The sequence below is a fragment of the Ursus americanus genome, chromosome 7 (assembly GCF_024610735.1).
Source record: "Ursus americanus isolate L20-20 chromosome 7, mUrsAme1.1.p, whole genome shotgun sequence".
NCBI classification, from domain to species: Eukaryota; Metazoa; Chordata; class Mammalia; order Carnivora; family Ursidae; genus Ursus; species Ursus americanus.
This window is the reverse complement of record NC_142133.1, coordinates 60,492,438-60,553,385: the sequence shown is the minus strand read 5'-3', so window position 1 is coordinate 60,553,385 and position 60,948 is coordinate 60,492,438. Positions and strand designations below refer to the sequence as shown.

At 45.2% G+C, this 60,948-nt stretch overlaps 1 protein-coding gene and 1 long non-coding RNA gene across 6 annotated transcripts in view; both read left to right on the top strand.

Moving 5' to 3' along the window:
- Positions 1-1,348: 1,348 nt before the first annotated feature.
- Positions 1,349-31,423, top strand: LOC123799848 (uncharacterized). Its single transcript, XR_006781724.2, has 6 exons — positions 1,349-1,422; positions 5,815-5,958; positions 16,641-16,718; positions 22,009-22,177; positions 24,354-24,692; positions 29,455-31,423. It is a non-coding gene; the product is annotated as an uncharacterized LOC123799848 (long non-coding RNA).
- A 2,470-nt stretch (positions 31,424-33,893) lies between these two features.
- The window catches only part of LTBP1 (latent transforming growth factor beta binding protein 1), a 403,697-nt gene continuing 376,642 nt past the window's right edge, over positions 33,894-60,948 (top strand). For 2 of the 5 annotated variants that reach the window (XM_045809101.2, XM_045809099.2), the window contains exons 1-2: positions 33,895-34,580; positions 35,590-35,660. In XM_045809101.2, the coding sequence (XP_045665057.2) occupies positions 34,090-34,580; positions 35,590-35,660 (562 nt within the window). In that variant the 5' untranslated portion in view covers positions 33,895-34,089. Of the gene's footprint in view, positions 34,581-35,589; positions 35,661-60,948 lie in introns of all 5 variants that reach the window. The other 3 variants (XM_045809103.2, XM_045809102.2, XM_045809100.2) reach the window with 2 other exon arrangements.

Here is a 60,948-nt window from a genome sequence, read left to right as displayed (position 1 = left end):
GAAGGGACAGCATCAGATACTTTGGGTTCTTCCCAAAGGAACCAAATTCCCGCAGATCAAATCATGTTTATCTTGCAAATATGAACTTCTTTTCTGCACAGGCTCCGTGAGTTATTACATGAATAGAATTTCTATCTCTGCTTCTTCTTACAGAGGATATTTTCCCAGCAGAGGATGGGAGTGGGGGTAGAGGTAAGAGGAGGGTGAGGAGGGAAGAAAATCCCACCCTGTCACAGAACGTTTAAAGTGATCGCGTACCCCACTCTCCCCCACTCAATCCTTCAACACGTGTTTACTGAGGACTTGCCTGGTGGCAGCGACTATGACGTGGGATATAAATATCTATAGGATAGAGTCCTTGACCTAAGGGAGTTTATGGTTTAGAAAAAGAAGCAGGTTTATTTTAAAGTGAGGTGGAATTACAATGATAGAGAAATGTCCAGAACAGTACAAATGAGGAGCACTTGCAGTCCCTAGTGACTCAAAAACCTGGAGAAAGGGATGCTCGGGCTGCCCCATTTCACAGGTGGGGACCCTGAAGCCCCACAGAGACGCTGGTGCGCAATCGCAGGCTGCCATGTTGGTGAGGGGAGGCGCTCCAGCCCGACCGCCGCGTGAAGGAGACTCTGGCTCCACCACAGGGAGAGCCTCAGGGTCATCACGGTGGACCTGATAACAGCTCAGCGGGGGGGGGGGGGGGGGGGGGGGGGAGACTGAGGAGAACTTCCCAGAAACAGGAAGATAATTTCCAAGAGGTATCCAGGAGGAACTGAGGTGATCACAAAATGAGGTGTGAGGTGTGAGGGTTTCGGAGTTCCAGAGAGTTTCCTTAAGGTGGGGTGAGGTGGGGCGGGGTAGGGAGGGTGAGAAAGACTGCGGTTTTGTCGCCATTTTCTGAAACATCTTCCTTTGCTTTTACCTGGGTTCACCGGCAGGCTAGCAGCACCTGATAATCCTTAATGAGCCCAGCCTCTGCACCTGTCACTTCAACCGCTTGACGCCCCCGAGAGGGAGGCATTCTCTCTCTCCTCTCTACTTTTTTAAAATTATTTTTTCTTTATTATTTTTTATTTTGAGAGAGAGAGAGAAAGAGAGCGTGCATGTGCGGTGGTGGGGGAGGGGCAGAGGGAGAGAGAATCCTCAGCTGGCTCCATGCCCAGCACGGAGCTGGACGCGGGGCGCCATCCCGCGACGCTGAGACCATGACCTGAGCTGACATCAAGAGTGGGATGCTTACCCGACCCAGCCACCCAGGCGCCACCCCCCTCTCTTTTTTAAACGGATGAGAAAACTGTGGCTTCAGAGGTTTAGCCCCTCCCCTTCCGGATCGTGCCTGGAGTGTGAACCCTGTACTCTGGTTTAAGGGGCTGGGTCCTTAGCTGCTTCACGAACGCCGAGACCAGAAGCAGCCTCGATGTTGGGGTGAGTCTATGGATATCTGGGATTCGACCAGTGCGAAAGGGGGCTTCGAAGTGTTCTAGCTGCTCTTCATTGACCACCTGTTAGGAGCTTTATCTTACTTTTTTTCAAGATTTATTTGAGAGTGGGGGGGGAAGGGCAGAGGGAGAGAGAATCGCAGGGAGACTCCCCACTGAGCACAGAGCCCCACGCAGGGCTCAATCTCACCACCCTGCTTTCAGGACCTGAACCGAAATCATGTGTGGGGCGCTTAACCAACTGAGCCTCCCAGGCGCCCCAGGAGCTTTGTTTTGTTAATCCTTACAACCTCTCTGTGAGGACAGCAGAGTTACTGCCCCATTACAGGTGAGGACATTGAAGTACAGAGATGTTAAGCAACTTCTTCTGGGTCACACAGCTAGTAACATGTGGGTCAAGAATTTGAATTCAGTTATGTCCGATTGCAACGTCCACGTGCTTGCAGTGGTAGTATGTAAAGTATAAAAAGAAGCCGATGTCACAAATGGTGTTTTGCTACTCTAAATCTGTGGTTTTTCACGGGGGCAAGTTTACCCTCGAGGGGACGTGTGGTAATGACTGGAAGCATTTTCGATGGTCACAGCTGAGAGGGGAGTGCTACTGGCATCTCATGGGTCAAGGCCAGGGATTCTGCTCAACATCCAATAATGCAACTAAGAATTACCAAAATGTCAGTAATGCCAAGGTTAAGAAACCCTGGTCTAAATTTAAATAAATTCGAATGCATTTGGAAGAAATAGCATGTTTTTTATTCCACTATGAATTCCAAGGTCAAAGGATCCTGATTCCAGTTTCCTTCCAACTTTGCTCCTTGCAGAACCTTTTGGTCCATGGAACTACGGTCCCCATGGGGATGGATGCCATAGTGCCACTGTGGGCCCACCCTGGCCCTGAGACCCGGCCAGGTCCAGAAGCTTACCTCACCAGTCTCCAGAGGGAAGGCATGAGCCCTGGCCCAGGACAAGGGCAAGGGCAGGGCTCCTTGGAGATGGAGCATCCATTTCTTATTTGCTGGTTGTTGGGTATTCTTCAGGATACAGTTAAGCCTTCTCAAATGTAAAGAATTTTTTGAATATAAAAATATATCAGGGCTGCAGCATATCGTTCTGCAGGTCATACCCTGGGGATGAGTCAGGGCTGAAATCCGTGGCATGTCTGGCTCTAATTTACACACGGGCACCAGATAAGCTAGCAAAGACTCAACCCTCCACAGGCCCCAGGTGTGAGCAGCTGACTTTTAGATTCTTTCGACTGAGAAAATATATCATGATAATGACCCCTTAACAACTCTGAACTCAGTAACACCTTAAAATGAACTTAACATTTTATTAATCATGGTGACATCCACACGTTTGAAAAATTGTAGCGCCAGCCTCAGCCAGGGGTGACTTATTCAGTCTGCAGACAGCGCTGGCCCATATGGCTTTGTGCACTGTGCTGTGACTCCCAAGTTCTCCCAAGACTCTGGGGCTGTGGGACCAGCAATGCTGCCTGAGACCTCTGTGCACAAAAGTTATTCTATTCCCTAGTTGAAGAATTTATTTTAGGGGCAGAGGGCCAGTTGGCAAAATAGGAACATTTTACACATTATTGTTGCACAATAAAAAATTCAAACGTTAAGCATTTTCAGTTTTCACAGTTGTTGGAAAGAAATTAAACCCTTGGACAAGAACCAAAGAAATAATGGGATCTATAACCCCTGTCCCAAACTCTTCTTCTCCAGCAAGGACCACAGCCTTGCTGGTCCTGCATTTGAAGATCTTCACTTGTCTACTAGACGAGCACCATCCAGTAAAAATATAACGCTAGCCACTTCTGCAATGTAAGACTTTGTAGCAGCCACATTAAGAAAGTAAGAAGAAAGAGGTGAAATTAATTTTAATAGTGGATTTTATTTAATATGTCAAAAATATTATTTCAATATGTAATCAATATTTTAAAAATTATTAATACATACTGGAAATAATATATATGCTGACGTGTATACCGTAACAGTAATATTATGACATGATACAACAGTTGAGTGTAGTCCTACTGAAACAACTAAGTTATGTTTAGCAGAAAGATGTTTTACACTAGTTCCATTTTAAAATTTAAAGTTCATTGAAATGATATAAAATGTAAAACTCAGTGCTTCAGTCACACTGGCCCCATCTCAAGGGTTCAGCAGCCACGTGTGGAAAGGCAGCTACATTGGACAGCACAGCTCTAGACCTTCCCTGTCATTTAACCCCCCATCATCATATGTCAGTGGTTCAGAGAGAAGTCCTAGAACTTTCTCTGTGTGACATCAGAGCAGATCTGTGGTGGTGGTTGGGAAGCTTCTGATTTATGTTTCACGTAAAAACTTCCTGTGGTGTTATGGGCATTTCAGGCCGATGTTCCTCTGTGGAGATGAAGCATTGTCTGCTATTTTGGGCCCCGTCCTGCTTGCCATCCACAGTTGGAGGTTGTTCCCAAGCGGGCTGGTTGGCTGGTCTCCTTTGACTTTGTTACAAGGAGGGTGATTTTCAAAAGGATTCAGAAAGGCAAACCCCTGAGGAAAAATTTCACAGGTGGAATGTCAGGCTGAAGCCAATGGGGGATAAGGGTGAAGCCTGGAGGAGCTCCCTTCTCTGAGAACCCCACCCCTACAGTGGAAGGAAGCACTGTGATGTGGTTAAAGCTGGGAGGAAGAAAGAGCATCTTTAAAAAAAAAAATTCAGGCAGAAAAGTTGAAATGGCCACAAAGCAGCAAACCAAGGTCTACACAGTTACCGTGAGCCAGTATGTGGTCAGTACCTCTATTGACCTTTCCTTGCTATTCCAGAATATCTTAATAATTAGACACACCCAAAACATGTTTAGCATCACACCACCTGCTGCTTTCTCATGGCCAGTATTATTGTCATCAGATCTGATCCCAAAGTTTGCCATATTATTGGATATCCTGTGAAACAGAATCTAAAAATATACTCTTTTTTTTTCCCTCTAAATCTGTCCTAACCTTACAACTGGGGTAGCAACTACAACACTGTTGACTATTTTTTTACTCTCACGGATTAGGTAATAATATTAAATTCCCCCAGCACATGCTAGTCTATTTGCCCTTGGCTTGGTATTTGAAGAATATATTTATAAACTAAGGCCGTGATACATTTTCTCCCATGCAATTGTCCCATGCGGCTATGGGTTTATAGATTTGTGGTCTCTCAGTGTTTTCTGTCTTACACTGAACAGTCTCTCCCAACTGACGTTCCTCCGCTGATGTTATTTCCATCTCTGAGAATTTCTCAAGAGCTGTTTCTGTGGTGGGGAGGATCAAGGAATAAAGGAGTCCAAATTCAGAGCCTCCTTAAATGCGGGCCTTGCGTGCAGAACTTGATTTCTTCCTTGAATGGAGAAGGTCTGCACTCAAGGATGGAAAGATTTAGGGAGGAGTTGAAGCAGCAGGTTTGCCTGGGCTTGTATGTCACTCCTGTGTGGCTGCTATTATGAGGGTCTTCCGGCATGTTCTGAGAAAGCCAATTAAAGCAGAAGAGGCCCTTAGAAGGGATTCTACTGCCCCCAATATAGCTGTTAAACTTCTAACTTTCAGAAAGCAACCCAGTGCTTCGTGTGCCGTGATAGCAGATCAGAAGTACTGCCGACTGCTCTTCTGTGACATTCTTGAACACCCTTGTTATATTATACATTTATAAGTATATGACTATACTAGAAACAAAAAGGGCAGGAGTATTGACTGCAGGATCAGTTCATAGAGAAAAGCACATGTTTCTATTTTGTCGTGTTCCACAGAGCACCGAAGTCAAGCACACCCATTGTTTCCAGGGTCTGTGGCCATACCACGTTTTACCTGTGAAGGCTAGCTTGTGAACTTTATTTCTAATTGGCTTCAAATAAAAAACAGCTAATTAATTTTCAGAAACGTACATTGCCTCGGACTCTTAAAAAAGAAAGCACCTGATTTTCTTATTGCTTTCACTTTGCAACTGTTGTTTGCTATTCATTTTAGTCCTCCAGAAGGAGTTAAACTTCTTACAGACATTAACCCAAGTGGAAATAATTGACCAAAGGACTAAACTTGTTCTTTATGAGAAAATATGAGACTCTAAGGTATTAGAATCCCTTGGAATCATCACAGAATTTGCCCAGGAAGCAGGACATTGGCAGAAAGGGACTATAGGTGTCTTTTATCATGTTTATATGGACATGGATTCTGGGTTTTACAAATAGAGAAATATTGTACAAGTCCATGGGGATACTGAAGTGAAATGAAGAGAAAGAGAAAGATCCTTTTGTATTTTAAGACCAAGTAGTATAGCTAAGTCAGAGAAGTGAGAGCATAAAGGTAAAGGTTTTAAAACATTATTGTTTTCTGTCTTTGCTTCTCTTTAGGGGGTATCTCTAAGAGTGCAGTTTCACAATGTGGATGGAAGATAGATTAAAAAATTTTTAACCCAGAATAGCCAAAATGGTCTTGAAAAAGAACAAAGTTGGAGACGCATAATCCCTGATTTCAAAATTTACCACAAAACTACGGTAAGCAAGCTCGTGTAGTACTGGCATGGGGTAGGCATATGGGCCGATGGAATAGAACCGAGATTCCGGAAATAAACTCAGACATCTATGGCTAGTTGATTTTCAAACAGAGTGTCAAGATCATTCAATGGGGAAAGAATAGTTTTCTCAACAAAAGGGGCTGGGACAACTGCTTGTCTACACACAAACAAAAGAACCTGGAACCCTAATTCGCACCATACATGAAAATTCAAAGTGGATCAAAGATCTCAATGTAGGGGCGCCTGGGTGGCACAGCGGTTAAGCGTCTGCCTTCGGCTCAGGGCGTGATCCCGGCGTTCTGGGATCGAGCCCCACATCAGGCTCCTCCGCTATGAGCCTGCTTCTTCCTCTCTCACTCCCCCTGCTTGTGTTCCCTCTCTCGCTGGCTGTCTCTATCTCTGTCGAATAAATAAATAAAATCTTTAAAAAAAAAAAGATCTCAATGTAAGGGATGAAACTGTGAAACTCTTAGAAGAAGCGCCCCTTTGCTAACTGGGGAGAAGCTTCGAGGAAGCGGTAGCTAAAGTCCCATGTGGGGGCAAAGAGCCATCATAACCTGGGCTATAACACAGCACTCAAGGGCCAATAAGTCTGAGAAATGTAGGATTTATTTCTAAAACAATATTCTCTCTTCTACAGCACATACAATAGTTTATAATTCAAATGGGTTGATCGCCTCTTGGCTTGCATTAGTGAGATGCTGTTGTCTCCATAAGTGTAAATCTCAGCTCTGTTCGCTTTGGACAAGTTTTGAGGCCTCAGATTGCTGCTCCGTGGTCTTGCTATGAGCCTTGCTAGGAGCATATGAATGTTTAGACGACAAGAACAGATGTCAGAGCCCCCAGAAGATCAAAGTGCCCGCACTGCCTTAGAAAATCTGCCGAGGCCATGTAGTCCTGTGAATGTGCAGGAAGGCTGTCATAAATATTCAATACAGATTTGTGCAATTAAATCAATTCTAAAGCAGACATCTTCTTCACATTTCTTTTTAATTTTTAGAAATTTAGTTGAGGCATAGTTGACATCTAATAAATGAGTTTCAGGCATACAGCATAGTGAGGCAACAATTAGATACATGAAAAATGCTCACCATGGTACGTGTATTACAATATTATCAACAAAAGCGGACACATTTTTAACCATTGCTATGGAAAGCTGCCATGCAGGCATCCAGGACTGAAAGTCTCGGGAACAATTGTTACCGCTGCTTTCCTCCCCTTGTGGACAGCCGTTTCCCTGATATCCTAATTAATCTGGTGTAAGGAAAATGTTCTTTTCTCTGGGCGAAAACTACCCTAAAGTTGTTTTTGTGGTTGTCTTCTCGAAACTGAAAAGAAGAACACATTGTTTCTAGCACTGTGGACAGTGATTCCAGACAAGGGAAACCAGAAGGGTTTTATGACTCAGGAAAAGAGAGCTCCCAGAGGGGCCCGGGCTGTTTTTCTTCCATCTTTCCCTTTTACATTCTCTGAATCTCTTCTTGATTATTTAAAAAAACGTTTCTCAACTTGCCCCTCCACATTTCTAGACTTTTCTTTCTGGTCCCAGCACCATCTCCTCCCGGTTATTTTTCTGCTTTCTCTTGCTTCTCCACATCAGTAGGCCCATATTTTTGCCTGGGCTTCTCGCTCACATATACTTAGGAGCTCATGAGCAGAAGGCCAATAGGATGATGTTTAAAAAGAGAAGCTCTCCACAGGCCTGCCTGCTTCCGATTGAACTGAATCCTTCCTAGGAGAGCATGCTTAACTGACACCGTGCTGTTTTGCACCATTTTGTTCAACGGGTGGATTCCATTATCTTTTACATTGTGCACTTTTCTAAGAAGACAGTTCCCCAGTACAGCTGGATAAAGCCAATGTGGAATGGGGAAAAAATCAGAAGTAGATATTTTTAAGACCTATCCTAACATCATTAAGGAGATCTATGCCAAAACCTGCATCTGGTAGTAAAATCTTTCTTTTTCAAGCATTGTTTTCTCCCAAGAACCATCCAGAAGTTGCTACTGCGTGAAAGCTCTCTAACCATTTCTACTTTGTGGTTTTTAACAGGCATGTCTTTGTGCCTGGTAGAGGTTATCACCCAGCACTCAATAGACACGCAGTTCTGATGAGTTCATGACGTCTCGTCTAAGAAATTACCTGCCACCACGGATAATAATTGACAAGGGCAGCTCATTTTGCCATATGGTATCAGCTATCTCTGTCCCCAAATATGCAGCTCTTGTGGTGTGACAAATTGTTTGTAGGACAATACACGTTACAGCTCAGACAGCTAGACAAAACACCCCATTGGAGTTGAAACCGCAGTCTGGGCCCCTGAACCAGAAACATGCAAACTCACACCTGCTGACCCACATTGCAGCTTGCTTTCTTCCTTTTTTTTTCCTTTCTAACAAAGAAAATTAAATGTCAAATGAATTTAATGTTGAGGAAAGCATGCAGGGTGAGGTTCCCACAGGCACTTAATTCAGTTAGTGATTCGTTAGGTGGCCTAACTATAGATAGCTTGAGTGGCGTGGCTGAGGCCAAGCTGTTTGTGATTTGGAGTTGAAACCCTGATGCTGTCGCTGTTGCCGGGCATTGGATGCAGCGTAAATGGCTGACCACACAGTGGATCTCGTCTCAACAATTATCTGTGGTTTGGTCCTGGTTATCGTTTAAAGATTGATATATTCTAGAAAAGCATCTTTGCCCCAATCGAATTCTCATGGACACTGCTGTTCGTCTCCAATATTTATGACACTTGAAGTCAGAGATGTTTCCGTGGGTGGAAGGTGGGATTATGTGGAGTAAGAGAGGGATGAGAGGATTCATTTTTGGAGATCCATTCTGACATGAAAAACTCTTCAGGTTATTAAATGTCAAAAACCTCTCTTTTCAAGAGAGAGTTTCTCCTGATGCTGTAACGAGGATGTTTGTGCTGCCTTTAGTAACATTTATGGTATTTGCGTCGGGTGGGTATCAATGTATATTATGTGCTTTGAAAGCATAGGCGCCTTCTATATTTTAATTTGTGAGCAGAAGTCTATAATTTTATAAGCTAGAAGCATATATTATACCTAGATATACATATATGTATGGCAAAGTTTACATTCAGTTTCGCTGGTATTGGTGGTGTTTTTCCAGGGAGCACTGTCTGTTCCCATGGAAATGATTTATTGCTGCTTGTGATGGGAGATTCTAACTGGTGGCACACTGAAACCTGTTTTCTGGAGCTTTGATAGACTTGCAGCAGGAAGCAGGTACCTTCATAGGAGTTCTGTTCTGTTGTCATCATTGAATCAAATACAGTTGTAGTCTTTCTAGTCCTTCCTGTCAGCCCACTTCCAGGTCCCCACTCTGCGCCATCCTCTCCTGTGGCCATTCAATACCTGCCATTCGAGTCTGTTCTTAGATCATTCTAGCCATTGGTCTTCAAACTCCATTTTGGATCCATCAGTAAATTCTGTCTCCTTTACCTCAAAACATTTTTTAATGGACTTCTTTCCAGCTCGACGCCGCACCCTCAGTTCATACTCGTGCCTCATCTAAATGCTGCAGCCACTCTTCGAGGCTCTCTCTGCTCCCCCCCGCCCCGGGTCTAGGCTGACCCCCTCACCACAGCACTACTGGAATTATGACCAAAACATCAACACCGGGCAGATCTTGTGACTTTTCCTATTTGAAACTTTCAGTGGCTGTCCTTATCTCTCAGAATGCATCTTCAGTTCCTTACGATGGCAGCATCTTGTTCCCTGAGTGTTGCCGCGGTCTCCAGCCTTACCTCACAATCTCAGCTTTTCCTCTCTCCTGAGCACCACATTTCCCAGCCAGGCTCCCTTCAGTTCTGGGAAGGAGTCAAGCTTTTTCTAGTCTCAGGAACCCACTGTTCTCTCTGCCCCAAAGTTTTCACAGGACCCCACCCTTGTCATATGGATGTCAGCACAGATGTTACCTCTTCAGAGAAGTTTTTTTCCCTAACACCATCTTGCAAGTAGGGACTCACTGTTACTCCCTGTCCATCCCCTATTATTTCCTTCTTGGCTTTTGTTATGACCTATAATTATGTTCCTTGTTTTGCCTATCATTGGTTTTCCTCCAAAAGACCCTAAGTCCAAGGAGGGTAGGAACTATATAATTTTTCTTGAGCCGGATGATACAGTGTTTTGAAAATACTTTAATAGTTTCCATTTTTCACATATCCTCAGTGCTTAGCACTGGCACAAAGTTGGTGCTCAATAAACACTTGTGGAATGAATGAATGAACAGAAATATTTTTGAAAGTTAAGGAAAAATCCACCTATTTAAAATTTTTACTGTTGGTTCTAGTTCTGTTTTCTAAGGCAGCGCAAAATGAATCTACAGATCCTTGGACAGGATCACATTTCAAATCTTTGCTACCTTTCTTAGTCTTCTCTGATTTCTGTGCTGCATACCCCTCTCAACCTCCCTCGTATGGTGCGGCTGCCACTTCTCATCACGATGATCACTCTTTCGGAAGACCCTAGTTTGACAACAGCCCTCATAAAAAAAAAAAAAAAAAAGTTATGTTCTGACCCACAGAGTCCTTTTGGGCTCACCTTCCTTGGATGGAAGCACATCCAGCTTATGGATCTTTCATTTTCAGGGTCTGTTTTTTACCCCCCAACATATTACGAAATAGAACATTTCCCAAGATTTCTGGCATCTTTCCCATTCTCCATGATTTCTCAAACTTACCTTCAGTGGCTCTGAGGTTTTATTTTCTAATTCTTTTTACACTCTGGAATAGAATTTGTCTGGACTTAGAGACTTGAAATTGCTTATTAGATTTTTCTTTTTCCCTAATTTACTTTGTGTGGGAGACCGCATGGTCTCCTTTGCCCCACATTGAGAGTTCAGAATCTGTTCTCGTTGTGCTGAGTATTTGGTAATTTGGATTTTTTGTCACCTGTTAACATTACATCATCACCTTGAACGTGTCACTTCCTTGTTTTTCTCATTTCCTTCTTTTATCTTCTCCTTTTGTTCTCACCTCCACCTCTTTCTCTTTCCTTTCCTCCTTCCTGCCCTCCTTACTTCTTCTTCTCTCACCCCATTCTCTCTCTCTCTGAACTGAGCTTTTCATGGAACAAACACCTTTTCTCATGTTTCTCTGGTGAAATCTCTCTTGTTTCTTGCATTTCCCCTTAGCTGAGGATTTAGCCTTCCTGAAAAACCTTTATTTTTTATGTTGTTCTTGGGTATGTGTCTTTATTATCTTCTGTGAACATATCCTTTAAAAAACATGAGTTCATGAGAAACTTTCTGCGGGACCACACTGGCTCAGGAATTTACTTATCCTTTTCCTTTTCCCTGGAATTGTTCATTATTACATCGCCTTAGAATTTATGTAATGTTCCCCTTCCTTGCTATTATGGACTCCCAAATGGGACATGGTCATGTTCTCCCAGGGTCCCTATAATTTCTGTACAGAAAACAGGTTGTTCTCATTGGTTAAAATCATATCCAGAATGGCAGTTTCTCCTTCAATCTGAGAGCTGGAATTGTTAGTGAGGAATGTAAAAAATTTTATAAGCAACCCTATTTTGGCAAAATGTGACTTCCAACGGACATAAAGATAGCTCAAGTCCCTGTTGGCATGATTGCTGGCTTGCAGTTGTATAGCTGGCTTTCAGAAAGCCTCATCCTTGCCTGGGCCATCCTCTGTAAACACCCTAGAAGGACTCTTGTTTATATTTTGGCTGTAATTCTGCCCTGCTTCTCCTCTTTTTTTTTTTTTTTTTTTTTTAAGATTTTATTTGTTTATTCGACAGAGAAGAGACAGCCAGTGAGAGAGGGAACACAAGCAGGGGGAGTGGGAGAGGAAGAAGCAGGCTCATAGCGGAGGAGCCTGATGTGGGGCTCGATCCCACAACGCCGGGATCACGCCCTGAGCCAAAGGCAGACGCTTAATCGCTGTGCCACCCAGGCGCCCCCCTGCTTCTCCTCTTATCCAGTGTTTTTCTGTACAGGATCAGGCCGTCTTTTTTCATCCCTTGTTCCTATATATGGTTGCTTCTCCCTGTTTCTCTTGCACGGTCTACTTCCTGCCTCTGCTACATTTTGGGCAGGTGTCGCAGCTCACCTCTGTGAGGATGGCCATGCTTATGGGAACATTCCAAGTTCTCTTTCTTTGCATTTCATCTGTTGTGAATCAAAGTCAGAGTTATTTTAGCACGCAAGGGCTTTTCCTGAGGAGTTTCTATCTTTAGCTAGGAATTGGGGATAAGGTACCGATTGACCTGGTCCGGTGATTTCTCCCAGTCGCCCTGTTCTTCTCACCCTTGATCCCATCTCCTTGATGAGACTTTCCCTCTGAGTTCTTCGTATTCCATTCTTCTTCATCCGTTTTTGCTAAGAATCTTGTGTATGGGAAGTTCCTCTGGGATTTTGCCTGTTCCTCTGATGGCAGCCAAAGTTGTTGGGGACCCCCCTCACCCCAGGAACAAAAACAGAACACAGCCTGTGCAAATGGGCAGGGAGAAGAAGATGTAAGGTCTTCATCAGACGGTGTGATTATGACCAAGAACCATACTAGAAGTATAGACAGGGAGCACAGTTTGGACAGGTGGCCCCACGCAGATCGCCGTGCAGCTCTTGGTGGCCCAAAAAGCAGCTTTCCCTTTGTTCCTGGAGTAGGGGAAGGGGCTGTGCTTGGGTGAAGGGGAGATTCGAGGAAGGAGGTGGGACTGGAGGAGGGATAGCTGGTTTTGGCAGGGGAGTGACCTGCACGGTTTGGCCTCCTCTGCCCTCCTTTCCAGCGCATAAAGCAAACTGTGCTTCTGGCTCCCTGGGGCTGGGAGGAAAGTCCTTCTCCATCCTACTCTAACATGGCCTCCCCTCTTCCTGCTAGGATTGTGTCCCACCTATACACATACCACTTCCTGCCCTGCCTGCCCTGATGCCTTCCCCCCAGGAATGCATGGAAGCGAGCTGCTTAGTCTCCAAGTTGCCAGGCCTGTGGCCTATACCCCCACTGCCTCCACCCACATGTCCATCACCCCCCCCCCCCAGGCTGCTGTCTCTGCATCCATGCTTTTCCCACCTGGCCTCCTGCACAGTACCTGATGCCGGACACCTGGCACATGGCATAGACTTACGGACCGCATGTGGAGGCTTGTGAAACGGCCCATTTGTAGGCTGTGGGGGGTGTGCAGTTGACACAGACTTGGGTTCTTTTTTTTTTAATTGTTTTTCTTATTCATTTGAGAGAGGGAGGGAGAGAGAGAGAGCAAGCAAGAGAATGAAGGGGGGCAGAGGGAGAGGGAGAAGCAGACTCCCCACTGAACATGGAGCCCAATGATGTGGGGCTCCATCCCAGGACCCTGGCATCATGACCCGAGCCAAAGGCAGACGCTTAACCAACTGAGCCACCCAGAAGCCCCCAGACTTGGGTTCTAAATGCAAATTTTGCCACTTTCCAACTAGGAGATCATTCTGAATCTCAGAGTCCCTATGTGTAAGAAATGGGTAAGAATCCTATGAAGCACACACCTGTTTACACACACATAGAGTATATGCTCACCGCATGTGTCAATGTTTCCTTCTATAAAATGGATAAAATAACATCAAATTTTTGCATTTATTTTGGGGGAAGGTAAATAAGTACATTAAATAGTACCTCTAATTAATAGCTCTTGTGGGGAGATGTGTAGGCTACTGGTTAGGGTGATTAACTTTGGAGTCAGATTGAGTTTGAGGGTTGCTTCTGCCACTAACTAGCTGTGAGATGCTGGGCAAGATATTGAACCTTTCTAGGGCTGGTTTTCCTCAGCTATAAAATGGGAACAATTCTAGAACTCAGGGAAACAATCTGAGGGTTTCAGAGGGGAGAGGGGTGGGGCATGGGGTAGCTGGATGATGGGTATTAAGGAGGGCACGAGTTGTGATGAGCACTGGGTGTTATATGCAAGTAATGAATCATTGAACACTACATCAAAGACTAGTGATGTACTATACAGTGGCTAACTGAACATAATACAAAAATAAAATAAAAAAAAACTCACCATCTAGGGCTGTTGTGATGACGTGAGACCATCCGTGCAAGACATGCAAGGCAGTGCTTGGTGCTTAACAAGGGCTCCAGAAGTTGTTGTTACTATTCATATTGATCATTTTGTTCTCCCTGCTGCCCTCTCCAGCCCTCGGCCAGGAGAGACTCTGGTTGTCTGGTGGGTTGGGGAAGGAAGGAGGACCCCCAGAAGGTGCAAGAGAGATTCAAGCCCTTGGGAGAGAGGGAGAGTGGGCCATAGAAGCAGCTGGAAAGGACGCGCTCGGAGAGGATGTGGGTTTAGTCAGGATGAGCACCTGGCACTTGGTTGCTTTTATTCTTATGCCTTTTCCATCATTTTTATGGGCTGGTGTGTAGACGTTTGCTGAAAGGGCCACTCCACCTGGATCTCATTGAAACCGTGCAGCCTTTCTCTTTGCTGAACATTTTTCTATCCCAGTAACTATATAAATGTTCCATTTGTGATGTAATTGTTCTGTTTCAGATTTGCTTCCCTAAACTGAGAGTATCCAAAACATTTGAGAGAATGGCTTGAATGTAACACTTTGTGTGATGAACTCTTTATTTCCTGTGGTTTACATTTCTTTTTTCTATTTAATTCTCTACACTCTGGCTCTTGGTGGTGGCTCCAAAGTTCAGAGGCTGCATTGTGAGGAGGATGGAAAGATGAGGCAAGTTACTTTTATTGTAAATTTTCCACTTCCTAGAGACTAGGGCTAAGCATCAGCTAAACAGAGGCAGCTTTCACTTGTTTGGAAATGCAGTGCAATCATGATCCTTTTTCTCGTTGCTTAAAATGTCTGCAGAAAACAACAAGGTTCTGCCAAAATTATAAAGAAAATCTTGTGTGGCTTTAGCTGCCTATGGCAGTGACTTTATCTTGGAGCCAAGGACCCTCCCTCCCTCCCTCCTCTTGGTGCTGCGAAATAACCACACGTGGGGAGAAGAAGGAGGAATCAGGAATGGGCTAGACTTTAACACTGACATTTCTAAGGGTAGACAATGGACCCGAACTTATTCAATGAGCAGATGAGATAGAGCGATAATTGTTCAGTTGCCAAAAGTGAAAGGAGGAATGGTTCAAAGTCAAACAGGTGGGTTTAAGCCCCATTTCTCCTATTCACTTATTGAAATGAGATGTAAACTTTAATTATATTGACCATCAAGGGGGAAGACAACACCCAGACAGTAAGGCTGGCTGAGGCTTAGCAGAAGTGACATGTAAGTGCAAGTGACTCTTTCCGGGAGCCATTTGAAAGAATGTGACAAGATATATGAGGATTTTCTGCTTTTTGGCCAGAGAGGCCAGAGTGGTTTCTGGGTGTCCTTGAATGTGGGAGGCCAAGGAAACAGGAGGACCATAGAAGGTCAATATGGGATCTGTGTCCCTTGCCCTCATCCCCCTCTGGGGTATAAGTTTCCTTGTTTCTGACCCCTACCCCCAGCCTAGTGCATGGGATTTGGAGTGGAGCAGAGCCTTGGGCCCAGATGACAAAGCCTCACCTGAAGGTGGAGCAGAAATGACCATCCCCATCCCACCCAGAATGTGTGGCAGCCCAAGGCTCAGGGCAGACATCAGCATCCAAGTGCAGCTCTCAAGTGGCTTGTGGGCGGTGGGCATGTGACCATGAGGAAGGACGAGCAGAAGGGTGTTGCACACTTATTCATGAGCTAATCTGTGATATCTTCGAGGACACCCAGAAGCTGCTGGGGTAGGTTGTAGATAATGAAGACATTAGGTGGGGCAGTCAGGTAGCCCTTGAGGGCTTAGAGTCCTACTGATGGAGCGTTCACTTTAAGGGGACCTCACAAGTTGGTGAGGCCTGGGGACATTTGAGGTACCTGTACCTTATAGGGTTTCAGTTTTGATGAAAAGAGAAAAAGGCCATATGAAAGCACTTTGCAGATTTTGAAGTGCTGTAGAATTGGTGTTACGGACAAGACTTTCTGGAATCTGGTGCGCCTCCTGTTAGGATATCACTGAAGGCTCTGCCAAGGTCAGAGGTAGGTCAGATACAGTTGCAGGTAACCAGGATACAGAAATGCCTCCTGAGGCAACCCATGGGGTTTAATTGAGCACCTGCCGTGTCCCAAGTATTGTTTAATCTGCTTAGGATTCAAAGATGATGGGGGCGCCTGGGTGGCTCAGTCATTAAGCGTCTGCCTTTGGCTCAGGGTGTGATCCCAGGGTTCTGGGATCGAGCCCCACATCGGGCTCCATGCTCTTCTGGGAGCCTGCTTCTTCCTCTCCCACTCCCCCTGCTTGTGTTCCCTCTCTCATTGGCTGTCCCTCTCTCTGTCAAATAAATAAATAAAATCTTTAAAAAAAAAAAAAAAGATGATGTTCTTCAGGAGCTCACAATCCAAACAGGTTCTCTCTTTCCAGGCTCTACATCCTAAGGCCTGCTCCAGAGTACCTAAAAGAACTCACCCAGCCTCCTTTGAGCCTCCATCTTTGTCAGGGTCCAGGCTGCAGTGAGATGCCCCAGATCTGACTGCCCAAGGTGAGAGGAGTGTGTTTGCCCACTTCAGGTGCCGGCTGTAGCCTCCATCTCGGTCAGCAGAAGGCAGGTGACCTCACAGCTGAGTTTACAGCCAAGAAGACGACCATGTGCTTTCAGTAAACAGTTTGTCTCTTCTGTCTCCAGAGTATCAATTATACGGCAACCATTGACTGATTAGCTCTTGGAAGCAACCACAAGAGTGAAGGCCCCAGCAGCGATCAGGTGGGTAAACAGGTGATTGTACTAAAACAGAGGCACCCCAGGAGTGTAAGTGAGTAGGTGTCATGAGTCAGGGAAACTATCCAAGGAGTTCTTCACTGATGAGGAGGCCCCTCTAGGATTCCTTCAGACAGCATGGTTCTGTGTTCACCGCACTCACCACTACACAAAGGCCTGGGGGCGATCTAAGAGGAAGGCATTCAGCCCCACTCCACAGACCCAGTGAGCATGTCCTATATATGTACGCCCGGGCGGCCCCCCAGGGGAACCACACAGTTGCTGCCATCGAGAACTCACAGTCTGGGTGGGCGACATGGATGAAGGGGGTCAAGAAGTACAAACTTCCAGTCATAAAATAAATAAGTCATGGGGATGTAATGTACGGCATGGTGACTGTAGTTAATAATCCTGCATCGTGTATTTGAAAGTTGCTGAGAGAAGAGATCTTAAGAGCTCTCATCACAAGATAAGAGGTTTGCAACTGTGTGGTGATGGATGTTAACTAGACTAGCTGTGGTGATCAATTCACAGTATATACAAATATCCGATCATTATGTTGTACATCTGAACCTAATATAAACGTCATGTGAGTTACATCTCAATTTAAAAAAAAGAAAAGAAAACCTCACAGGGGCACCTGGGTGGCTCAGTCAGTTAAGCGTCTGCCTTTGGCTCAGGTCATGATCCCAGGGCCCTGGGATTGAGCCCCACATCGGGCTCCCTGCTCAGTGGGGAGTCTGCTTCTCTCTATCCCTCTGCCCTTCAACCCTCCCCCCCCCACTCTCTCTCCAATAAATAAATAAAATCTTTAAAAACAAACCAAAAAACACCTGACAGTCTGCAGCAGGGCTTGGCAAACTATGGCCCGTGGGTTGAATCTGGTTTAGTGGCTATTTTTATAAATAATGTTTAATTGGAATCAAACACACGCATTTGCTTATATATTTTTTACGTCTGTCTTAGCACCCACTCTAACAGCAAAGTTGAGTAGTTGCCACAGAGGACTTATGGTCCACATAGTCTAAAATATTGACTGTAGGAGCCTCTAACTCTACAGAAAAAGTTCATCAACCCCTGTTCTTGTGGGAGAGATACAGCCATGCCCAGTTAACTCTAATTCTTGGCTGTGGGTGACAGTGGTGGTGAGGGGTAGAGATGGCTGGTTGGCTGGCTGCTGCTCAAGGGCTTTGCCACAATTGGTGGACCTGCCCTCAGCCTTGCAGGTCCAGAAACTGGACTTTGTCAGTTTACCTGGTCATGACAACAGAGTTCATGGTGGGCCAACAGGCACCGAAAGCAAAGACCGACAGACAGGCTAAAAACAAGCATACTGTGAGGGACAGTCCTTTCAGGGAGTGGACTGGCTTCTAGGGGGCCGCCATTTCTGCATACTGTGGCACTTACCCAAGTGTGGCTGGTTTTCTTGAGCTTTCCTAATGAGCATGACTAGATTGCAGAAATTCCCCCCTCAGGACAGCTGGGGGTCAAGGTGACACCAGAAGAAGAAACCAGCCCTGTCTCTGGCCCGACAACATCATTCCAGTGTCTGGAATCTACTGCCCCTCCCCCTACCTCCCACCCATTAGCATCATCCTTCCTGGAGAAGGTTGGGAAAATGCCAGAATATGCTGCTTTGGTGCCCACCCTACTCTGACAGCCCGTTTCTGTTAACATAGCCTTTCTACAGCTACATTAACATCACCAGCTAAAAGCTACAGTTGTTGCTAGTGAAAGAGTGGCTCCTGTAAGCCTAGCAGTCTCTTTTGTCACTGGGGGAGGGCAGCCCCCCATCTCTGCGCTCAGGTTCTGGAGGGCACCTCACTGTCTCCCCTGTCTGGCCACTTGCAGCTGACAACCTTGAGCTGTGCTCTCATGGAGGGATAATCAAGATGCTATCTGACCGCAGAGGAGGGCGCCCTTAATCCTGACTCAGGGTTTGGGAAAAAGCTTCTCAGCAGAGGTGACACTTGATCTGGGTTTGGAGGAGGCAGGCAATTTGAGAGGCAGAGTGGTGGGAGAATGGCATCCAGTCAGGCAGAGAAATGTGAGCAGTCCCGGAGGTGGCATGAAGGCGGTGCTGACCGCCAGAAGCATGGGGAGGCAGAAGGAGAGAGAAAGACCTTGAAGATGGCAGGGTGGTGACTCTGGGGATGAGTGGCTGGAGATGGAGCAGGAAAGAGACCAAATCAGACTGGGAGGGGCCAGTGGGCTTGGGTTTTCTTCTGAAGGTGGTGGGAAACTTCAGGAGCTTTTGGGCAAGGTGGGAACTTGCTGAATTCTGCAGTTTAGAAAACATTTCCAGCAGCCATGGGACATGTAGATTCAAAGTCAGGAAACTCTTCAGGGTTTGGCAAGGATCTTGGTGAGAAGTACAGCAGGGGTGGCGGGAATGGGATAGAAGCAAGGGATGCTACTCCAGAGAGACAGCAGCACTTATCAGCGAGGGTTGCAAGAGAGTAATAGGGTCCTCCAGTTTAATCCAGAATGTTGAGAGGATGGTGATGTTAACTGAGTTGCAGCTCTTAGGAGGAAGAATGGGGAGAACAGGATGAGTTGGTAAGGAGAATAAGGAATGTCTTAGGTCCAAGTGAAAGCAGATGGAAGGACAGGTAAGGAAAGGGATGAGGTAGACTTGTCAAGTTGGGCTCATTTTCCTATGAGTGTTAGCGAAAGCAAAGGGAAGACAGATCAGCCAGGGGAAAAGTGCAGAAGAAAAGAAAAAGCAATTGAGCCTGGTTGGAGAATGGCAGATGATGAGGAGCCCACAAAAGAGACAAAGGCTGTGCATGCATTCATTGCACTCATTCATTCACTTGGTCAGCAGAATATTTATTGGGCACCTACCATGGGCAGGTCCTGGGCACCAAGGGTGAAGAGGGGAACCGATCCTGCCTTCTGGGGTACATGGTAAGGGAGGTGTGGCCCCCTGTGGAGGAGGGGAGTCGGGAAGGGCAGGGTCGGGTAGCTAAGAGGTGGGGAGGAAGGGAGAGCAAAGGGGAGAGCTAGGGGTGGAGAGACAGAGGCACAAAGGGGAGCCCTGCAATCCTTTCTCCTGCCTCACCTCTGCAGCACAGTGAATGCTGGCCTAATCAGGTTCACCTCTGTAGCCATAGCAACCTCTGGGTGTGGTGTTGCTGCACATTCTTGAAACTCAGTGAGGAAGTGACTTTATATCAAGTTACATACAAATTAGAAATACAGCAATTCCCTGTCTCTTAAAACATTCTCTTAAAGGCTTGCCATGTTTTCTCTTTGCAGAGTGCATTTTTCCCATGCTCTTTCATTCATACATACTAATAGAGTATTAAAGATGTAAAATACAATTATTCTGTTTTCCGATGATAAAAGTGCTCATTGTAAAAACTTGAGAAATAAAGTATAAAGTAGAAAATACAAATTATTCATTTCCTATCACTTTTCAAGTTGTTGTTTTTCCTCCCAATCCTGTTTCTAGATGCATTTTACAAATTTAAATACATATGTTTGTGATCGTTTTGTATTTAGAGTTTTGTGTATTACTTTGTTCACTAATTATAGCACAGGTATTTCCCAATGCCACTAAAATAGCTATAAAACATTTTATTCTACATATGCTTCACCCTTTAACCATTCCTATGTTATTCATTTAGGTTCCTCCTAATCTTTCTCAATTTGATTCAACAACTCTACCTTCATACATTTATTTTTGTGCCTGACTTTCAAAGCCCTTCTCACTTCAAAATGGTTTATTATATAATTTTTACTAGAATCCTTACATTTAAATGAATAATCTGTCATAAATTTCAGAGTTATTAATACAATGAAAAGTGGCTATATCATCCTTGATCTCAAATGCAAGTTACTTTGAAATTTTATCTGAGTATTTTGTAAACTTCATTTATAAGTCAGGAAATCTGGCCCAAACTGGAGTCGTGATAACTTGCATGCATGCATTCATTTATTTAGATTCAGTGGTGGTGTGGGGTGGGGGGATCCTAAGCAGGCTCCACGCCCAGCATGATCCCAGGACTCTGAGATCATGATCTGAGACAAAATGGAGGGTTGGATGTTTAACCGACTGAGCCACCCAGGCGCCCCAAATTGCATTTATTTCAAAAATTAATTTATTGTTTAGTTGAAGTATAGTGGACAGATTGCATTTATTTCTGACTTACTACGAAACCCCAGTTTTCCACTAATGCTTGCTTGAATTCCACAGGGATAGCACTAGTGGAACTATTTTTTCATATTTTTAGGTTTGTCAGAGAATATTAACTCTGAACCTGTTTTTTTTTTTTTTTCTCATTTCTCTCTTCACGTTTAATTTCTTTTCTTTGCTTTATTTTAACGTCATTTTCTATGAGGATTCAAAGGTTACTCCGGAAAGCAAATAGAAAGTCATTTTTGTTTGCTGGAAAATTTGTTTGCCTTATAGAGCTTTCTCAATAATTTTACTTTCAAATGTTTATGGTACTTCTGTTTTAAGTGTTTCTTTAAGAAGAATATAGCTGGGTTTTTAAAAAATAATCTTAAGCTAGGATGTTTGATTCATTATTATCTTTTGTGATCATTGACGTATTTGGGTTTATTTTTACTATCTTTTTCATGCTTTCTATTTGTCTTAGGAAGTTCTAATTCCACCTTTTTCCTCCTCTAGTGCTTGGAACTTAGAGTCTATTGTATTTTTTAATGGGCAGGGTTGTTATATTTACTCTCTTCCTAAAACTTAGTGCTTTAACTCTTTCCAATTTATAGGCTATCATTGTCCAGTATTTTATTTCTATTAAAAATGTTTTGCAAAATGTATCATATGTAGAGTGTATGCATGCACACAGGGACACTCACGAACACTATGTATCTACTAATTAAAAAAAAATTGGGGAACCCCTCCCCCAACTTTTTTAACTTCACAAATTCGGTGTTGCAACAGTGTTGATGTTTATTTCTGTTTATCCACATAATCACCATTTTCTTTGCTCCTTTTGTCACCATCCTTCTTACACCTCACATTTCCCTTCCGTGGTCCTTTTCCTTTTGCCTAAAGTATATCCTTCTAAGTATTTCCTTTGCTAAGAGTCTGTTGATAATAAATTATCTTAGCTTTTGTTCATCTAAACCCATCTCTATTTGGTCCTCATTCTTCAAACATAAATTTTGCTGGATATGCAATTGTAGATTGACCATTCTTTCTATCAGCACCTGTAAGACATTATCTTACAGTATTTTGGTGTCTGTTAATTGTTCATGAGAAATCAAACATCAAGCAGGTAAGCTGTCTTTTTTTTTTTTTTTAAAGATTTTATTTATTTGACAGAGATAGAGACAGCCAGCGAGAGAGGGAACACAAGCAAGGGGAGTGGGAGAGGAAGAAGCAGGCTCATAGTGGAGGAGCCTGATGTGGGGCTCGATCCCATAACGCCGGAATCACGTCCTGAGCCGAAGGCAGACGCTTAAAGACTCGGCCACCCAGGTGCCCCAAGCAGGTAAGCTGTCTTGTTTGGGCTCTTTTTAAACTATTCAATTTCCCTTTAACATTTGGCAATTTCACCAGGATGACTCTGGCTATAAATATTTTTTTCAGTATTTTGTGTGTCCTTAATTTAGGGATCCATGAAAATTCTTGAATATTCTCTCTCCCATTTTTTTCCTACTTAGAATTCCACATCTATTAACCTCTCTTGCATAATTTCCTCCTCTTTGTCTCTCTGTATTATATCCTAAGTAATTTTGCCATATCCCTCTTTCAACTTACTAATTATGTTTTTAGTTTTTCTAATCTGTTAGTTAACTCATATATTGAATCTTAAAATTTCAACTACATCTTCTATTTCTAGAAATTAAGAATCTGCCTTGATATTTATGATAGTATTTTATTTTTGCTTATATATTAAATTAAAAAAATTGAAAACATACTTATTTTTTATTTTTTAATTTAAATTGAATTAATTAATATGTAATGTATGATTGGTTTCTGAGGTAGAGGGCAGTGATTCATAGTCTTATATAATACCCAGTACTCATCACATCGTGTGAAACATATTTTATAAGCTATGACCTGCTGGCCGAATCTGGCATACTATCTTTGTAAATTAAGTTTTATTAGAACACAGCTAAACCCATTAATTTACATACTGCCTGTGTCTGCTTTCAAGCAAGGATAGCAAAGTTGAGTCTTTTTAAATTTTTTTATTTTGTTTTTGCTTTTAAATTGAGTCTTTTTGATAGAGACTGTATAGCTTGGAAAGCCTAAAATATATACTACCTGGCCTGTTGGAAAAAAAGTTTGCCAAGCCCTGCTACACATGATAATTCTAACATCTGAAGACCTTGTGTCTCTGATTCTGGTGCTTAACGTTCCTGCTAACTCCCTCTCATGAGGTCTTGCTCTGTGAGTAGTCTTGTGATTTTTTACTGGGAGCTCATTTTTGTTGGAGCGTTATCTGTGAGAATTTTGTGAGACTTAACTTGAGAGAATATTCCTTCTATTTGTGTTTACTTTGCCAAGTACCTGGGAACTAGTAATCCAGGACTATTTTAAATTAGTTTCTTTGGCTTAAAATAGTTTTGCAATAGGCAAGTAGAGTGAATTTGAATCACAGTTTGAGGCCTAGGTTTATGGTTATTACCTTTGGGTGGGGGGGGGGACTGGGGTGGGGGATAAGGAACTTCTTTTCTTCCAACCAAAATCAAAGCTGAGACATAAAGCTTCTCTTTGCTGACCTCCTTTGCAGGGAAAATACTTTCTAGACCACTCTTTTCCTGGAAGTGTGGGTTTTGGGGGACTATTCTAAAGTCTTTATGCTGATACTTTACTGCCTTGCTGTCCTTGCCACCGCCCCCCCAAAGAAAGCAAAGGCCCTCAGGGATCTTGGGGCCTTAAGGCCTGATTGAGTGAGCATTTACCAGCTCTTTGTGGATTCTGGCTTCTACTTCATTTCTCACCTCTGAGGATATACCGTAATTTCTTGCCAAGTTGGCTATTCATTTTATCCAGCATTTTATAGGTGTTTTTCAGGGGAGGATTTTTAGGATACGGAGTCTGTCATGTTGCTGGAAATAAATGTCATGAAAATTTTAAATTAAAACATGTACAGTGAGAATAATGGAAATGGGAAAATTTTATAACACCCCTATAGGTTCCAGGCCTACCTAGTATTTACTTATATCTGAAGTATGCACCGTGTCTCTGGAGTCAGACAGCCTGGGTCTGAAACCAGGCCTTGTATAGAGTAGGGAGAGGAGGGGAGGGGCCAAACTTTTTCTGTAAAGGAATTTGCAGGCCGTACTCAACTACTCAATTCTGCCACAGTATCAGGAAAGCAGCCATAATTACATACTGTGTAATTAATGGGCATGGCTGTGTTCCAATAAAACTTTATTTATAAAAATGGGCAGTGAGCTGGAGGTTAATGAACCTATTTAAGCATCAATTTCTTCATCTCTAAAAATAAATGTAATACTACTACCTGTGTTGTACATAGGTTGTGAGCATTAAATTAGTGAAATTGCATAAATGTTAGTGTTAGCTATGATGATGGTGCCAGCAAGATGAGGATGATTTCAAAACAGTTCCCTGATTTTTCAAGATTTTAAGGGCATCTTCACTTTAAACTATTCAACTCAGATTTAAGTCTTGCTTACACTGCATTTCCATTTTAGGTTGATAGGGGATTCTGTTCACTGTTGTTCCCAAGGACCCAGACTGATGGAATAGCCACCATCTTGAAATTGCTGGTTACTACAGAGGGAAGAAGCTCTGAAGGGTCTTGCAGCAACAATTAAATCTTTGGTCTGCAAGTGACTGTGTCATTTCTATGCATACTTCATGGTCAGAATTGGTCATACCTTCCCCTCCCACCTGTGTCCTTCCAGTTGTTGGGAGTGCTGTCAGCAGACAGGTATCACCTGTTGGACCCTCCAGGACTACCTGAGCTGCAGGGCTGCCTTACCCAAGGCTACCCACTTCCTGGGGCAGACCACATGCAGTGACTGTTGCAGGTAAGGTTACCAAGGCCCAGCTACTTTAACCCAATGTGGGACAACTCTAATGGTCATTTTAGCTCCAGAGATCCCTGTGGATTTAGCTCAGCCTGCTGGGCAACTTGACTTCTCCCTGTGCTCAATCCTGCTTCCTTCTCCTTTCTACAAAGGTTGCTCTCAGTAACACCCCTTAATGAATGTCCTGTACACTGAACTGCATCTCCAGGTTCTCAGAAAATCCAACCTATGACACCCACCACATGCCCAAGACAGGAAGGCTGGAAATATCTCCTGAGGAGCCCTGGGGTGTACCCCACTCACTGAAGGGAGCAAAGGCAGCATACACAGCTGGGAGAATCTAAAATTCAAGCATTGATAATAGCTAATATTTATTGACCAATGGCCTGCCATATGATGTACTAAAAAGTGTTACTTGGATTAGCTCATTTAATCCTCACAACACACTATGCATTGGACCAGGGAATTAGATGAGGCGATGGTGAGCTATGGCCCACCCATGCCCATTGCTTTGTGTAATGTCTATTTTACTCTCACACCATAATGGCAAAGTTGAGTTGTTTTAGTGGAGACTGTATGGCTTGCAATGTTGAAGATATTTACCATCTGACCCTTTTGAGAAAAAGCTTGCTGAGTCCTGGGTAGGTACTATTTCCATTTTATAGATGAGAAATTAGACGCTTAGATGTGTAATGGTTTATTTATCACGGAAAACCGTTTTTTTAGTTAGGGAACCGGCTGTAGAATGACCCCCTTCTGTGATGGCAGGTGCAGAACCCTCCCCTGCCATTTATGGGCCTTTGTAAGTCCTCAGTGAATGAATACAAAGGATTCTCTCCCTTAACTTCCTTCCACCATCTCCCTTTGTAAAACTAAGGTCTCCTCTTCCATCTCTGTTTTTAATCCTCTCCTAGACTGATTCTGTCTTCTGCAGGCAGGTGGGCTTGAAATAGTGACCCCATGACCTCTCTCCACTGGATGAAGAGCACGAGGGACTCATCAGGTTTTGGTATCTGTGACTCTCAAACCCTTGGAGAAAGCTCCATTGTTCCAGAATGCCTTCCTTCTACTGGAAAAAGTTAGGGCAGTAAACGTGTAGAGGCTGAGCTGAGTACCAGGACACTTCACAATCACTGAGAACTTACTCTGTGTGCTGAACCATAAAGAGATAAAATAAAGTGGCAGCCTTGATGGCCTTAGAATCTAAGGCTGAGATTATCTGTGTCCAACTGCCTCCCGCTGAGAAGTGGTTCCCTGGACAGCACTGAGTAACTCAAAAACATTCCCTCATCAAAGTGATTGTTCAAGGGGGATTCAAGAGTTCAGCACAGCCAGCTGCTTCCTAGATTCACCCAGAACATGGGCCTGTGCCCCCCAATTTCATTCCCATACTTAGAGGCCGAAGGGAGAACTGAGCTCAGGTTGTTTGGCACCAAGGTTTGTCCTCTTAACCGTACATCCTATTCCTTCCTGGCATGCAAATACCCAGGATTATGTATTTACATTCTTGCAGATGCTGTTCTACGTGCTCATATAGGTTTTCTGCCAGTGGTTTTCTAGCATTTAGCTGCAGAAGGACTGACTAATTCCCCCAACTTTCAGAGAGAATCCTGAATCTAGTCGGCAATACTGGGTCCCTAAACAAAAATTTCTGAAGCCCTTTTCCCATTTTTGTTATTTGAAAAAACGTTGGCCATCAAAATTGTCTAGTGAGCGAACGAATGAAAGGGTCAGTGACTGAGTTGATCTCCAGATCCTTGACAACTTACAGATCTTAGACAAGGTTTGTGCTCATGATGAAAAAAAAAGTCTTGTTATTGTGGACCACCCACTGCAATCAGGTGTCAGTCATTTACTCAGCAAACACTTCTACCAGCATTTACTATGACTTGCACACTGTGTTGGGCACTGGGGATATGACACACAAGATCTCTGCCCTCAACACAGGCCTCCAGGGATGAGGTGGAGGTCTAGAAGTCAGTGTGGGCATTGACTGGTGACTGTGATGCTGGGAAGAAGATGGGTTGGGGGCGGGTGGGGTTGGGGGGGGTGTCAAGACCCAAGACGCTCTTTCTAGTAAGTGAAGTGGAAGTCTAACATCCATTTGGTGGGTTGGAAAGGGTTAAGAGGAAAGTTCTGGGGCCGCTGGCAGTTGTAACCTGATCCCTCTCAGCAGTAGCCTAGGCTTTAAAACCTGGAAACCTGGAGGAATCACAGACACTGGGCTGGTTTTACTGGTCTCCCCTCACTGTTTAGAAAGCCAGGCCTTGCCTTGCAGAGCTGGGGTTTCTTCGGTGGTGTGAGTTACTTCTGCGTATTGCTCAGTGCATCCGTGTTCTGTGGGTTTTTACTGGTTGTATTCTCAGGGTATGTTTTGGTCTCCAATAATAGGGCAAGTCAAGAGGGCAACAAAAAAGAGAAGTTATAAAAACACTGACTATTTTAATGATATATCTCTGGCAGTGTAACAGTTTGCAGACACAAATGTGACAAAATTCTTTCTACAGAACTTTCCAAACCATTAATTCAGAGGTAGGAAACTTTCTCTTTCTATAGAGGCCCACTGCTCCATTTGGATAGAGCAATTTAATTGAGGTTGGGGGAAAGTTTGGGCAAACCCCACTGCTCAGCAGAACCCTGCCTGCAAACAGCTAAAGTCACTACATTAGAACCAAACCTCGACAATAATTAACCATGGTATATCTTTGTAGGACCAAGAATGAAAAAAAAAAAAAAAAAAAAAAGAATCTTCCCCTGCAGGAAATGTTCTACATCTATTACAAAGCACGTATTTTGTGCTTACTGCCCAGGATGGACAATAGATGCCCTAAGGGTTAGGAGTGAGAATCAAGTGAGGTTTACGATGGTCCCTGGAGCTTCACAGAAGTAAAGGATCTTGAGTTCTGTTTTGAAGGAGGAGAAGGACTTGGCTGAGCAGATGAGGGTGTTTCAGGAACAGAGGCTAGAGGAAGGAGTATGAGTGTCCCGTTTCTGCAGACCAGAACCTTTTTTTTTTTTTTTTAAAGAAAGAAGAAACATAGGTAGATAAATGTAGTTGGAACACAAGGTTCATTTGGGGGAGTAGCCCAAGATGAGGTTGAAACAGTGAGAAGGAGGCAATCTATGAAGAATCTTGGATCTGAGAAAACAGACTGGCTAGGAATTGGTATGAGAGGTGGTATAATAACTTATCTCGTTTTCTTCTTTTTTCTAAGTTGCTTTTTTTATTTTTAAAGATTTTATTTATCTTACAGAAAGAGAGAGAGAAAGCGAGCAAGCAAGCAAGAGAGAGAGAAAGTGTACAAGCAGGGGGAGCTGCAGAGGGAGAGAGAGAGAAGCAGGCTCCCCACTGGCAGGGAGCCCAACGCAGGGCTCTGGGCTCAGGACCTGAGCCACAAGCAGCGGCTTAACCAACTGAGTCACCCAGGCGCCCCTCTAGGTTGCTTTATTCACTATATGATCATCCATTTGATGGAAAGCAGAGAGAATATTATGGAAAAAAATTAGGATCAAGTGTTAAACTCAGGCAGTTCTAGTGCCACTGGGTGAAAATTCTAAATAGGGCAAGAAACATAATAATTAGTCATGTCCTGAAATTTAAATTGAGAAGCAATTCCAACAACTGAGCAACCTGGGAAGCACTGAAGCCGATGTGGAGCAGGAAGTTTCCCTTTAAAATTGGATCACAATTTATAAATAGTTGTATCTGAGCAGAGAGAACATTACTCTGTTTGCCCACCTGGCACTCCACCAGCCTTGCAGGTGTCTGGGCATCTTGGAATGTAAATTTAAGGAGGGAAACTAGGAATGTTCCTTGACTGAATGGAAGGTCAAAGGAGTGTTTAAAACTGAGATACCAAAGTGCAAGGCAAGTAATTGGGAATCTATTTGTGGTCAAAAGGCAATTGTTTCATAGACTGCTTTGTAGAGGTGCCCCTCAGTTCCCTGTACACCCAAGTGTTTTCCAAGATTCAAACTCCTTGAGATGAAGAACATAATTTGGTTGTGCTCCCTTGAAGGTTGACCTGCCAGTGGCCCAGCGAGGCTTGGAGGTTGTGAATGACAAGGGTACAATTGTATTGATACCTATTTAATTATTATGTAGCTTCATGTTTTATGTTCTGAATAAATGGGTATGAAAACCTTCAGTGAAACCTGAATTAATAGACAGGTTTAGTTAGCAGTAGGGAGGCATTTCATCGTCTTCAGAAGCTGCCATTGTGCGATACTCATCCTTAATTATATAAAGGCAAGTGAGAAGGGGACCATTATAATTAGGGAGATTTAGTGCACACAAAACTGTACTTTTAGTGAGTTTTATTGATTGCCTCTTCTAAATTTGTAGGAAGGCAGCCCATTACCCTGACCTTGTTTCCTCTTATGGGTTTCATTTCTCACTCCGACAGTCCTTTATCAGTACTCATCACCCCTGTAATTATTTGTCTCAGGGCTGATGACCCCATTCGACTGCATGCTCCATGTGGACGGGGTCTGTTGTCGCAGCCAGGCACAAAGGCACTCGCTGGTCCAGTGGCATCTCTGGGCTGCGATCCAACCAGGCATTATTTTAACGTCTCCATCCGAAATGGAAGTCTGCCTTGGTTTTGCTGGAAGGGTCCACATAGGCTAGCTCAGGGCCCCAGGGTGGTTCAATAAATGTTTATTGAGCGACAACTCAAGATGTTTAAACTTCAAACCTGAAGCTTTAAAGGGAAAGGAAACACTGGGATAAACCTCGATTCTGTTTGTTGCTCAATTCCAGGGGCGTCTCATCTTTCTCTGCAAATCAGGCCCGTCTCCATGTTGCTCACACAGCTGGCAGACACACTGACATCTTCATCAGATGAGTCTCTGCTGTAATTCCTCATTTGTAAAGCTTCATGTGCCTTTTCCTGGAAGCTGAGTTAAATGTGGAAGAGGTCACACATGTCTCATCTCCCCTGCTTTTTGATGAGATGGTTGAAAGAACAAGGGAGACAGCAAATGAAGGACCCAATTGTGGGCATCCGAGCTGAAGCTGCGGTCCTTGGCCATCTGCTGGGGTGGGAGCATCTGGGGCTTCGGGAACCTCCTGCCTCACGTGAGGAGTGGGCAACCAGCCAGCCACAGCCTGCTAGCACCTTCTAGGGTCACAGGTTTACTTCTAGCCCAAACCTGGACAAGCTGATGTTCAGGTCAGAATTGGCCAATGTTCAGCTGCCAGGATCCTAGTGAGCAGCCTGAGAGAATTAGCCCACGGGTTCCAGGTGTAATGCTTCACTACCCACATTCATTGGTAAGTTTTTCCTTTTTGCCTCCTCTCATTACTCTGTGTAGTCCCTTCCCCATTCATTGATCCCTCCTCCATTCCCCCATTCATTCCTCATTCTTCCTTTCCTCTGCCCACCTCTGCTCCTCCCTCCTACACTGTGTCCCCTCTTCCTGTCTTCACACTCTTTCTCTCCTGTTTTCTGGGCTCCTTCACTTGTCCAGTCCTCAGTCTCTGTCTCCTTCTTTCTCTTCCTTTTATCTTCGACCAACTGACTTCCCGTTGATCTCTTTTCTCTTTTTAACAATTTCTCGATGCAATGAGAAGAGGACTAAAAGGGGCTTCATGAAGTCCTTGGCTGGAAGAAAACATGGGTGGAAGCACTTCTGATCACAGGCAGCCACGAAATTTGATTTGTAGTTGATCCTAAATGTAGGAAAAGATTTTCAATTACAAAACTCATAAAGTGTAAGGATGAGGGAACCTGGCTGCATTTTGAGTTTGACTAATGGTTTCAAAGTGCTTTAAAGCGTTTGGCATTTGCCAGCCTTCCTTTCTTCCCCTAATCCTCAAACCCATGAGTTTTTATGGGAAACATAATCCTCTTTTCTGATTCATTTACACTTAGCTCATCTGAGTATTGTTTTGTAAAAACCATCTAAAGTCCAAGAAACTTTATGAGATCTTTAAAGACTTTTTTTTTTTTTTTGAACCAGGAAGTTGCATGCTGCCAACATAAATGGACCTTGAAACCTAGGGGGCGTGGGTTCAGAAACCATGGCATTAAACTGGGTCTAGAATTGGCAAAGGCTGGTCCCCATGCCTGACAGGCACTGGGCTTTCACTTTCAGAATAACAATGAGTTGAGTGTTTAGATGAGTAATCATCTCATATGAGCGCACAGAATATTTTTCAAGGATCATCTTGCTAGTTATGTAGATAGCAAGAGACCAACGTGGAAAATGTGACTTTGCTAGTGTTCCTGACTAGAGTGGAGCTGCTTACTTATGCGCTATGTGTGTATTACCCTGTTAATGGTTGTGTATACACACACGTATACCAACATGTATGTGGGTCCTTCAGGGATGAGATTGACAATCACACTAGAGATTCTTTCTGTGGTTATGTTTCAGAATTGATCTATGATATATCCAAATCTATCATAAAACAGTTTTTAATCAGGCTGAAGATCGGTTGAAATACCCACCTTTGGGTCAAGAGAAAGAAAGACTGCATTGTATCTTTTTGACAGTAGAGAACATTTTTCTGCAGAGCCATAGGGCATGATTAAGGTCACTGCTCTCCCCAAATGCGAGGACTTCAGGTTGAGCCCAAAGCCCTCCGGAAATAGGCTCAGAGAGGTGAAATGACTTGTTCAAGTTCCCGGGGGGAAGCAAAGTCACAGTGATAGAGCCCAGAGCTCTGGCTCCCTGTCCAGGCTCTGCCCTCTACAGGCAGCTGCCTCATATTGACGGAAACTGGTTCGTCTGTCTGGGTCCTGAGTGGCCCAGAAGAACCGTGTAGCCAGAACAGCAGACTCAAATCTGGTCCTCTGGTGATTCTGGCCTTCACTCTTTCCTGAGATTTTGCTGCCTGACACCTCTCTTCTTCTGTCCTACCTCTTCAGAATGGAGTGAGTGCTTCTAGACTCCCCCCCCACCCCGTGCATTTCGACTGCTGCTATAGAATCCCTACTTGAGAGGTAAAATCTCTGTAGGCTGATTTGAATGGCAGGTAGGAAGTATTTTCCCTCTATATTGTAAATTTTTCATGAGATAAAAAAGAATTATGGGTAGTACTGTGACACTGGCCTCATACAAACCAGATCCTGCCTTGTGAAGGTTTTTATTATTATTATAAGTGTTGCTTAATTCAGTTGTTACTTATCTTTTTTTTTTTTTTAAAGCTTTCATTTATTTACATCTTGTCTCCCTAACCAGATAGGAAGTTTTTCCAAGACAAAGGGGTTGTGCCTTGGGATACTGTGTCTGTGCAGAGGGTTGCCTGAGTAGGGACTGGGTGGATATTTACTAGCTCCTATTGTGTCTTTTTACAGAACCCAATGCTGGAAGGCAGTTTCTTGACCCACCCTCCTTCTTCAGGCGTCTCAGCTGGTTCTCTTTGGCTTGGCTCAGAGACTGACCTTGAATGACCTCACTGATCCTGTCCACAGGGACCCCGGATGTTCTTAGAGCCACAGACTGTTAGTGCTGGAAGGTACTTTTTTTTTTTTTTAAACTGTACTTTTTTTTTTTTTTTTTTAAGATTTTATTTATTTATTCGACAAAGAGAGAGACAGCCAGCGAGAGAGGGAACACAAGCAGGGGGAGTGGGAGAGGAAGAAGCAGGCTCACAGCTGAGGAGCCTGATGTGGGGCTCGATCCCATAACGCTGGGATCACGCCCTGAGCCGAAGGCAGACGCTTAACCGCTGTGCCACCCAGGCGCCCCTGGAAGGTACTTTTAATCCAACTTTTCTGTTATGGAGGAGGAAGTGGAGGTTCAGGGATGAGAGGTGGACTGCCTATGGTCTTTTGGCTAATTAGCCTCAGTGTTAGGACTGAATTGCGGTCTCTCCCTCCAGCCCAATGCTATTTAATCTATGGCAGTGGCTCTCACAGTGTGTTCTCACATGAAACTGTGCTCAGGCCAAATCAAATATTGGAGGTCTTTCTCCAATGTACAGAAAAAAGAGATTAATGAATTCTCTTGGACTTTACATTATTTTCCATTAATTCTTTTTAAACTATCATTACCTGCTACCAGTTGTCTACGCGCCAGTGCCAGCAGACAACAGAACCAGATTAGCCACAAATAAATATGAACAAGAACCAAAGCCTTGGAAACCAAGTCTCATTTTTAGTTTTAGTTTTAAAAAACTCGACTGCTATGACTATGGGTTTTCTAGTGCATTTATGTAATAAAATTGTGCATTCCACTGGAGACATTGTTTTAAATTCAAATGCTAGAGTATATCATTATTTCACGGTTTTCCCCAAAAAGCACTATGAACTCCAGGGACTGTCCCTGGAACATTCTGCATTTCCCTTAATGTGATTTTGGGTCATCTGCAGTGAGTGATTCTTCCCTTTCAGATGGGGGTCTAAGGAACTGAGCTGGCTTTTTTTTTTTTTTTTTTTTAATACTAAATGGCCTGGGGTTGTCATGGATCCTAAAGTCTGTATTCCTATCCTAAACGCCTATTCACCAAAAGCAGGGCTACTTTTGGGGTTTATTCTGGCCGCGGTTTTCCGCGTCCACGCGGGCGCCCCCTGCTGCCCACCCTGCACTCTTGTCCACGCCAAACTAGGAGTAAGGTACCAGAAGCTGCAGACTGAGACACAGTCACGCGGGGTTTACAATCTCAGAGAACCACCTAAACGGTTTGTCATGGACAGCTCGGCGCATCCGGAGCAGTCCTTTCTAGGGCCGGATCTGGTATTTTAATCCAACACCTAGCATGTATCCGAGCAAACATGGGTAAGAAAATGCCTTCCAAACAATATCAAACGAATCCCGTGGGGCTTCTAGAAGGAAAGGACCAGTCAGCGGCTCTGCCGAATCTTTTGTCCTTCCCCAGGGCACGGGACCGGGGACCTCTGCCTTGCCGCCCCACAGTAACAATCTATGTGGATGTGGAGGGTGGCGGCGCGTTCTCGGGCTCATCTCACGCTTTCCCCAATTAGGATTTACTGCCTGACGTCACGTCTGCCGGAGATTGGCTGTTCAGATCTGACACTCGGTTCCACGGCGAGAGCAACTTTTTAAAGACTTTGCAGCCGGGGCTGCCTCTGAGCGTCCCGCGCGCTCAACGCCCGCCCTCGCCCGCTCTGCCCCGGGCCCGGCGCGGCGCCCCCTGCACCCGCGGCCGCGCGAGCCGACCCTCACCTTGCGCAGCCCGCTCCCCTCGCCCCTCCCCTCCCGGGCTCCGCTCCCCACCCCACCCCACCCCCCACGCCCGCCCCCTCCTCCCGCCGCTTTCGGCTGGGGTCTGGGGCCGCTAGGCAGCCCGCAGAACTTCCTCTGCTGCAACCGAGTTCTCCTCGTCCCGCCTCCCGGACTCTCGGGCAGCCGGAGCGCGCGCGGGCGGCCGCACCGGGCAAGCCGCACAGCCGGGGGCGGGCGCCGGGGGCGCCGGCTCGGGCCCGCGATGGCGGGGCCCTGGCTCAGGTGGGGGCTGCTGCTCTGGGCAGGGCTGCTCGCGTCGTCGGCGCACGGCCGGGTGAGGAGGATCACGTACGTGGTGCGCCCGGGCCCCGGCCTGGCGGCGGGCGCCTTGCCCCTGGGCGGGCCCCCGCGCCCGCGGACTTTCAACGTCGCGCTCGACGCCAGGTACAGCCGCAGCTCCGCTGGCGCCGGCGCCCCCAGCCGCGCCTCCCCGGGGGCCCCCTCGGAGCGGACGCGCCGCACGAGCCAGCCCGGCGGCGCGGCCCTCCAGGGGCTCCGGCCACCGCCGCCGCCGCCTGAGCCGGCGCGGCCCGGGGCCCCCGGCGGGCAGCTCCACCCCAAGCCGGGCGGGCACCCGGCGGCCGCCCCGTTCGCCAAACAAGGCAGGCAAGTCGTGCGCTCCAAAGTGCCGCCGGAGAGCCAGAGCGGCGGGGGCTCGAGGCTGCAGGTTCCCCAGAAGCAGCAGCTGCAGGGGTAAGCCCACACCTTCCCTCCGCGCGCGCGCCGCCCGCGCCGGGACCAGCGGGGTCGGGGCCCCTGGGAGCCCGGCCGCGGCCGCGGGCGTAGTGCGCGGTGGGGTTGCCTCCTTCCCCGCCCGCCCGCGCCGCGCGGAGAGCCGAGTGCGGGCAGCCGAGGGACTTTGAGGATAAACTCCGAGTGCATTGTTTCTCAGCTGCGGGTAAACACAAAAGGCATTTCTGCCTGGGGCGTAACCTCCTGTTCGCGAACCTAACTACTCCTAGAAGATGGGCGTACACATGAAGTCACTACAACTCACTCCCTCAGCATCAATTAAACTTTGCAACTCAGTTTTAAATTTTTTCTAGCTAGTGAAACAAAAAACGTTTTGGGAGGGCTGGCTGTAAAGATCAGCCCCTGTTCGGTGGCCTAAAACTTTTCAGCATCCTAGCAATTGTGGGCTTGAGCTTGTGCACCTGTGGGGTCTGCTTTCCCAGGGCGGGGGTGTCTCTGCATTGACGGAATTTTTGGTTGGAAGGTTTCTGTTACTGGGAGTTGATAGACATCCTTCCTGCCCCCCTCCCCATTAACCACAGATTGGGGGTTTGGGGGATAAGTTTGTTTAGGCTATTTGGTTCTTTTCATCACGGATAGTTCCAGGCATTGTGATCTCATCCGTTTGGACACTTCTGTCTAAAACTCAGATTCAGTTTAAACTGTGGGTGAGATAATGGACAAAAGACATTTGGTTCTACAATGGGGGTTAAGAAAATCATTTATGTGGACCTCGTTCTCCCCTCCTGTGTAGCTCTAGGCTATGCAGGCATTTTGGTTCTCCCGTCCTCCCCTGATACATGATCTTTAGCCTTCTACCTGGCTTGGGCATCCTCAGGATGGCTTAGGCCTCTCTGGAAGCCAGAGGAATGTGGAAGCAGGAGGCTGGCTTGCAGGGACCCCTAGAAGCTTGAATTCTCTGGAAGAGAATGTTGCTACTGCTGGATTCAGAGATCTTGCTTTGTTTTAGGGTCAATGTCTGTGGAGGGCAGTGCTGCCATGGCTGGAGTAAGGCCCCTGGCTCCCAGAGGTGCACCAAACGTAAGTTTCCATGTTCCTTGTGGCCCTGCAGGGTGGGCAAAGTGGGCCTGTCCACATGGGGGGGAGGGGATTCCACAGGGATCACATGAAGGGGCTAATGCTGTCCTGGAGAAATTAACGTCTGCAATGCAGTATACCCCATTATCTGCAGGCTTCATTACCACCCATGAGGGGTTGGGTCACAGTAACGATTGTATCAGTGTGGCAATGTATTGTACAGAACTGTGCCGTGCATTCAGGATTCCCCTGCCCCCAGCTGAGTATTAATCACTGTCACACCTGTGGATCAGGAGCTAGGAAAAAATACCCAGTGGAGAATGTGCTATGTACCAAACAAGTACAATGAACTCAACCTGGATATGCACAAATGAGAAACTTTAAGTTGATGGAGGAAGGGGAATGGGTAGTAGGTGGCCCTGTTCTGGAATAAAATATCAGCAGTTTTTAAAGCTTCCTGAAAACATCAACAGGAATCCTCCATCCTTGAGGCCTGATTGTTTCCCGGGAGGTGACCACTTTGCTGTTCTTCAGAACTGGGTTTTCTTCAGTGCTTCTCTAGTTAATACACATCATACTAGTGTTTTAGAGAAATGTACTATTGGAACATACAGGTTTGAGAACACCAGAAAACATTTCCCTGATTATTGTAAAGTTAAGAATTCAGTGAAGGCTCTGCTGGACACGTTGACTCTGTTGCTAATTGGAAATTAAAACATCTTCCACTCAGAGTGTAGCATTCTTAGGTATTCTCTGCATGGAGCTTAAGCCCTATACACGTTGTGGATTAGAATCCAAAGCGTAGGCGTCTGTTGGTATTCAGCATGTACTATGTCAGATGTAGCAGTTTGTCTTGTGTATCATTTGGATTTTAAAAGACTGATTAAATATGAGATGTTTAAAATAAAATATAGTTTGGATTTTAAAATATTGGGAAAAAATTCTCTTACAGTCATTCTGGTGAACTTGCTTGTTAAAAAAAATACCTTCACTCCTTGAAAGAAACAGGAGGACTTTGGCATAATGGCCTGGATTTTGTACAGAGGAACGTCTGGATGGGTTAGGATTTAACTGTGATCAAGGAGTAATGACATATATGAACAACTCGCTGTCATCCTCCTGATGATTGAACTCAAACCACTAGATCAGAAATGCTCAGGATTGTAGGCATTTAAACTGTCCTAATTTTTCACTTCTTAGATTACGCTTGACAATAGCGCACTAGCATTTTCTTGAATTTACAACGAAATCAAGTCAAATTACACACCCTTTCCTCCCTTCGGTATCTCCTTTTGCTCAAAACCTGATAGGGTGTGGTTTCCCTAGAACGTGGAGATGGGTGGGATGCTGCTGTGTAAAAATTGAAAAGACAGCAGGATTTTATAGACAGTGGGTGGGTTCTCTTCCTTGATACCTGTTAGAATGCACCAAGACTTGAAGACATTTGCTTGGCAAATAATGCAGTCGAGTGCCTTCTCTGAAAAGGTTGTCTGAGGATTTGGGGCTCCAAAGATGTCTCAGAAGATCCAAAGAAAGGAGAGCAGCCGGATCTTGAGGAACCACTTCATGGCTTCCTGCTTCTCCAGGCGAGGGAGGCAAGGGCATGGTTGTGCCTCGGTTTGACCTGGGTTGCCCTTTGGTGACCTTGAAAGAGAAGCTGCAGGAGGCTCTGGGTCAGAACTGTTACTGCAGGGTCCCAGAGGAAGTTGCTATATTGATTTAGTCTCACAGTACCTACAAGAAATTTGTCTGGCTTTTGGTTCAAGTTCTCTTTCCAGTTCCTAGAAGTTAGCCCTTGGACAGCACGGGGTCTAAGCAATGGCACATCACTTTCTTTTTTGATGATTTTCAGCGTTCAGAAAATTGGCCTTCCTATACTGCCCAATCTGACAAATTAATTCAGGCCCAAGTGCTAGAAACTTATATCACGACTCATTTCAGAAATAATATTAAAAGTGAAGCTGGGGAGGCCAGTGCCCAACCCAAAGTAATGTACCTAGTAGGTGATTATGTTTCAATGGGAGATTTGTTTCGTGTGTGTGGGAAAGCCAGACAGATGAAGGAGCCTTCTGCCTGTGGATGGGATGACTGGGGTTCCTGCTCATGCTGTGAAACTTGTGTCCGTCGTTGAGCAGTGTGCTACTAGAAAAGCCCCTGGCCCTGAGTTCAAATCCTGTGTGGCTTTTAGGGATTCACTGGACCTCTCTGACCCTATATTTTCCCATCCAGAAATAACTGTGCTAAAACCTTGCTCACTTTGTTGGATTATTCCAGGTATCAAGGTGAAAGAGAAAGGGTATAAAAGCCTTGATGAAACCAGAAAGATTCTTAATTTCTTATTGGATTCAGCCAAGCAAATCCTGACTCATTTACTTATTACCTGGTTTTCTTTTTTGTCCTACGTGTGTCTCCCCAGCTGGTGTCATCATTGTCTTCTTTTTAAATAATGTAGATAAGGATCCCTTTGTATATTATAGCTTTGAAGTAGTTTAGGTTTGGGGGGCAGGGGAAATGGTGGTCAAGGGGTGCAAAGTTTCAGTCACACAAGATGAATAAGTTCTGGGGATCTAAGGGATGACAGTGTGACTAGTTTAACAATACTACTTGAAATTTGCTCAGAGGGTAGATCTTAAAGTGTTCTACTCCCTAAACAATGTTACCTGTGTGAGGTGATAGTTATGTTAATAAGCTTGATTGTGCTAATTACTTCACAACCTATATGTATATCACAACATTGTCATGTATCGTAAATATATACACTTTTTGTCAATTATTCCTCAGTAAAGATGGGAGGGCAGAGGATAAATGAAAAAGCCAGTCACTCCCATGCTGTCCTCACTTCGATTACCAAGAAGAAAGAAAGCAGTTTATTCTGAATGATTTATTTTAATAGAACTTTAAAAGCGACTAAGTATTAGACTATTTGTGTCTCTAGCTCTCTTTGGATAAAGCTTGCTGTTTAGAGGTAAAAAGTACTCCCCTAAGGTATACATAAATTAAATGGAAAAAATACCGACACCATTTTTGTGACTGTAACTACTTTAGTACGTGCTAGTGAACTTTGGATTGCAAAAGAAATTGATTTGTGGTCTTTTTCCTCTCTCACTTCCTTATTTTGCTGAATTGAACAATTGAGCTTGAGCATGCTAGATTATACTTAATACACAAACATGAAATTCCCCCTTAAGAAAGTCGTCAATGTAAAATGTGTATTTTAAACGTACCACCCAGCATGCCTCCTAATTTTCATCGTATTTTGAGGATAATTGAAAGGGGGTTAGCTAAAGAATTTTAGTTTATTATATAGGTCATGTCCAATTGGGGCAAAAAAATGTTTCTGTGTACGAAGAGATCAGTTGTGTTTATGTTGTTCAGTTTACTTAATCCAATGAAGAAAATAAGGTGCTCTTGGAGCCAGACTCCATTGTTTTTAGTTGATTGAAAATTTAAATGTGCCACAGGCAAATGCTTCTGAAGACTGAAGATGTAGTGAGCCTTGCATTGCAAATCAGATGTGAGACAGGCAGGCAGCAGACCTAGACCATGGCAGGGAATGCATTTGTGGGTCCACAAAGGTGGTTTTAGGGGCTCTAGTCATCCAGTCGCTTTCTAGAGGTGCCCGCAGCATGTTAATGCTGCCTTTCTAGACATCCTTTGTGTGGGGATCTCTAGAAGTTGAAAGTACAGTGCAGGGTATGTCGTTTCAGTTATTAATACTGAGGACTTTTGATAGTGATCATCTGTTTTGGGCAAAAGAGATGGTAGCACATTTGTTCTCTTTCCAAAGAGTTAACATAGGGAGGGTCTTTGTAGTTTAGAGGCTCTGTCTTCCACGTGGAGCATTAAATCTCTGATTTGTACTGTGTTTGCCTCCCTTCATTTTTGCATTTTTTTCCTCTGTCCAAACGGAACCTACCCCTTATTGGTTCTTGCAGTCTTTTTGTCCCCGTCTCGGGGTAGATGCGGGCTAGAGACAGACACAGCCAGTGGGCTCAGCTTGAAAGAGGAGACTGGACTGGGAGCAGAGGACATAAAAGAGTGAAGGCAAGATGAGGGTGAGGCCAGGTTGGCAGAGTGAGGAGGACGGAAGAGGAAAGATGGCAGATAGGAGCCCCGCGAGGGTGCCTGGCACCCTGCAGCCCCTCCATAAACGCATGGATGGTTCCTTCATTTATTTAACGGGTATCTGTTTAGCTTTTACCATGTGCCAGGTTCTATGAATAGAGGAGAAATGCAGCCAGCTGCAGGGAATACGGGGTCTGTTTTTACTCACTTAACTCATGGCACATCAAATGACTTGTTCTCTCCTTAGCAAGAAACAGAAAAATCGATATTCCATTGCTTTTCCATTGGCATTCAGCCCACACTGCTTTGGAAAACACACACACACACCCATGCACACCAAACCTAGAAATGTTCCATAATTACATGCAGAGGAGACTGCTACGTATATCCTTGGTGTTCAGAGATGGAGTAGATGGCATCCTTTAGGAGGGAGTAATGTGGCTGGAGTTCAGATGACCAAGAGGACTTTTCAGGCTGTCTCCTGTCCCGCTTGGCTCCACGTTGCGCTAGCCAAGCTTGGGAGTCAGGCCCAGAGTGATTACACATTTTTCGTATGCCTGCTATGGCCATTGACAGCTGCTTTGCCAGTAGATCTGCGGTGAGGTTTACCATGGCAGCTGCTGGGAGCAGGGGTGGGAGGGTCGGCTGGAAAATCTTGTCATGTGGCACAGACAGCCCGGCAAAGGGAGAGGGACCCAGAGGTCAAGTTCACCCTGGGTCAAATATGTGTTCTCAACACTAGTTAAAACAAACATTGAGGAACCATAAATTCTGTGTTGTGATAGTACTTAAACCTTCATCGTGAAGCCCTCCTCCAGCCCGTGGGCCGGCCTGGACACACCGCCTGCTCCTGCCTGGCCTGGCTTATTGAAGTGTTTCTCTGCCCAGTGAACCCTTGGCCCTTAGGAAGCCTGACTTGTTGAAAGGACCTTTGGCAACCTCGGGAGTTTGCTGTTTCTGACCCTGTTATTTGTTGTCTTGGATATTCCAAACATACTCAAACATGTTTGGGAGCTCGAACTGAATTTTCCTGAAATGCAGATTTTGTTTCCAAGTCCTTCCTAGTGATGAACGGGGGAGCTGGAATGCTAGGGCTGTGTCACCACTCTTAACACTGACCAGGATCAGAGCATACACTGAGGAGCTGCTGAGGGGTGAGGACAACTTGCAACATGCTTTCTAGCATTCGGGGAGCATTTTCTTGATCTTCACACCCTGTGCGGGTAGGAGAGACAGGCATGATTTATTATCCCCTTTACAGGCAGGGGGACATTGCTTGGACCCTACCCCAGATCTTGTGGCTCCTGATTCCTTGTACTTTCTACTGCCCTGGGCTGCCTGGACATCCAGTGCTGTGGCCCCTCCTGATAGCCCTGATACGGATTGGCTTGTACTGCCTGAATTCACTTTGTGAATTCCCAAGCTGTATGAGTTTGCTAGGGTTGACCATAACAAAGTACCATGAACTGGTGGCTTAGAACAACAGAACTTTATTGTCACAGAGTTCTGGAGACTAGAAGTCCAAAATCAAGGTGTGGACAGGGTTGGTTCTTTCAGGGGCCATGAGGGAAGGGTCTCTTCCAGTCCTCTCTCCTTGACTTGTAGAAGGCCTTCTTCTCCCTGTGTCCCTCCATATCATCTTCCTTCTATGTGTGTCTGTTTTTGTGTCAAATTTCCCTTTTTTATCAGGACACCAGGCTTCCCCTAATGACCTCATTGTAACTGGATTACCTGTGTAAAGACTCTGACCCCAAATAGGGTCTATATAAGGTCACATACTAAGGTACTGGGGGTCAGGACTCCAACACATTTGGGGGGCAGTGGGAAGATACAGTCAACTCCTAAAGTAAGCCCAAAGATCCTGTGCACCTGGGCTTGAGAGGTGGGCTACTCAAGAGCTGGGTCACCCCTGGGGACTTGGGGCATCCCTAGCAAGGACCCAAAGATGCAAGGATGGGTGGGCAGAAGCTGAGCTGGGTCCCTCCCATGAAGTCTGTGGCTGTGGATCTATCTTGGCATCTTCCCTAACGCAGGAGCTCTGGCTGCTCCAGGGAGTGGGAGAGATAAGGGGCTGGTCACCGAGCATTTTGGTTATGACTGTGGCCATGTTTATGTGGTCTGTTTTAAAAGATTCCAGACTGGGGCCCTGGGTGGCACAGTGGTTAAGTGTCTTACTCTTGGTTTCGGCTCAGGTTGTGGTCTCAGGGTCCTGAGATCGAGCCCCGTGTTGGGTTCCACGCTAAGTGTGGAGTCTGCTTGAGATTTTCTCTCCCTTTCCTGCTCATGCTCTGTCTTTCAAATAAATACGTGGATCTTAAAAAAAAAAAAAAGATTCTGGATTGGTCGTTCTTAAATATGAATATGCAACTGATCCCAGGAGGAGTTTATTAAACTGCTTTATTGAATCAGCATCTCTTGGGTTTTTAACAAGCACCCCAGGTGATGCTGATGAAGGTGTCCACATTTGGGAAGCAGTGATCCAGAAGGAACCCTTTCCTGGGCATTATTTATGACTCTTTGTGTGGGACTTTAAAAGACCAAGCCCAACACTTACTAATTTAGAAATTCCTCAAGGCAAGAGCCCTCTGAATATTGGTTTAGCTCAATTTTGAATAATACATACAGAGATTGCTGCGTATAGGCTTATTTCATCCAGTTTTTCTTTAGTTGAATGTGTGATAAATATATGTACATTGTTATAAGAGTTGGAAATACACAGAATTGTTAATGATACATAGATGCACTTAAAGTGTTTTTAAAAGGTTTAAACATTTGGAACACATTGCGTGTTTTTTTCCCACTAAATATTCTATTTTTAATTATAAAATATTTCAAGTACACAAAAACATAGTAAATAATACATCCAGCAGCGACTCATTGGGGTCATGTTTTTAAAAACTCCCTAATGTGGTCATTAAGCACAATGATTTATAGATAAGGGAGAGACTGTGGTCTTATCTTGCTCTAAATGCGTGTTTTACTAATGATGTTTCCCGTCTTTTTAGTGGAGAGAAAATAGTACATAATTTGTTAGCGTGACATAAATTAGTCACCATGTTTTGGTACTTACGGAAAAATACATTAGAACCGAACGTATTTGTCTATGCTCAGGTGTACCTATTTTCCTTGCTTATTAAGGATTAAACATTTCATGTGGGCACAGTGCATTGGATACCAAGAGTCTGTGTGTCTAAGATAGTGTGGTTACAAGAAGGAAATGCTGCCTGTTACTAGTCCCCCCCCCCCCCCCCAGCCTGCCTGCCTGCTTTTCTTGCCTTCCTCCTCTTTCTCCCCTTATTGGGTCTGTATTTTTTTTTTGTCCTGAACCAGAAGGCAGTGTAGGTCAGTGGTTAGAAGTTCAGTCTTTGGGGGCACCTGGGTGGCTCAGTCGGTTGAACGTTTGACTCTTGATTTCAGCTCAGGTCATGATCTCGGGGTCGTGAGATCCAGCCCCACATCTGAGCATGGAGCCTGCTTCACATTCTCTCTCCCTCCATCTCCCTCTGTTCGTCTCCTCCATCCCTCTCTTAAAAAAGAAAACGTTCAGTCTTTGGAGTTAGGATATAGGGCTCCTGTCTGGATGTGAAACACTTTCTCAGTGTGAGACTGGGGAGGTGGAGGAGGGGGAGGCTAAGTTATCCCTTGCACAGAACTGGTACAATAATGGTCTGGACCACCATTCAGAGGCTTGGGGAACCTTCATGGGAAACCACATGAAGTAATATAGGAAAAGTGCATGCAGAGCAAGACTCCTGCCCAACCACATTCAAGCTCCCATGGGTTTCCATTCCGCCCTCGCCCGCCCCCTCCTGGGTGCCTCCGCCTTTTACACATCCCTGTTTGTGTTTCTCAGGTCCACCGATGAACACGATGGCTCCCTCTTCCCTTGCCCCAGAGCACTGTGATTTCATTCTTTCTTGGCTCTGGGGATAGGTGGACCCGGTGGGAGAGGCATCTATCTCCGCATCTGTGTGGAGCAGGATTTTCTTTGTGTCACATTAAGCACCCAGGCTCCCTTCCCTGCAGTAGTCCCAATGCTAACTGAATTGAATAGGGTTGAACTAGCATCTCTGATGTTGTTGTGTGGTAAACACTGTCCTCTAAACACTATCTAGAGAATTCGCCTTCCTTTCTTCTTTGCTTACTCTCACCTTTTGGCACCTCTTTCCATTTGGTTTTCTTTGCCCTTGTGCTTCTCCTTGCCCACCAGACACTGCTTATTATCACAGCTTTTCGAGGGCACACCACCTTATTCTGTTTCCTCCAGCTTTCTTTCTGAAGTCTGCCCTGGCATGGCCCAAACTTTAAGACAACTTTTCCTTTCTCCCTGCCAATTTTAGAATCTTTCTGCTCAACATCATCTGATAGAGATTTGGGACCAAGTAAAATGAATGTTGTATGATTTTCCCTGTAATTTTAGATCCCTGAATACTGCTCTTGGCCAGCTCTCCTATTCCCCGTGGCTCCCTCACTGCACCACATTTGAGTAATATTGTTGGCACGGATGTAAGTAAACAGTTTGCGAAATGCCGTGTTTTGTAAATTAGAAGATGGATGGAATGGTTTTTGAATCCGTGCCGTTGGTTCTGCTGGACCAGAGGAAAGATGATTTTGGTTCATGGATGGGAAGATGGATTTTGAGGAAGGTGTTGCCAATCCGGGATTGATGTGGTTCGCTTTACCAAACTGATGGGATCAGTTCTTCATAGGGAAGAACTAAAGGCTGGATATATTTTGGTGATGAATTAAGGGAGAATCTTCACAGAGGAGATAGTTGTTCTGAGGGGAGAACAGCTAGCACAAAGGCCCTGGGAGGGAATAGATCTGGCTTGGTGCAGGGACTTAGAAGTGAGTTTGTTGGGTTGTCGGTGAGGGCCAGAGTGCTAGGTGATCAGGGAGTGAGAGCTGGATCCCAGTCAGGTCTCGTAGGCTGCGGAAGGCCATAAATCACACAGGGGACTTGTAAATGCAAGTGGATTTTATTGTTAAGGAATAAAATACAAGACAGGATTTCGTTTTTTATAGCATTTCTTTGAAGGCATGGGCAAAGAATGCTTTAAATTGAAAATTCATTCATTTTTTTTTTATTGATGCATTTTTTTTTTTAATGGATCAGAAAAACTACATAGAGAACAGTGAAGTATGCAAGGCCAGCGACACAAATGATCATCATAGCCTGACCGCCTGCACTGTGCCCAGATCACCAGACCCCAGCCCCTGGGCTGATGGCAGCTCCGGGCCTCTGCCGAGCTCTGGGAGACGAAAGGCAACATGTTCACCAGAGCCACCAGCCAAGATTTAGGATGAAAGCTTGAGGGTTAAAAAAAGAAGAGCCTGTGGTCACTGCTATGTTAAAAGGCAAATTAGTGGGGATCCAAACATGGTTCTAAAAAAAAAAAAAAAAGTTAAATTCTTTGAAAACAACACCTAATAATCGCAATCTGGCCACCACAGCAAATTCAGAGAGCAGCTAGGATGTGTTAAATTCAGAGTATGCAATTTTTAGAATACCCTTGAATGCTGTTCTGAGGTTTTGTTCAATGTACCCCCCCACCCCATCTAATTTCACAAATTGGGGGCGAGCCTGAGGTAGATGCAAAGGCCACCTCTGCTGGGCCTTTGGGGCAGTCACTCACTGTCCCCGGGTGATTTCATTCTGGTTTGTAAATGGAGTTAAAAGCATCCATTGGTTATACCTCCCGTTTTGTAGTAAATATCAAATAAAATGAGATTCGGGGCACCTGGGTGGCTCAGTTCACTGGGGGTCTCCCTTCAGCTCAGGTCATGATCCTGGAGTCCTGGGATGGAGCCCCGCATCTGGCTCCTTGCTCAGCGGGGAGTCTGCTTCTCCCTCTGCCCCTCACCCTGCTCGTGTGCGCTCTCTCTCTCAAATAAATAAATAAATTCTTTAAAAAAAAAATAAAATGAGGTTCATGAAAATGCTTTAAAGAGCTGTCAAAACATGTGGTGATATTATTAAGTTGGGTTTTTTTGGCTGTTTAGTGAAAAATTTTTAGTTTGTGAAATTTTTTTCTATAATGTGTTGGTATATTTTTTGTCTTGAAAAATAGAAGGCTTAGTGTATTACAGTGGGTTTTTGATGATTACAGATCTGTGTCTCACATCTTTATATTGTTGGGGCCATTTACTGAAGGCTTATGGTCTCTGGGGGAAATGGCCTGGAAGTTGATTTGAAAATGAACAAAAATACCTAAATCCCCACTTTTATGTGCCCCCCCCCCAAGTGACTTGCTTTGTCCTCCTGAAGGTAGAGTGTAAGCAAAGACAAGAATCCTTTCAAGAGAGCTGTTTCTTTCTTTCTTAACTGTGATAGTGAAAAGGTTATGTTAAGTTAGTCCAAACTTTCTTAGTAATTTGTGAAATAATACAGACAATAAGTAAATTAAAGGCAAGGACCCTGTTTTTGTTTACTTTTTATCCATTAGGAAGTTGGCCTACACAGTGGTTCTGTGTGCACAATAGACCCTCAGTAAGGTTTCTTGATTAATAAGCATTACAAGTCACATTTGTTTCTGAGGGAAAGACCAGCTGAAATTCATTTAAATCAGTGGCTACTGAGATTGCTATTAAGCAGGTCATTTTGTAGGAGAGAATGAATATTATAGCTGGTCTTCCTGTGTAACCATTCTTAACGCTCACTTTTGAGCCTTTGAGGCTCTTTCTTGGGTAAAATTGCCCTGTTCCATCTGGTAGTATAGACTGCTTGACTGGTACTTTGCAAACATAGTGGTTCTCAAAGTCCCTAAACCTGGGGCAGCAGCAGAAGCACCTGGGAACTTGTCGGAAATGCAGATTCTCAGGCCCTGTCCTAGACCCGCTGAACCAGAAAGTAGGTGTGGGGCCCAGCACTCTGTGTGTGTGTTTAAGATTTTTTTTATTTCAGCTAGAAGTGAGTAAGACAGTGCGATTGGAGGTGAGGGACAGATGGAGAAGGAGAAGCAGGCTCCCCGCTGAGCAGGGAGTTTGACCTGGGGCTCGATCCCTGGACCTTGAGATCACAACCTGAGCTGAAGGCAGACACTTGACCGACTGAACCACCCAGCCGCCCCCAGCTCTCTGTTTTAATGGGCCTTCTAGGCAATGCTGAGGCAGCTATGGTTTGAGAACCTCTGCTGTAGATACACCCAGCCCCTCCTCCTTTTCATTATGTATAGACGGAGGAGGGGTGCAGAGAAGTTGGTTCCCTTTGTTTCCAGGCCTTGGGGACTAGAAGCTTGTTCTTCCCCTTCCCAAGGGCATGGAGCAGATCTTGGTCTCAGATGGGCACCTTGTAATCTGAGCCATGCACATCAGTCACATTCTATTCTGCACGCTCATGGAGGGGACCCAGGGGAGTCATTTTGCCATTCAGTGAATGTGAGTTTTGTATCTTTGGGACTTTTTAGTTCTTTTCTGTTCTTTACTGTGGAAGACGCTTAAATCACACTTCTTCGTATTCTTCATAGCTGTATGTGTCAAGGTGTGGTGCTTGGAACCCTTGTGCATTGCAATCCCCTGGGGGATGCGCAGCAAAATCAGGTTGTTGGGCCGCACCCCCGCCTTAGCAAACTGGAACCCTCAGGGGTGACCCTGTGACTTTGGTTTTCACAAGCACCTAGTGACTGAGCCACACTGAGGCTTGAGGATGCTGGGTTGAAAGGGGTATACTGGAATGAAAGATGTTAAAGGCCAGGAATGATGAGGAAGGTATTACAACATTAATAAAAGGAGCAGGAGTGAACAGGACATTTTGTTCAGGAGCCAGGTGCCATTTCTCGTTTCCAAAATAGTTCAAAAGTGAAACGAAGAGCAAGCTCTCGTCCAGAGCATGCCCTCAGCGTTGGCTGGGACAGAGCTTTCTTGTGTGAGGATGAGGAAGTGGAGACAGAGAAGGGATGAGGCGGTGCCGCTTGGCCATTCCTTGGGGTCGGGCTGACGCAGTCCTGCACGTTGCTGAAGGAATGCATCAGATGTTTGGAAACAGCCCAGTTAAGACTTTCAGCAATGATCCACACTTTTATTAGATGTGTTTTTAGGAAAGGAATTGCCTGTTATAAGACTAGGATCCTTTGTAGAAAGAGCTGAAGACGGAGTTGCTTTACTTTTCCTGTGAAATAGGGAGTCCCCCTCCCTCTGCCGTTATGTATTTTTTTCTTCCTGCAAAATAAATGAATGCAAAATACTTTACCTGAATATTGAAGAAAATTTAGGTCTAAAAAGGATCTATCTCCTTTCCAAGTAGAAAGATTTGGGGGGGGGGTGGGCAAGGCTTATTTATTTAAATCATCAGTTTTTGTGATAATAGTTCTACCTCGTTCAAAGTAATTCTTTTATCTTCTCTTCCCAATGTGAGCAAATTTTCTGCATGTTCCTTTGGATAAAGCACCCAAATGTTTATCCTGTAGACAAGGCCACAGTCTTAGAAAATGGTATTCCCATTTTGAAAAGACCCAAATTTGAGGAATTGCTGGATTTTTAAAATCCTTAGTTCTCACTCCTTTGGTCTCAGTGTGGGTAAACGCTCTCTCTCTTCTTTGTTTTAAATAACTGCTTATGTATTTATAGCTGATTTGTCTCTTTGTATATGTCCTTTGAAGTCTATATCTTCTGCTGGCCTCAGCTTTTTATTTCAACTCACAACTTTGAAGAGCCCGTTATGTAGAAGGCAGTGTGCTGGGGGCTAAGAATTGGGACACTGCTCTGTGGAGCTCACAGCCCAAGTGGAAGGCCAAGGTGATCACAACCCTAGGATTGTGGCAGATAAGCCTTGGTCCAATTCCCTCCCCTCGAGTGTGGGCAGAATTATAACTTGCTTCTAGTCAATAGTATTCTTTTTTTTTTTTTAAAGATTTTATTTATTTGTTCGACGGAGATAGAGACAGCCAGCGAGAGAGGGAACACAAGCAGGGGGAGTGGGAGAGGAAGAAGCAGGCTCATAGCGGAGGAGCCTGACATGGGGCTCGATCCCATAATGCCGGGATCACGCCCGGAGCCGAAGGCAGATGCCCAACCGCTGTGCCACCCAGGCGCCCCTCTAGTCAATAGTATTGTATTCTGTTTCTAGGCAAAGGTGATGGGATGTCATCTCCTTGGTTATGTTATGTTGTATATGACTCCTTCTTGGCCGACTGGAGTGAGAGACTTCTTGCTGGCTTGGGAAAAGTAAGCTTCCGGTTGTGCTTGTGGCTTGCCGTGGAGAGAGCCACGTGGCAGGAAACTGGGGGCAGTCTGTCCCTGATAGGCAGGATGAAGCTGGAGCCCTCAGTCCTACATCCACAAGGAGATGAGTTCTGGCAACAACCTGGAAGATCTCGGACTGGAGTGTTACTCAGTTGAACCTCAGATGAGACTGCAGCACGGCCGACACCTTGATTGTAGCCTCTTGAGACCCTGAAACAGGGGACTCACTTATTCTGTGCCCAGACTACAGACTCATAGACTCTATGAGATGGGGATAACTTCTTAGACAGTAAGAGGAAACTAATACAAGGAAGAATTGTAGATCGTAGAGGATCCGGCCTAGAGGCAGCCAGGGCCCAGTGCAGTGGGTGTCTGTAGGATGCTGTAGGAGAGATGATGGACCGAAGGTCATTTTAGGCAGGATCCTTTGGCTCTAAGTGAAAGGTACACAGAATGGCTAAAGGAAAAGAAGCTGTTTATTGCCAGATAACTGGGGGTGCTAAAGTTGATGCCGGCTTCAGGCCTCACTGGATTCAGGGGTTGGAATCATCAAATCAGGACCAAACCAGCTACATCATTTACAGGGCCCAGTGCAAAATGGAAATGTGGGAACCGTTGTTAAAAAAATAGCATTAGGTTAAGTGTTACCTATTGCTAATTTCCAAGCAAGAATAATCATACCCAAGTGTAAGTCCTGCATTTTACCATTTTGGGAGCTGCTGTATCGATCCGACAGGTATTGTGCTTGCCAGTATTCTGTTCACACGCAGTCGGCAGAGGTCTGGCTGGCTAACTCACAGTCTCCTGTGTCTATGGGGTGTTATGATCTCCGGGGGTTCCGTGGGACTGGACTGCTTCTAGAGCTCACATTTAATTCTCAAATTTCAACCCAGGGGTCAATATTTATATCACATCATATGGGACAAAGTATAGGGTATGTAAAAATACATTTTTTTGGGGGGGATTTCGGTACCCTTTCTATAAAGTTCTAATGGAGTTCCATATAAAAAATGTCGCTTAGATGGAATGTTTCCTAAAGCTTAACACTGTTGGGTTGGAGTGATCTTATCCTCCACTATTTCCTTAGATGTTTATATGAAGACTGATATCTGGGTCCTCAGCCACATTTTCATGGATTTGGATGCTTTTCATACAGGCTTTTGGAACACCGTTTTTGAGGACTGTTTTATAAACAGTTACATAAATGGAGGTGTGTGTGTGGGAGCGAGCCACAGGTTTCCTGGTCTGATTCATAGCACAGCATTGCAGAGCAGCTGTGTGGGTCAAGTTATGTTTCATTAGTAAATGTTATGACTCATTTTGGTATTAGGAGCCTACCTGTCTGTGCAGCGTTTTCATCTGGATGGGAGACAAATGAAGCTTTTGGGTGACACGTCCAGATGCCTGTAAGAGAAGTCAGTCGCCCCTGGGACTGTTGGAGGTTATCGGGTGCTGTCCTTTCTCTCGGGAAGCAGAGCCCTTTGTTCATTCTTCATAGCGACAGTTTATCCCTCACAGATCGACCGTTTATTTTCAGAGATTATTATGGCTACTCCCCCTGGCTTGAAGTGGGATTACTCAGTTAATAAAGATAGCTGTAGCAGATTTTTGAAAGTGTGATGACAAAATTTTGACTTGGGAAGAAGAAAGCGTTTATTTTTTTTCACTTGAAATTGTTACTCATTTCACTTTTTATCTCCTGTTGCAGAACTTGTTACTGAAAGTTATAAAAGATGACCTCATCTTAGCTTCTCTTTTTAAATATTTGTCCACATCAGTACCTGCAACTACAGAGGATTCAAGCCCATACATTTTCTGAACGGACCTCAGGTGTCCAGGATTGCACGAATCATACCTTTTGGTTCATTGCACATTATCATTATTACTTGCAGACAAACCTTTATGATTCTAATAACATAAATAATCTTTCTTGACTTATAGTTGTGTCATTTAACTTCATCAAAGTTTCCAAAGTGGTTGCCACCTCAACTATCTACATATTAAGCTGGCTTTTGGTGGATCTGGAATATGTTTTAAAATCACACATAAAAGGAAAATGAGAAAAACAAGGGTTTGGGATCAGAGGATGAACTCATTGGCTTCTTTGACTTTTTATTGTTGCACAACTTGAGGGTTAAGTGACATTGATGCTTGGCTGAGTGACATAGGGTAAGGTTTCAGGGAACTGTTCTTAGTTGTTACATGGCGGTGTGTGCTCGTCCTCTTCAGTGGGAGTCCTGAGCACGAAGAGGGTGGCTTAGACTCCTATTTGGAAATGTTCTAGGAAGTTAGACATCTAATTCAGCTACCCCATCCCTGTTCCAACCCAGGGACCCTCCAGGCACTTACAGCGCAGGCCAATGAGCCTGTACTTGAATCTCCCTCGAGACAGGAAGCTCACTCCTTTTATTTTACAGACAACTTTGTGAAAAATGAAACTGCTTTTGTGGGGCTGAAACATGCTTCCTTATAACTTCCATTCATTTGCTAGAGTTGGTTTTTACTTGTAGGTGATATAGAGTCCTCGTGTGGATAAGGAATTCTTCAAGATATTGGAAGAGGTAAGAGGATCACATATAGTTTATGACTCTTGTGTTTTCTGAGCTTCTCCTTGATAGCATCTGGAAACATCTGCTCAGTACTGCAAGTATTTGTTGAGTACCAGTTGTATGGGGAGCACTCTCCTAGCGGGCACTGGGGTGGAAGGCTTTGTGGGGACACAAAGACGACTTGGTTCCTGCCACTCGAGAGTCTGCCACAGTGTGAAATGGACCTGAAAAGCACCTGGATTGATACAAGACAGGAACCAAGTGCCACAGGGGTTCAAAGGAGAGAGATTGACTTCAAACTCAACTGTGTTAGAAAAGTTCCAGAGCAGGATCCGGAGGGAATGGAAGGTGTAGGGTGTTTTTAGAGGCTGAGTCTGGGAGTAGGGCCTTCCAGGCAGAGACCAGTGTGAACAAAAGCCCAGGGATAGAAACCAGAAGTTGTGTCCACAGGTAGGGGAGGGTTTCTATTTGCTCAGATTATAGGATGCTTGGAGAGGAAGGGGTGAAGTGGTAGGTTGAGCCAAGAGCCGGGAGAAGCTTGATTCCCCACCTCACTTGTTCATCCAGCAGCACCATGATTCCATTGCAAGGGCACAGACCCAGATTTGAGCTCCGGTATTGTCCCAGAGCCTCGACGGCTGAGCCCTCAGTGGACATCTGTGTCCACTGTAAAGGGGAGTGCACAAAATGTAAGTGAAGAATCCAGCACCTGCCTGGTACGTAGCAGCGTCTCGGTGAAGAGCAGCCGTTAGGGTTTCTGAATTGGACAGGCTTCGAGGAGCTGGGGGTGACATGAACAGACTCTGCCGTGGGGGTGTGGGGCAGTTTGCTGGGGAACACCATCTCAGAGGCAGTGCTCCAGGTTAGCAAAGAAGGTGTAAATGAGGAAGGAGGAGGCACAGACACGGATTGAGGAGGATGAATCAGATTTCACGTTTTGGGCAGAAGGAAGAAGGGAGAGAAGTCACTTCAGGTTCTCGTGGGGGAAGGAGGGAGGGCCAGGAGGCTGTGGGGGGTGTTGGCCACGCTGTGGTGGAGGATCTGGCAGGCGGTCCAGGTGGAGAGAGGGGCTGGGCCTGAGGGGTGAGCTGACCATCAGGGAAGCTCAGTCCAGGCCGGCACACTAGGAGCCAGAGCCTAAAAGGGGCTCATTTAAAAGCAGAGAAAGGAATGAATTCGAGACACAGTGAAAGCAAAATTGGCGGAGACAGTCTGACAGATGATTCCCGTGTCTTAAGAGTTCTCAGGGAAAACCCAACACAATCGTCACATTGTTTTTACACACACACACAAACACACACACACACTCACTCACTCACTCACTCTCCACACACAAGTTCAATCCAAACACCGTCTATTATTTAGGCCTGTGAGTTTCCTCAGAAAAACCCTTCAGGAAATCCTCTGCTCTCCCAGAGAATGTGTCTATATTTAGAAGACTTTTAGAGAAAGCCTATTGTTAAATTTTCGTTTACTGGCTAATCACTGAGAGACTGTAGAAATGTAAATCACACGGCTGTACAGAGTGGGCAGTGGGAAGAAAGCTGCCTTTTTTGTTCTATTGAAGACCATGAAGTAAAAACATGACTTGGTCCTTTGTGACCCTAGGGAACCCAAGAAGGGTGGCACTGGCAGGGACCGCAGGGAGCCCCTTGTATAATGGAGAGGAAACTGAGGCCCAGAGCATGGTGACTGGTCCAGGGTCACAGAGCTCATTAGAGGCAGAGCCTGCAGCCTGATGCTAAACATACCTGTTGCTTGAAGTAACCCATTCTTCCCAGGCCAGGACCTTGGGGCTACATTCCTAAGGGGGTGGCCCAGACCCAGGGGTCTTCAATGAGGAATGTGTGTATGTGTGGCAGACAGGGTTATTCAGGGACCCTCTAACTACAGTGCTTGAGAGCTGGATTGTGGCAAAGAGCAGAGGGCTGACCTGAATGATTATTGCTATGCCCTCATGATTGTTAGAAGAGCTTTCTAACCAGTGTCCCAGAGAGGAAAGTGCTTAACATGAAACAACTCCTTGTCATTGGAAATCTTTCAGAGAAGCTAATGTCCACCTGCTCAAGTTAACAATAGGTAACATTACTTGAGAACTGACTGTGTGCTTGGCACCATTCTGCATGTGTTCCAAGGATTATGTCTCATTTTATCCTCTTAGTGTCTTTATGAGACAGGTACAAACATGATACTAATTTTATAGATTAGGAAAGGCCAAAGAGATTATAGGTAAGGTAACCTGCCCACGGTGACACAGCCAGTGAGTGCTGGAGGAGGATTTTAGCCATCTATTTGACCCCAGAACCTACACGCTTATTCTGTACTAGTGGGTCTCAATCTTTGTTGCAAGTGGAATATCTGGGGAAGACTGTAAAAATCCCAGTTCTTGGGCTACCTCCCATATTAGTTGAATCAGATTCTCTGAGGGTAGCACCTTTACATGAGTATTTTTTTTTATGTTCAATGTTTTATATCCATATCAATATCAACATACCATACAAAACCTGCCCTCCATCCTTGCTGGGGGTCTACAGGTAGGTAGTGTAGAAAACCAGCGCTTGCATGAGTGGTTTTTTTGAAAGCTCTGTAGACGATTTCAAATGGGTAAGGTTGAGAACCACCGCTAGAAGTCACCACTAGTGGGGTTAGTGTAGGGCAGTGCTTTTCAAACTAAGGGGCATAGGAATGTCCCAGAGGTCGTGTTAAAATGCAGATTGTGATCCAGAAGGTCTGGGATGGCCCTGGCATACGGCATTTCTTACAGGTGCCCAGGGGATGCTGGGTTATTGCTCTCTGAGTTTCCTTTATTGGCTGAAGAGTAATCATCAAGTCCCTTCCAACTCTAAGACTTTATGCTTCTGCCGTCAGAATTATCACGTATTTGTGATCTTACTATCAGCCCTCCGCTAAGTACATTACAGATATTATCTCCTTCCTCTCAACAACATCCAAAGGAGATACCATTTCCCCTCACGAGGGAATGGAAGCCTCTTGGGTTTAGCCAGCACCCTAACCTGAGTCTTCTGAATCTAACACATGGTGATGAACCACCATGCTATGTTGCTTTCCGTTCCACATACAGATGTTGTTCCCAAGAAGAGCTTCCGTGCATTGTCTTTTCTAACCCCATGGGTTAGGTTTACAACCCTAGAGAAAAGGCTCCCAGGGAACTCAGCAGTTACTAGGAGCTTTTCTGGCTCCAAGTGGCCTTGTTCTTTTTTCCTTACGGTGGACTGGTAGCGGCTGTTGAGAAAGTGTCTCAGGTGTGCAGTGGTGGCATTTTATGACAAAGTACATTTGCGATGTTTAGACTGACTTCCGGTGAAGTTTGCTATCAGTTCCAGAAATGCTTATTGCATTCGCAAGATGCAAATTCTAGACCCGAGTGTGGTCTGTGGCCTAGTGGACCACACAGGTGAGTCCTTTGTGAAGCTTGTCGAGCTGTAATTTTTGGGCTCCTTCCCAGGACTCCTGTGGATTAGGCCTGGTGACCTGCTTTTGAAAGTTCCCCAGACTGTTTTGATGTACACTAATATTTAAAACCATGGTCTTCTTCCTGATTCTCCAAATGTGGTTTCTGGACAATCAGCATAAGCATCACCTGAGAACTTGTTAGAAATGCAAAATTTGGGGCCCCACCCTAGACACATTGAATTAGAAATTACGGAAGAAGGTCGAGTAGTCTGTTTTAACAAGCCCTCCAGGTGATTCTGAAGTTTGAGAACCACGAGATCCTTGCTCCTCAAAATGTGATCCACGGACCAGCATCACCTGTGAGTCTGTTGGAAACACAGGGCCTCAGGCTCCACCTCCACCAACTGAACCAAAATCTTCATTTTGATAAAATCTGTGCATAGTCACATTTGAGAAGCCCTGCTCTAGACCATGGTTTTCTTCCCTGATTGTGCATTAAAAAAAAAAAAATATATATATATATATATATATGTTTATTTATTTGACGGGGGAGAATCCTCAAGCAGACTCTGCACTCAGTGTGGAGCCTGAGCAGATCTCAGTCCCACGACCCATGAGATCGTGACCTGAGCCAAAACCAGGAGACGGTTGGTCAACCCACTGAGCCACCCAGGTGCCCCTGATTGTGCATTATCATCCAAGAGGCCTTTAAAAAATACCAATGCCCTACCCCCACCCAAAGCAATTAAGGCAGAATCTGTGAGGTTGGGTGGGGCCTAGACATCTAGTTTGTAAGATTTCTCAGGTGGTTCTCGTGGAGCAGACCATGGTCCACTGGTCAAAGCCATTTCATTGGTACCTAGTTGTCTGCAGTCCTGTTCTCAGACTTAAGGGGTAAGAATGAACAGGAGTCAGGGTTCCAGCACATGCCTCCTTCCTGCTCCCAGAATGTGACTGGACACCCAGGCTCCGGAGGCGAAGGCTCAGAGACTGGTCAGGAAGACCCCTGCCCGAAGAGATCAGGAATAAGTTCTCTTGACATTTTTAGGTAAGAGCGTGAGAGATTGAGGGCTTCTCACCCCTGAGGCTCTTAAGAACCACCCTAACAGTGCAGATTCCTGGGCTCCTGCGAGCCAATGTCCGTAGGGCTTGGGAACGGCCCAGGAATTGGCGGGTTAACACGCTCCCCCAAATGATTCTGGTATAAAACTTCAGCGCCCTCCTCTGAGACTCACACCACTCCAAGGTTCTATTTGGTCATCAGGATTATCTGGAGAAACTGAAAAACACAGGTCCCCAGCTCTTCTAGTTCGGTGGGTCTCATGGGGTTCAGGAATCAGTATGTTTAATAAGCAGCTTCTGCCTTTCAGAGTGCACTCAGAAAGCCTCGGGTATCCACCGAAGCAGGTCAGGGGCTACCCAGGGGGAGAGGTGAGAGGAGAAGTGAGGTGTGGGGGGTGCTCAGACACCCCTGGTTTCTGTTTCATATATTAAGCTTCCGTATAAAATTGCACTTGAGAGGATTTAACCTTTGCTAACATCTAGAGAATGAGTCTTAGCTGCCCATTGATGCAGACCACTCTGAAGTTGTCAATGTGAGTACCCTTCGAGCCACAGTTGAGGACAGCATCTGTCCCGTATGACCCATCAGGCAGCCTTCCTGTCACTTGACCTTCAGTCCCTGAGCTGCCTTGTACTTGGCGCGTGGTGCTTACTGTGCTGAATGCCCACGACCCTACTCCTATTACAGGATTGCCAGACACTGCCTTTTGTCCCCAGTACCATGCTCCTCTGCGGCTAACGGAATGCTGGTCACCCCAGAGATGCCAGTTGCACATCTCATGGTACCTTAAGACAAGTGACTCTCAAACATGCCTGGGACTCTCTTTTTGTGTGTCAGAATCACCTGGAGTGCTTGGCGAAGCAGATTGCTGAGTTCCACGTGTCTGAGGCAGGGCATTTCTAGTGAGATCCCAGGTGATGCGTGCTGCCAGTCCTTGGACCACCCTTACAGCCCCTGCCTTGAGATTAAATAATGTTGGTACAGGTGGGGTCTAATTCTCCTGCATGTATTTTTTCATTGGGTAGCCCCACTAGAGGAAATGTCTTGCCTGAAGAGTAACCAGTAAGTGGAAGGAAGAGCTCAGTGTAAATGAGGATTACGGCTCAGTCCTGAATGTGCTCATTCAGTCTGGCCGCCAAGCTGACAGCCGTCTCCTACGTGGTTTCTACAGAAAGTGAATTGCACAGTGTGTTCCTTGCCACTCACCACACGGATCCTGCCAGAAGCCCTTGTGCCAGTGACAGGGACCTGGCAATAGCTTTGCATTGCCTGCGGCTTAGTCAGGCGAGAGTGACGAATTGTCACCTCACACAGGTTATCAGAAATGCAAATATTTTCTCCTCCTTGAAACAAGTAGTGAAAGGAAAAAGTGTTATTAATGGTCTTTTTAAGGAATCCCCCCCTCCCCCCCAGTCTCCGACTTGGGCACAGAGCTGGGTGTGCAATGCCTGAGAGTGTTGTCCTCCCCCTGCCATCTGGTGAGAGGTTGTCACCCGTCACTGGTGGGAAATCCCCTTTGGTTGTTGAACGGTTTGTCCAGGCAGATGACTATAATTATTGTTACAATAAAAAAAAAAAAAAAAGCCCTCAAGCTTCTTAACTGTGTAGCGGTTCCGCTGTGTGGTGGAATAGATTTGAGTTTTCAACAGTACACCTGGGTGACTCCACTCACTGGTCCTGAACACACACAGAGGCTTAGTTAATAAGGCAATTACATTTGTGCAGGTGATAGGGCAGCCATCTGTGGGGCGGTGAATAGATGTGTGTGTTTAATGTTCTGCGGGGCGGAGTCAGCAGGACCACTTCTCCTTTTGTGCGTGTGCATGTGGGTGCGAGCTGTCTGGGAACCTGGATCAGTACTTGCAGATCAGTGTGAACACAGCTGCTGATAGGCTCCGGGTGGGGGGGCCCTGGAAGGGTAGGACTGGGCTCTCTTCTCCTGGGTGCTCTTGTGGGTTTTCCAGCCCTCTTCATCTTGCCCACTGAAGGAAGTAGAAGATCACTGAAAACTGAAAAAGAGGTCCTGGCCATGACATTAGGAAAAAAAAAAAAAAAATCCTTGGCACTGTCCCCCTTGTAGGTCTGTCCTGTTCTGCCCTGGGCTGCCCGCCTGAGAACCGTAGCCGAGATTTTGGCCTTCCCTCCTAGAATCACAACAGATAGAATAATAAAAGCTAAGCATTTGGGGGAGCTTCTTGGGTTCCAGACATAGTGCTAGTTGATGAACATCGAGGCGTGTAGTTTATAGTGCATTTGCATCATGTATGCACTTATAAGCTTGAGTTACATGCACGTGCTTGGCTGAGGGAGAGCGATTGTGTATAAATGAAGAAATGTGGACCTGTTCAAATGTGGGAAGATGTTTGGAGAGATCGTATGTTGGCCATCCTAAATAGATACACAAGGGAAATTCTGACTACCTGTGATTTTCTTTTCTTTTCTTTTCTTTTCTTTTCTTTTATTTTATTTTTATTTTATTTTATTTTATTTTATTTATTTGACAGAGAGACAGCTAGCGAGAGAGGAAACATACGCAGGGGGAGTGGGAGAGGAAGAAGCAGGCTTCCAGTGGAGGAGTCTGATGCGGGGCTCGATCCCGGGACCCTGGGAATCATGCCCTGAGCTGAAAGTAGATGCTTAACGACTGAACCACCCAGGTGCCCCTGGCTACCTGTGATTTTCATCTCAGATACTCAGTCCCACCCTGGTTCTTCCCCCAAAGATGAGACTTCTTTCTACTATCCCCATCTTACAGATGTGGAACTTGAAGCTTAAAAGGGTAAAATAACTGGCTAAAGGTCATGTGGCTACTAGGAGATGGGACTCAGATTTAAACCAAGGGATTCTGACTGCAAAGCTTGTACTCTTGGGTAGGGAGACATGCTGTATACACTCAGAGCTGTGCAACCAGGTGCTGGAGGAAGTTGAGACAGATGGTGCCCACATGAGGAGTAGCTGCAGGAATGAATATGTGGAGTCAGGAGGAAAGAAGCCATAGGCAGTGTGGTAGAACTTTCTTCAAATACTGGGGAAAGAGGAGTCAATGAATGGAAGCTACGGGTAGATGGGTTTTAACTCAATAGAAGGAAAAGTCTTTGTTTTGTTTTAAGATTTATTATCCATTTTGGAGGGAGACAGAGAGAGAGAGAGAGAGAGAGAGAGCTTGAGCAGGAGGGGCAGAGGCAGAGGGAGGAGAAACTCAAGCAGACTCCATGCTAAGTGGGGAGATGGATGTAGGGCTCGATCTCATGACCCTGAGATCATGACCTGAGCTGAAACCGAGTCAGATGCTTAACCGACTGTGCCACCCAGGCGTCCCAAGGAAAAGTCTTTTTAAGATAGACTGTTCAAAGATGACCTGAGCTCTTGGTGGGTGGAGATTCTTATTGGAGGTGCTTGACTTAGATTGTAGGGGAATTTTAATCCTTGGATGAGGTCCTGCTTATTCTGAGTCTCTGACTTAAGCTTTGACCACAGCTGGGCCATTTATCTGTTATCCTAGATTTCCTTGAGCTTTACAAGCCATTTGATGGTATTTTCTTATATGGGCATGGTGATTTTGTTTACACAACTTTATCGAGATATAATTCACATACCATGTAATTCACCCATTTAAAGTGTACAGTTTGGGTGCCTGGGTGGCTTAGTTGGTTAAGCATCTGCCTTCAGCTCAGATCATGATTCCAGGGTCCTGGGAGGGAGTCCCACATCGGACTCCCTGCTCAGCGGGGAGTCTGTTTCTTCCTCTGCGTCCCCCCCTTCCCCACTCATGCAGGTGCTCTCTCTTTCTCTCTCTCTCTCACAAAAATAAATAAAATATTTTAAAAAACTGTACAATTCAGTGTTTTTTTGTTTTGTTTTTGCATATTACATTATTTATAAAATGGTAAAATATGTATAACAAAATTTGTAAAATATTCAGTTGTTGCAATTATTATCAAAGATGAGTATTTTTTCTGTGCCTGGTAACTTGGTCAGGCACTCATTAGAAAGCTGGCTTTGCATTTGATCCAGTTCAGTGCTTGAGAATGCAAAGATACAGAGGTCTGTGCCGGGCTTTCTCCGTGCTTCATAGGATTCCTGAGGTTATTAATCACATCTATGCTAGTGTTCCGTTGGAGGACTTGATCAAACAGCCACAGTTTTAAGTGTTCATACAGGGTGATTGAGCGTGGTAGAATTAGCATAATCCCTGGAATGAAATATGGTGAATCGTCTTTGGGAAGACTATTTCTGCAATGTGTTTTTGCAAGACAAACTACCCTACTACTTAGTGGCTTAAAACAAACATTTATTTACTCATGGTTTTGCAGTTTGGCAGGGCTCAATAGGGACAGCTCATTCCTGGGTCATGTGACATCAACTTGGGTGGCTTGCGAGTGGCTTTACCTCCAAGGTAGAATACTCACACGGCTGGCGAGATGATACTGGATGCTGGCTGTTGTGGTTGAAATCTCAGCAGGGGCTGTTGGTTGGGGGTCTCAGTTTTCTTCCATATGGGTCCATGTGGTTGCTTGGGCTTCCTGATAACATGGTGGCTGGGTTCCAAGATGTACTAAGCGTTGCTTCCTGGTGTTTTTAATGCTTGGGCTCAGAGGTCTCAGAAGGGTACTTTGGCATTTCCTTGGTGGAACAGTCATAGACTCGTCTCAGATTTAAGGGGAGGGAATATAAGATCCACCTTTTGATGGGAGTAGTGGCATTTGCCACTAAGGAGAGGTGAATTTTTTGGGGGCTCCCTTTAGAGACTATCTACCACAAAGAACTACAATAGTCTTTTTTCTTTTTCTTCTCATTCCCACTCCACAGAAGCCTGCTGCTAAGCACAGTATGAGCAGGGAAGAAATCGAAGAAAATTAGATTCTTCCAATGGGAAGAAGTCTGAGAAAAAATATAAAAAATGGGTACTAGGAATACACCGTTTTTAGGGGATTGTGGCTTAAGAAGATGACTTCATAGTCTATTTGTTGAACAGGCAGTTGTGAGAAATCATGCTGATTGTATTTTTCAGGACTTTATT